Source organism: Theobroma cacao, chromosome 10 (assembly GCF_053813885.1).
Source record: "Theobroma cacao isolate CCN51 chromosome 10, ASM5381388v1, whole genome shotgun sequence".
NCBI lineage: Eukaryota > Viridiplantae > Streptophyta > Magnoliopsida > Malvales > Malvaceae > Theobroma > Theobroma cacao.
Window position 1 is genome coordinate 26,144,621 of NC_142648.1, and position 72,089 is coordinate 26,216,709.

The 72,089-nt window shown below is 32.1% G+C and overlaps 1 protein-coding gene and 3 long non-coding RNA genes across 4 annotated transcripts in view; 2 read left to right on the forward strand and 2 right to left on the reverse strand.

The window, feature by feature from the left end:
* Window positions 1-16,550: 16,550 nt before the first annotated feature.
* Window positions 16,551-18,475, reverse strand: LOC148760518 (uncharacterized). The gene is made up of 3 exons (XR_016023246.1): window positions 18,378-18,475; window positions 17,647-17,726; window positions 16,551-16,780 (listed from the first exon to the last, which is right to left on the reverse strand). It is a non-coding gene; the product is annotated as an uncharacterized LOC148760518 (long non-coding RNA).
* Window positions 18,476-28,960: 10,485 nt separating this feature from the next.
* Window positions 28,961-29,884, forward strand: LOC148760519 (uncharacterized). Its single transcript, XR_016023190.1, has 2 exons — window positions 28,961-29,488; window positions 29,593-29,884. It is a non-coding gene; the product is annotated as an uncharacterized LOC148760519 (long non-coding RNA).
* A 7-nt stretch (window positions 29,885-29,891) lies between these two features.
* LOC18587244 (uncharacterized) lies at window positions 29,892-33,318 on the forward strand. The gene is made up of 4 exons (XM_088810516.1): window positions 29,892-30,081; window positions 30,536-30,700; window positions 32,037-32,533; window positions 32,692-33,318. Exons 1-4 carry the CDS (start codon window positions 29,892-29,894, stop codon window positions 33,316-33,318), a joined length of 1,479 nt encoding a protein of 492 aa, XP_088666642.1.
* Window positions 33,319-70,221: 36,903 nt separating this feature from the next.
* The window catches only part of LOC148760520 (uncharacterized), a 3,365-nt gene continuing 1,497 nt past the window's right edge, over window positions 70,222-72,089 (reverse strand). Inside the window, exon 2 of the long non-coding RNA XR_016023213.1 lies at window positions 70,222-70,766. This is a non-coding gene — a long non-coding RNA (uncharacterized LOC148760520). The remainder of the gene's footprint in view (window positions 70,767-72,089) is intronic.

A 72,089-nucleotide genomic window follows, 5' to 3' on the forward strand; every position in this document is an offset into this window, starting at 1 on the left:
AATAATATTTCTAATCATAATTCATATAATTCACTAATAATGAAATTTATAAAAGCACACGAATAATAAAATTTAAATTTAAATAATCAAAAAAAAATCTCAAATATCAACTTAAATAACTAAAAACAAATATTCAAACAACAACTTAAATATTACAAGTTTAATTAACTATATTAGTTTGTTCATGAAATTAAAAAAAATAATTAGATTCCAAAATTATTCGAATCTCACAATTTTTTTTAGGTATATATTTTATAAGTTTATATGCACAAAGTTATATATTATAATTAATAATTTTATAAGTTCTAATTTTTGTAACATTAACACAAAATAGAAAGTAAATATATTTATATTTAAAGTATGTGTACTAAAAGTTATATATAATAATAATAATTATATGCTTTATAAATTAACACAATATATAAAGTATATATAATAAAAAATATTACAAGTTAATTATAATTACAGTTTCATGAATTATAATTCCCACACTCAACTAATAGCTGGACGAAATCTTATAATTCTCACATTTTCATCCGGACAGCTCTTGGAATACTTGTTGGGACAGTTTCGAAGGGGGAAGGTCAAACGTTGCTTATCCCTTCTAAAGCATAAACGGATCTCATTCATGAATTGGACTGTGTTACTGTTCTTAACTTTGGCACATGAGATTTCAGGATATTTTCCCAGCTTTGCCTTGATAGCTTTGCTTGTATCTTTTGCTTTATAAGGATGTTGTCGATCCTTAAATCCTTTAACTGTTTAGAAGACGAAACCAAACATATATATATTATTGAATAGCTTGCAAATTAACTTCAAGAGAGTTTGGCATATGATGAGCTTAAATACATTTGTACAATATAATATTATTGAAGTTGTAGTATTTTGTATTAAATTTGTGTATATGATTTATCTTTAAGTGCATTGTATTTAGTAGTAAGATTTAAAGTTGCAGTGAAATAATCACGAAGTTTATTAGGATAATCGGAACACATTTTGTGTTCTTTCCAGTCATAGTATCAAAATTCCTCATTCTTACATAAACAAATCAATAAACAATAAAAGTTGAAGTAATTTAGTTAAGAAAGTAGATACTATTAATTTAACTGACATATCAAATATATCAATAGTAGGCAGATGCCTGACATATTAATAACGAAGTCAGAATTTCACGCGTTAATTTAACTGACATATCAAATATATCAATAGTAGGCAGATGCTTGACATATTAATAACGAAGTCAGAATTTCACGTGTTAATTTAACTGACATATTAAATATATCAATAGTAGGCAGATGCCTGACATATTAATAACGAAGTCAGAATTTCACGCGTCAATTTAACCAATCAATAAACAATAAAAGTTGAAGTAATTTAGTTAAGAAAGTAGATACTATTAATTTAACTGACATATCAATAGTGACATATTTTCTTGGTGGTTGGCGTGGTGGTACATTTTTTCTGTTTTTTGTTTTTAATGTTTCAACCACCGAGAATAGGGAAATTGGAATACTGTTTCGTTGCCTTGTTCCACGCAAATTCAGATTCAGAAGATATCACAACTCTTAAGTCTCTGTGTTATAAAAAACAAGAGAAATATTTCAATTCAAAATCTTATTATACTCTCGCTTTCTTCCAAAAACAAAAACATATATTTTTATTTTTTTATTATATTTAATCAATTTTTTATATTTTAATTTTAAATCAAATAAATTTTTGTAACTAATTATTGATTAATTATCATTAATCTTAAAATGATGTTACATAAAGAGTAAAAATATCATGCGGTAATATTTTTATGTTATGCTATTATTCATTATAATATGTTAATATTATGTAATATAAAATGAAAATAACATTTAATTAAAAAATTTTGATTAAATTTATAATTAAAAAATAAGAATTTATTCTAATTTATTTTACATGTTATACCTAAAAAAATAAAATAAAATACCTTCACTCTTAAGCTTTAATTAAAATTTCAAATAGATTTATTAGTTTTTGAAATAAACATTCTGTTTCAAAAAAATATCTTGCGTTGACTACATAGGTTTAACCATTAATATTTTTATTAGTTTGATGATGCGATAATATTGACAAGATAATGTTATCTTTTATTAATTTTAAAAATTATTATTATATTATTTTTACATAAAAAAGCAAGCAAGCATGATTGGCTTTCTTTGCATTTTTTAAAAAAAATTATATAATAATAATTTTTAAAATTTATAAAAAAATAATTTAATTTTTTTATATTTTTTATTTACACTTTTAAGACAAATTATTCATTTTTAATATCAACAGAATGCGTGAAATTATATTTAAGTTGATATGTCAGTTAAATTATTATTATATTTTAGTTAAGAAGCATAGAGAAGGCAGATGCCTGCAATATTAATAAGGAAGTCAGAATTTTAGCGTTTGAAGGGCAAAAAATTAAAAATAATATTTATAAATTAAATAGTTATATTAAAATTTTAATATTTAATAATAATATAAAAAAATTTATATAAAAATTATACAAATAAATCTTGAAAATTATTCAAAGAAATCAATTTTAATAATTTACATAAAAGAATTAATTAGTATAATTATAAATAGTTTAATAATGACAATAATTTCAATTTCTTGATAAACTTAATAACAAATAAAAATTAACAAATATAATAACAAAAATCTCAATAAGAAACACTCCCTTAAAAAATATTAAAGACAATCAATAAACAATTTAATGGAGAAGCAATTCTCTAAAATTATTTTCAAAAATTAAAAACAATAGTAATAAACAATTCGACGAGGAAGCAATCTCCGAATAAAAAATTTAATTGTTCACAAGAATCTAAGCAAAGAAAAAAGCACAATTAATTTATAGAAACACAATGAAACAATCCCTAAATAAATAAGTAATAACTAACTTTAAGTGCTTAATCAAATTGATTAATTGTTTTTTTTTGCTCAATTGGAGAAGCAATACATTAAAATAATTCTATTGTAACTAGTTTTTGTTCAATGTAATTGGTTTTGTTTTAGTCCTATTAAAATTAATTATTGATTAATTGTTGTGGGATATTTCACTAAACAAAATATTATTGTAAGCGTAAAATTATAAAATTTTTAAAAAAAGAAAAATATGTTACAAAAATTTTAAAATTTTTAAAAAATAAAAATAACTTATAAAAATTTAAAAATTATTGAAAAGACGAAGTTATAAAATTTTTTAAAATATAAATAAATTATAAAAATTAAAAATTCTTTGAAGGACATGGTCCCTCTAACCCCCCTCCTATTTGCTAGACTTGATAATTTTAGACACAACACATTAACATGACACGAGAAGACACAAGATTAAATAGATTTGGATTTAATCTTAATGTATTTTGTGTCTAATCATGTCTGACACGTTTAAGACATGAAAATTTTAGTGTCTTAACATGTCAGATACGAGTAACACGTTTAAAATACGTTTAAATACGTTTAATTAATCGTGTTAATCATGTTATCATATTTAAACATATAAACGTGTTTAAACGTGTATACAAGACACATTATGAATTTCAAGTCTGGCTCTACAATATGTTTATTATGCCATTCTTACATAATAATGCATGTTTGCTTACTTGGATACCTCGAAAATCGTTAAAGGACGGCAATGTACCAAATTGTACAATTAAGTTGAATTAAGCCTCGAACTAGTCCAAATAGAGATTTTGTCACGACCCAAAACTCTCATCGAGCCAGTGACAACCATCGCGAAGTCTCGTCAGACATTCTTTATCCCGAATGCTGACCGAAACCTCGCAAGGCTTTCGTATCAATTTTTTTACCTCCCCTGTGATCGACAGTAACTAAAATCGTGTTTTGAAACAATATGGACCTTTTTTCCATTCAAAAATAATGAAAATTTATTTCTGCCTCACAGGGGTATTTTAGTCATTTTTTTTCTTTTTTGAAAATTTTGAAATCTGTTAAAATGTAATATGTAAGTGAAAACACATATTTCATGATTTAAATTAAATTTTGAAGTCTAAAATATTCGTTTAAAGTAAAATTATAGCTATTTGAATATAATAAAAACATTAATTAAAATATTCTATTTTCTTAAAACACAATATTTTCAAAGTCTTCCTAAAATAACTTTTGTAGCGTAAGAGTAAAATAAATTTATTCATATAGTAATAAAGATAATTAAAGTATGAAATTTCGTTTACAGTGATACATGGGCCCCCAACTGACCAAGAAGGTGTAGGGCTACGAACCCTTACTTTCTAAGATGTAACTCCAAGATTAATTCTCGTCTTAATCAACTATCAACAAACTGTCCTGAGCCTGAAAAATGGATAGGAAGAGGGGTGAGATTACATAATCCCAGTGAGTAAACAATTACCATCAAAAGCATCTAAAGCCGAGTAGATGGAGACAATATAAAAACGTTATATCTCAATAATGTTCATAACGCAAAATTCGTTTCAATCTATACCAAACAATTTTTTTTCATCAAAATTTCTCAACTTATGAATTTCTTAAACTTGGCCTCTGCCAGAATCATTCTCTCAGGTACTTTCATCAAGGTATCCCACTAAGACCGCCAAGGCTGTAAAATGTCCCATATCCATAAACATGTTTTTGCATCTGACACACAGCCGTTCCTTGGCGTTGGCTGAGTCTCACTCTCATGTGGTGGTCCGAACGTGAGCTGTACTCAAATCTTACCTCAGGAGATACTTTATCCAATATCTCCGCCCGGAGGTATGTATATAATTGGGTTATTGTGCCCTTCTCATAGGCAGTCAACGGAAACCCCCACCACTGCAGTGACCGTTTAATATACCACCAGACCCATAAATTTTTCAGTAGTATAATATGGCGAATAAAATTTAATCCAATCTACCGAGACCAATCCAAAATTGTTCATATATTTCATGCTAACCCCAAAAATTTAGCCATCATGCTACCATAGTGTCATAAGCCACAATTTCAATAACATATAAAATCATAAATTCAACACAGTCTCCATATACTCAATTTTCTCAAAACAATATTTAATTTCAAAATCAGTATAAATCTCATTTTTATTAAAAAATATTTTAATTGGAAAACATAATATTTTATAATTTAAACTCACCATTCAATAAAAGCATCAAACAAGTATAATTACTTTAGATATTTAAGACGATAAATTGTCCACTCACAGTATTAAGAGTAGAAATACTCCTATTTTCAGTCCGCGGGGACAGTCCTTTACTCATATCCAATGGCTCACCACCTAGCCATAATTCATGACACATATTCCAATTAAATTGTGTCTAACAGTTATAAGCTATTTCAGGCTCGATATATATGCATGATGTGAAATGAAAAATGCACAGGTAGCCATCTAGACCCGGTATTGGCCTAAGTCGATTTTTCATCCGATAAATTGGCCAATGCGTCCAATTTCACTCAAACTTGCTCCATTTCTTTTCCAATCCCTCAATTCACCAAACACAAACTAATTAACATACAATTAGGCAAAATTTATCTTCGCTTTTCTTCTTGAAACTTTCGGCCAACAATGGTACACTAACTCCATGATTTTTCCTACTTAATTTTCTCACCATTATTCATCATTTTCTAAGCCATTTCTCTTGAAATAACAACAATCCATCACCCACACACATCAAGGAAGATTCATGGGGAAAATGGATTCTTTTCTTGTTGTTTTGCTTCTAAATATGCTAAACTAACCTTAATCACTAACATAACTTAAAATCAAACAATTCCAACATCATTTCTCTCACCATACCCATTTGGCCTACCACTTATTCACTATAAAATCATGCTTCTCAACCATAGAAATAAGAAAATAAAGCATGGGTATTGTAATCTCAAGTAAAAATAAAGAATTTTCACTTTACCTTGCTTAATTCCTTGGAATCCCACACTTTTCTTCAATTTTTCCACCTAGGTTTGTGTTCTTTCCTTTCCTCTTCACTTCATACTTTGGCCAGCTATATGGGTGAGACTAAGAGAGTTTTAAATAGATTTTACAAGGAAATTCTAGAATAATCCAAGCTTGACACATGACATGTTTCCATTGGTCCATGTGTAATACTTATCCATTAAGCAATCTCTCTCCACCACATAAAATGTTTCAATTATCCACAATGTAAAATGTTAACGGCTTAAATCCATGGGCATGACAAGTGTTAGGTGGTGTAAAATTCCAAAATTTCAACTTTGCCCCCGTAAACTGGTAAAATTACTGTTTTGCCCCAAGGACTCCAAAAAAAAGTTAGAATTTAAATTTTTCACCTCCCAAACTCAAATCATACTCCAATGAGTCAAATGTGATCAAAATCTTTTCTAAAAATTCCCATTTGGTCCTCGGATGACAAAATTTCCATTTTGTCCCTATAACATGAAAATTCCAAATTGACTCCAATTCAGCCATCGAACTCCAAATCACCATTTTAAGTTATTCTTGAACTGTAAAATTTTGAATTTCACCTTAAAATCCCTATTTGACCTAGTTCGAGGCTTAGATCAACTTTATTGTACCTCCAGGTACAGTACCGACTTTTGTCGATTTTTCGAGGCTCTTCTAGTATGTAAACATACTATCCATCACATGTATGTCATGACAAGTATTTTATAAGGTTAGGCTTTACAGATTTTAAGATGAAATTGAGAATTTTAAAACCCCAGAATGACTTAAAATGGTGATTCGGAGTTCGAGGACCGATTTGGAGTCAAATTAGAATTTTTCTGATTTAGGGGCAAAATGGTCATTTTACCATCCAAGGTTAAAATTGGAATGTTGGAAGAAGTTTTTGATCAAGATTGACTATTTAGAACATAATTTGAGTTTAAGAAGTGAAAAATTTTAATTTCGACATTTTTTAGAGCATAAGGATAAAATAGTCATTTTGCCACCCTAGGGGCAAAATTGTAATTTTGCACCACCCAACACTTGTCCAGCACATGGATTTTACCCAATATTATCATGGATAATTGAAGGATTTTATGTGGTGGAGAAAGAAAGCTTAATAGTTAAGAATTTAAAAATGAACCAATGATAAGCTGACAAGTGTCAAGCTTTTATTTCTTTATTATTTTCTTTATAAATTAGCACAAAATCAGCCCATTTCTCATTCATATGGCCGGTCAAAGAAGAACAAAGGAAGAAAAGAAAAAACAAGAACCCTAGAGTGAAAATTCAAGAGAAATTTGGTGGATTTCAAGTAATCAAACAATCAAAGGTAAAATTTCTTGATTTTGACTTGTGATCTACCTTTCCCATACATTCTTTTGCATTTTTCATGGTTGAATCACATGATTTCATGATGGGTATCTTGCTGGCCGAACACCTAGGAGAGAGAATTTGATGATGATTTAGATAGATTTTTAAGATATATGGATGTTTTTAGTTGTTAATGGTGTTAAGTGTAACAATTAAGCTTGAAATTCACATATTCCTCATGAGTTCATCATTGGCCGAATCTTCCTTGTACAGTGTTGATGGTGAATTTGATTTTATTTCAAGTGAATTGGTTAGGAAATGATGAATTATGGTGAGAAAATCAAGTAGGAAAAATCATAGTGTTGATGCACTCACCATGGCCGAAATTCTCAAGAAGAAATGTGAGAATGGTTTTGCTAAATTTTATGTTATTTTACTTGTGTTTGCTGATTTGAAGAATTGGGAGAAAATGGAGTTAATTGGAGTTGAATTGGACATATTGGCCAATTAATCAGGTGATAGATTGAATTAGGCCAATACCGATTTATTTTGGTACACAATTAAATTTGTGTAGAACACCGTGTTTAGACGATAATCCGAACAATTCGCATTCCATTTCATGCATTAGTAAAGAGTCTGAAATAGAGTTATAATGGTATGACACAGTATATTGAATTGTGTGTCGTGTATTGTATATAGGTGGTGAGCTCTCTAACAAGAGTAAAGACGTTATGTCAAAGGATTGAGAATAGGAGTATTTCAAATTCTTGATACAGTGAGTAGCCTTATCATTATCTTGATTATCTGAAGTGAATTTTAATTCGTTTTTGTGATTTTATGGAAAATGAGTTTAAATGATAAATTTTAGGTTTTATAAACAAAATGTGATTAAATAAAATGATTTTATAAATTGTCTTGAAATTGAATGATCGCTTTGAAAATAGAGTAATTGAAGACCACTTGATGTGTTGTAAATTTATGGTTCTAATTGATTGGCTTATGGCAAAATTGGCATGAATGGTTAAATTGGTAAATGTGCTAAAAATGTATGAACTGTTGATTTGCCTTGAGAGGCTATAAAATAAAATAATTGTCATGTCATGCTATTGCAAATTTTATTGAATTGGTGGATTATTGATTGGTCACTGCAGTGGCGGGTTCTGTGGACCAACCTATTAGAGGGGCACAAAATCCCGTTATATTCATACCTAGATTGAGGAGGCGCGTAGGGTAACTGCCGAGGTACAATTTTTAGAGCTCACCTCACGTCAAACCACCACGTAAGGGTAAACTCAGCCAACGCTAAGGAACGACTATGTTTTCAAAATAAAAACATGATTTATGCGTACATGACTTTTTAACAGCCTTGGCGGACTCGGTTGGGATAGCCCTAGACCAAGGTATCCCTGACAACTGAGTATGAGAATAATTTTGGCACGAGCCAAGTTTTAAGAAATTCATAAGCCATGTTGATTATTCAATTTAAATGAATTGATTTTATTTGGTTGAAATGAGTTGAAATGTGATAAATTATAGTACGATGATTTATTTTAATCATTTCCATTTACTCGACTTTAGATATTTTGGATAATGTTTATTTACTCATTGGGATTATATAATCTTACCACCCTTATTTCCACCTATTTCAAGCTCAAAATAGGTTGTAGATAGCTGATTTTATCGAGGGCTACCATTGGATTTGCATCCTCCAAACTGTAGGTTCACAGTCTTCCTTACTTTTGGTTATCAGGGGCCCACTTGTTATTGTAAATTAAATTGAATACTCTGGCTTACTGTATTACAGTATGTATGAATTTATTTAGATTTTACGCTACAAAAATTACTTACCAGTAACTCTATAAATATTGTTTTATAAGAAAATAGAATATTTTATTGAATATTTTTATTATATTGAAATATGTATAGTTTCACTTTAAATGAATGTTTTAAACATCTAAACTTATTTTTGATTATGAATTATATGTTTTGTACGCACATACTACATTTTTAGGTGATTTTGAGATTTTTAAGGAAAAATGACCAAAATGCCCCTTTGAGAAAAAAATTATTTTTCTATTGTTTTGATTTGGAAATAGTTTATAATCTCTCAAAACATGATACTTAACAACTGTTGCTCACAGAGGAGGTGCGAAAACTGATATTAAAGCCTTGCGAGGTTCCGATTGGCATTCCGGGCAATGAATGTCCATCGGGACGTCGCAGCGGCTGTCACAGGCTTGAGGGCGGTACCGGGTCATGACAATTCGATTGGTATCAGAGCTTTTGGTTTTAAAGATCAGAGCTTTTGGTTTTAAAGATCAGGGTACAAAGCTTTTGGTTTTAAAGCTGTTTTAAAATTTACAGTGTCAGTGTAGCACTAAGTTAAGTTAAGTTAAGTCAGGTTAGGTTGAATAGAATGCATGCACCTACATATAGAAACCTACCCATTCTTGTGATGCGTAAATAATTAAGAAATTACTACTTGATTGCGTATAAGTTTTGAGGTGCGCTGGTTGCACACACCATGTCTAGGAGAGACGGTAGTGCTAATGCCTCTCATAGTATTAGCGAGGGATCGCTAGATTCTACTGCTAGGAGCCGATGGCAACCCAAACCAAGTAGTCTAAGAAGTGCCTTGCCTAGGATTTCACTAGATTTGGGAATCTTTTGGTAGGATGGAAGTGGATTAGTATTATGGCTATTAAAGAAAGATATTTATCTTAGTGGCAAGGTTGATCATCTTAAATAATTACTAAAGACTGATGTAGAAAGTCATTAATGATTCAAGCAATTACCCTAATTAACAATGAATGTATTTTACAGTACTAAGAAATGGATATCGATTAATATGATGAACTTTTGGAGTGATAACCCTAGATTTTGATGAGGTATAAAACATTATTTGAATTGATGATGTTTGTTGGAGATCATTACTTATCGTAGTATGTGAGTTTTTTATATGATTCCGAATGCAAGGCTAAATAAATAAATTCTGGTTCATGGGATAAATTGTATCAGAGAAAATGATTCCCGAGCAAACACATTGAACTAGGGGACTATGTTATAATAAGCGAGTTCAATGTGTTGTAATTGCACAGGATATTGGGAGACAGTGTGGTAAGACTAACAATTGATCATGGAGATGTGAAATTGGGAATCTTAACTGTGGTTATAATTCGAAAGGATATGGAAGAAATCAATGAGGCTCTAGATGATATTTTGAGTGATTAATGTGATAAAGTCAAAGATTGTAAGCTTGAGGGTGGAGGAAGTATGAAATGATGCCATAACATTATAGGAAGATAATCTAATACAAATATGGTCCATTAGAGATAAATGAAGAAACTTGAAAAAGATAAATTTTTTATTAATAAGGATTGTGTGTATAAGTGTAGTAAAAGATGAACTATTTTCATGGTCTTTGTATTGGAAGTTAATAAACCATTGGAGTTATAAGACAAGGAAGATGATCAGAAATGGATAATGAAAATAGTGGGATACCATAAATAATAAGTAATTATGTGTATGATGATGTATATATTGTGAATTCATTACACCATATGGGAAAGATGTCCTAAGGCAGGACTTGAAATATGTGGATTTTTGGATATGCTCTAGGAGGGAACTTCTGCATCCTAAATTTGAGGTATCTTGATCTTATAACTGTAAGGACGAGAGGTAATAATTAAGTGAATTATCTACTTTATAAATGTAATTGGTTAAGAATCCTTTATGGCTAGAAAGCACGAGCAAATTGGGAGTGGCATGAAGATGAAACTCACGAGTTGAAGAATGGTCATTAGTTTTGATACTAAGCTTTTTGGTTTGGAGTCTTAAGTGCATTGGGGAGGTATTAAGATAAAGATGTTAAGTGAAATTGCAAAGTTTCTTTATTGCCTTATATATTGGCATGTAAGAGAAAGAAAAGTTAGAGATTTTTGAGATGGCTACATAAAAATAAATTAACATGTGGAGTGTTAAGATGAATAATATGTTGTCACAACCTAGTACTCCCCTCGAGCCCGTGACAACCGCCGCGACGTCTCGGTAGACATTCGTTACCCGGAGTGCCAACTGGAACCCCGCAAGGCTTTAGTACCATTTTTCTCATCTCCCTTGTGAGTAATCATCGCCAAACCTCGTTTTTAAAGAATTTTAAGCTTTTTTCCCTTCAAAACCGTGGAAAAATAATTTTCGCCTCATAAGGGCGTTTTCGTCATTTTTTCTTAAAATTTTTCGAACCCAACTAAAATATAGTAGATAAGTGGAAAACACATATTTCATGATTTAAAATAAATTTGGGTATCTAAAACATTTATTAAAAAAGATATTGCAACTATTTGAATAAAATAAAAGTATTCAATAAAATATCCTAATTTCTTGTAAAATAATATTTATAGAGTCATCAGTAAATAATTTTTGTAATGTAAAAGCTAAATAAATTCATACGTACTATAATACAGATAACCGAGATGTGAAATTTACTTTATAGTGACTTGTGGGCCTAGAAGGAAGAAAAGTGCACAAAAGCAGTAAACCTACAGTTTTTAGAGTAGTAAAGCCGACTATAGCCTTCCACGATATGAGCTATCTACCGACTATCCTGAGCCTGAAAGGAGTGGAAAGGAGAGTGGTGAGATTATAAAATCCTAGTGAGTAAACAAATACCATCTAAAATATCTAAAGTCGAGTAAATGGATATAGATAAAATAAATCATCAAATTGTAATTTATCACCTTTCAACTTGTTTCAACCAAATAAAATCAATTCATATAAATCGAGTAATCAACATGGCTTATGAATTTATCAAAACTTTGGCTCATGCCAAAAATCATTATCATACTCAATTATCAGGGATACCTTGGCCGAGGGCTATCCCAAATCGAGTCCGCCAAGGCTAATAAAATGTTATGTACGCATAAATCATATTTTTATTTTGAAAACATAGCCGTTCCTTGGCGTTGGCCGAGTTCCCCCTCATGTGGTGGGTTAGCGTGAAGTGAACTCTAAAAGTGATAGCCTCAAGAGTTATCCATCCGCGCCTCTCACTGAGGTAAGAATATATCGAGAATTCCATGCCCCTCTAATAGGTTGGTTCACAAAAAACCCGCCCCCTACAGTAGGATAAACCCACTATATAATAAAATTTTGACAGCATAACAGGGTTAATTTAATACTACCTAGCCTGCAAATGTAAAATAGAACAATTCATACAGTTCATAAAAATCACAACTCAGCCAGTCATGCCAACACATTAACATAAGCCATCAATTCAAATCATAAATTTACAACACATCAGGGGTCTCCAATTACTTTATTTTCAAAATCATCATTCAATTTCAAGACAATTTATAAGATTTTTTCATTTAAACACATTTTGTTTATAAACATAAAGGTTTGCCATTTAAACTCATTTTCCATAAAATCACAAAATCAGATAAAAACTACTTTAGATAATTAAGACGATAGTAAGGTTACTCACAGTACTAGGAGTTCGATATACTCTTATTCCCGGTCTTTGGGCACAATCTCTTTACCCTTGTTAGAGGGTTCACCACCTATACATCATACGTGACACGAATTTCAATAAATTGTGTCAATTTATCATAAACTATTTCAGGCTCTATAAATCTATATGAATGCACGAAATGTGATGCAAAATGTTCGAATAGCCGTTTAAATACAGTATTCGACCTAATTCATACTATTCTCAGTGTAATTTGGCTAAAACCTCCAATTTAACTCCAAATCGATTTCTTTCACTTTCTACACTCCAATTATACTTAAAATACCTCAATGACTGTGAATATGATTCAATTTATCTGTCCGAACCATAAATTGCACATGTCTATACATTAGGTAAAAATTCAGATTTTCATGCCAAAATTTCTCATTAAATTTCTAGCCTCACCAATCATTAAATACCACCAAAATATTATGAAATATCATCAATTTCAGCCTCAATATCCTCCCTAGAAAATTCGGCCAATGATGGATAATCGGAGAAAATGAATTTTTCTTGTTGGCTTTTCATGCTACACATCACTAACTAACTAAAAACACTAGAATATCTTAAAATCTAACCAAAAAATCATCAAATTCTCTCTCCTAGGTGTTCGGCCAGCAAGGGTTCATCATGCAAACTTGAGTTCTAAGCATGGAAAGTGAAAAAGAAAGCATGGGTAGTGTAAATCACAAGTCAAAATCAAGAAATTTTACCTTATTAGCTTAATACCTTGAAATCCCACACTTTTTCTTCAATTTTCCCACCTAGGGTTTGTGTTCTTTCCTTTCTCCCTTTGTTCTTGCTATGGCCGGCCATAATGAAGAGAAAATGGGCTGATTTTGTTTTAATTTTTAAGCTAAATAATTAATGGACAAAATTTTACCATATGTCACCTTACCATTGGTCCATTTTTAATTTCTTAACTATTAAGCTTTCTCTCTCCACCATATAAATTCCTTCAATTATCCATGATAATTTTGAGTAAATTCCATATGCTGGACAAGTGTTGGGTGTGTAAAATTACAATTTTGCCCTTGGGGAGGCAAAATGACTATTTTGCCTTTATGCTAAAAAAAATGTCGGAATTAAAATTTTTCACTTCTCAAACTCAAATTATACTCCAAATGATCAATCTTAGTCAAAAATTTTATCCAACACTCATGTCTTAACCTCGGGTTGCAAAATAACCATTTTACCCCCAAATCATGAAAATTCTAATTTGATTCCAAATCGGTCATCGAACTCCAAATCACCATTTTAAGTCATTCTGAGAATTTAAAATTCTCAATTTCATCTTAAAATCTCTATTTGGACTAGTTTGAGGCTTAATTCAACTTAATTGTACCATTTGGTACATTGTCGTCTTTTAACGATTTTTCGAGGCTTTCCAAGTGTGCAAGCATATTGTCAATCACATGAATGATATGGCAAGTATTTTATAAGGTCGGGCTTGACATATGTTGACTAAAGTCAAATCTTAAGAAATAAAGTAAACCTTGTAAAAGGTTAAAGAGGAAGTGAGGGAAAGGTTAGATGAATGTATGAGATATTGATAAGAGATGTCAATACCAAGTGATAAGAGTGTGGATAAAGATTTCAATAACGATATAGCAAATGAGTTTATATAGAATATTGTTACGAGAATTTACAAATCTTGTCTTGACTTTGTTGAAAGGAAAGGATTAGTGACAACACAAGTAAACTACGTGATATGCTAGAAACCCTTGGAGATAAGTTGAAGCATGGGTAGTTAAGCCTGCATTTAAATATTTTGGTGAGCAAGGGCATGCCTTTATGGAAATGATATACTTGGAGTATGAAAGAGCACATAAGTGATTAAGTGTTTCAAGAATGTGTAAACACCTTTGAGAAAGAATTATAAATTATACGAGATAAGTATAAGATGTGTGATTTTGAAACTTGCTAAGGAGCCAAACGGCTAAGTCACGAGTTAAGTGATCACCTGCTGTGAAACATAAGTTTAAGATAGATATCCCCAAGGAAATACTCAAGAGAAGTTTGCCATAGATCTCGTGAAAGCAAGTACTAAGTTATGTGGTTATAAAAAAAGGAAGCTGTAAGCTGAGAGTGATATTAGTATTAATATTGAAAAGTATTTTAGGAGAATCTAGTTTCAAGTCTTGTAATTTCAAGTACAATTTGTAAATTGGTTAAAGGAGAATGATGTTATATTCGTATGAAAGAGTGGAACAAAGGATGATAGAAGTTGACCTTGATAATGAAGTCGGATAATGAAACTTTCCTAATATATTATGGAAATTGGAATTCGAAATGCTTGAGGCATACATGATTCAAATGAGTCTGAGTTTTAAGTGACAAATCAATATCGGAATGCAAGAGGGATACAAGGTAATGTAGGGGCATGAAGGATAATCGTGGAAAAAAGATGACTCTTAGGAATTGTGGTATTGCATAAGATGCAATGATCAAGTTAAGATAAATCTTTGAGGCATCAATGGGATTATAAAGCATACACGCATAATAGATTATAATTCAATGGAGATGACATTATGATGCAATGATATATAGTACAAGGAAACTTAAGCATATAATTGGAAATGATAAGAAGAGAGTATAAGTATGTAAATGATGTGGAACTATGCACAGGCATGATGAGAATTTGTATGAATTATGAAGATTATTCTATTGAATCTTGGTTATGGATGGGAATGAACAAAGAGAAATTAGTTTTGAAGGCATTTGAAAAAAGAAACCCGTATACATAATAAGGAATATGGACATTTAAATGTGCGTGTATACGTATGTGTGGAGTTAGTGATGTACCCAACTAAAATGAAGAATGGTTTTAGTGGTTCGGGATTTGAACTCAATATATTTGATGAGTTGTATAGATAATGTAATGATCAAGAATCTTATTAGAAGTCGATTTATGGTGACCTAAGGAATTTTAGGGAAATAGTTAAGGGAATGTAATTTATAGTGCGATTAAGCCATATGAGATGGATTAATAGGATTAAGAAGATTGAAATTTCCTAAATGCAAGGTAAACATGAAGTATGTGAAAATAATTGAAGCCATTAATCTTCCCTAACGCTGAGGATATGTACAGGAATGAGTATGGCGTGTTAATGATGCCGTAAACTGCACAATAGTGTATGAGGATAGGATGAATGAATGAAAGTCGAGAAGTTTGATATGGAATGAAGTAATAAGATAGTGATTGGTATACCTAAATAAGTATAAAATGCGATCAAAATTGGTATGATTGAAAGGGAGTTATGGTTCAAGTTTAATGATAGTAATAAAAACATGTTTGGTGTTTGAATATAAGATATCATAATTGTGAAGGTTACTGTTGATATGATTTTAAAGGATAATAATAGACATAAGTGAAGTACTCAAGTTGAATTGGAGGTAAATGAGGTGAACAAATCGAAATTTTTCTTATAAAGGGGAGGACTGTCACGACCCGGAACTCCCATCAGGCCCGTGACAACCGCCGCGACGTCCCGATAAGCACTCATTACCCCAAATGCCGATCGAAACCCCGCAAGGCTTAGCATCACTTTCCGCATCTCCCCGGTGAGCGACAGTTATTAAATCTCACATTTCAAGAAATCATAAGTTGTTTCCAACTCAAAACAATAAAAATATTATTTTCTAGCTCACTGGGGCATTTTCGTCATTTTTTTTTTTGAAATTTCGAAATCCGAAAAAATGTAATATGTAAGTGGAAACACATATTTCATGATTTAAATTAAATTTTGAAGTCTAAAACATTCATTTAAAGTAAAATTATAGCTATTTGAATATAATAAAAACATTAAATAAAATATTCTATTTTCTTAAAACACAATATTTTCAAAGTCTTCCTAAAATAACTTTTGTAGCGTAAGAGTAAAATAAATTTATTCATATAGTAATAAAGATAATTAAAGTATGAAATTTCGTTTACAGTGACACGTGGGCCCCCAACTAACCAAGAAGGTGTAGAGCTACGAACCCTTACTTCCTATGATGCAACTCCGAGATTAATTCTCGTCTTAATCAACTATCAACAAACTGTCCTGAGCCTGAAAAATGGATAAGAAGAGGGGTGAGATTAAATAATCCCAGTGAGTAAACAATTACCATCAAAAGCATCTAAAACCGAGTAGATGGAGACAATATAAAAACGTTATATCTCAATAATGTTCATAACACAAAATTCGTTTCAATCTATACCAAATAATTTCTTTTCATCAAAATTTCCCCGACTTATGAATTTTTTTAAACTTGGCCCCTGCCAATATCATTCTCGCAGGTACCTTCGTCAAGGTATGCCACTGAGACCGCCAAGGCTGTTCAATGACCCATACCCATAAACATGTTTTCACATCTGACACACAGCCGTTCCTTGGCGTTGGCTGAGTCTCACTCTCACGTGGTGGCCCGAACGTGAGGTGCACTCAAATCATACCTCAGGAGATACTTCACCCAACATCTCCCCCCGGAGGTAAGTATATAATTGAGTTACCGTGCCCCTCTCATAGGCAGTCCACGGAAACCCCCACCACTGCAGTGACCGTTTAATATACCACCAGACCCATAAAAATTCCAGTAGCATAATATGGCGAATAAAATGTAATCCAGTCTACCGAGACCAATCCAAAATTGTTCATATATTTCATGCCAACCCCACAAATTTAGCCATCATGCTACCATAATGTCATAAGCCCCAATTTCAATAACATATAAAATCATAAATTTCAACACAGTCTCCATATACTCAATTTTCTCAAAACAATATTTGATTTCAAAACCAGTATAAATCTCATTTTTATTAAAAAATATTTTAATTGGAAAACATAATATTTTATAATTTAAATTCACCATTCAATAAAAGCATCAAACAAGTATAATTACTCTAGATATTTAAGACGATAAATTGTCCACTCACAGTTCTAGGAGTCGATGTACTCCTAATCCCAGTCTTCAAGCACAATTTTGGTACTTTTACCAGTGTAATTTGCTCACCACCTATCCACAATGTACAATACATAATTCACCACATCAATGCTTGACCATTATAAAATCAATTCAGGCTCGGTATATATGCATGATATGACATGCAACTTATCCGACTACCGCTTAAATGCGGTGCTGACCTAATTCGGCCTATTACCCGATTAAATTACTAACGCGTCCAATTTAATCTCAAATTAATTTTTTTCAGTTTCTATACCTCAATTGCACCAAAATTGACTTAATGTCCCTCGGTGTGGTGCAAATTATCAGTCCTGATAGCAAACTACGAAAATACCCCTAATGGGTAAAAATTCATATTTTTGCTCCAAAAATTTTCATTATTTTTCTAGACTCATAATTCATCATTATTCATCATAATTCCTCAAATAAACATCAAGATCATCAGCCAATATTCCCCTAGAAAATTCAGCCAATAATGGTAATGGAGGAAAATAAATTCTTTTCTTGTTGTTTTGTTCCTAAATATGCTAAACTAACTTAAAACACTAACATAACTTAAAATCAAATTAATCTAACAAGTTTCTCTCTCCTAACCCATTTTTCCAGAATTGAATTCATCCTCAAATCCCATGATTCAACCATGGAAAATGATGGAAAATGCATGGGAAATGTAAAGCACAAGTCAAAATCAAGAAATTTTACCTTTGGTCACTTGTTTCCTTGAATTTTCACCAATTTTTCCTTGAATTTCTCCCCCTAGGTTTTTGTTTTTCTTTTCCCCTTTGTTTTCTTGCTATGGCCGGCCATAATGAAGAGAAAATGGTGGTGTGGGCTGATTTTTATAGTTAAATAATATAATAATCTAAACTTGCCACATGTCACTACATTATTGGTCTATTTTTTAAATTCTTATCTTTCAAGCTTTAAATCTCCACCACACATTATTCCTTAAAATATCCATAACTTAGATAAAATTCTCAAACTTATCCAAAGTCTTGGTGAAGTAATTTTTGATATTTACACTTTTGCCCCCTTAAAATTAAAAATTACATTTTTGCCCCAAAAACTGAAAAATTGCCCATAGACATATTTTTTATCCCTTATACTCATATCATTCCCCAATTTGTCAAATGTGATCTAAATTCTCTCAAAATCTCAAATTTTGTCCGCAGATGGAAAAATTACAATTTTACCCCTATATAGTGAAAATTTCAATTTGACTCTGAATTGATCCTCGAACTCCTAATTACCATTTTGAGTCATCCCTGAACTGTGAAACTCTTAATTTCACCTTAAAATTCCTATTTGAACTAGTTCAAGGCTTAATCGACTTAATGATACCATTAGGGGCAATATCGTCTTTTAACGATTTCTCGAACTTCCTAAATATACAAACATTCTATCGAGCATATGAATGATATTATAATTATTTTACAAAGCAGGGTTTGACAAGGACATAAGAAGTCGAGCATTAGATGAGAAAACAATACCCCCATCTTTTCTTTGAGTTTAGTAAATAAAATTTTGAGGTCAAAATTTTATTTTAAAGGGGGTAGTGCTGTCAAGCCCGGCTCTACAATATGTTTATTATGCCATTCTTACATAAGAATGCATGTTTGCTTACTTGGGTACCTAAGAAATCATTAAAGGATGGCAATGTACCAAATGGTACAATTAAGTTGAATTAAGACTTGAACTAGTCCAAATAGAAATTTTAAGATGAAATTGAGAATTTTAAAACCCTAGAATGACTTAAAATGGTGATTCGGAGTTCGAGGACCGATTTAGAGTCAAATTGGAATTTTCATGATTTAGGCGTAAAATGGTCATTTTACCACTCGAGGTTAAAATTGGAATGTTGGAAGAAGTTTTTGATCAAAATTGACTATTTAGAACATAATTTGAGTTTGAGAAGTGAAAAATTTTAATTCTAACATTTTTTCGAGCATAGCGGTAAAATAGTCATTTTGCCACCCCAGGTGCAAAATTGTAATTTTGCACCACCCAACACTTGTCCAGCATATGGATTTTACCCAATATTATCATGGATAATTGAAGGATTTTATATGGTGGAGAAAAGAAAGCTTAATAGTTAAGAATTTAAAAATGGACCAATGATAAGGTGACAAGTGTCAAACTTTTATTTCTTTATTATTTTCCTTATAAATTAGCACAAAATCAGCCCATTTCTCATTCATATGGCCGGCCAAAGAAGAACAAAGGAAGAAAAGAAAGAACAAGAACCCTAGAGTGAAAATTCAAGAGAAAGTTGGTGGATTTCAAGTAATCAAGCAATCAAAGGAAAAATTTCTTGATTTTGACTTGTGATCTACCTTTCCCATACATTCTTTTGCATTTTCCATGGTTGAATCACATGATTTCATGATGGGTATCTTGCTAACCAAACACCTAGGAGAGAGAATTTGATGATGATTTAGATAGATTTTTAAGATATATGGATGTTTTTAATTGTTAATGGTATTAAGTGTAAGAATTAAGCTTGAAATTCACATATTCCTCATGAGTTTATCATTGGCCGAATCTTCCTTGTAGAGTGTTGATGGTGAATTTGATTTTATTTCAAGTGAATTGGTTAGGAAATGATGAATTATGGTGAGAAAATCAAGTAGGAAAAATCATAATGTTGATACACTCACCATGGCCGAAATTCTCATGAAGAAATGTGAGAATGGTTTTGCTAAATTTTGTGGTATTTGACTTGTGTTTGGTGATTTGAAGAATTGAGAGAAAAATGGAGTTAATTGGAGTTGAATTGGACATATTGGCCAATTAATTGGGTGATAGATCGAATTAGGCCAATACCAATTTATTTTGGTATACAATTGAATTTGTGTAGAACACCGTGTTTAGACGATAATCCGAACAATTCGCTTTCCATTTCATGCATTCGTAAATAGCCTAAAATAGATTTCTAATGGTATGACACAGTATATTGAATTGTGTGTTGTGTATTGTATATAGGTGGTGAGCCCTCTAACAAGGGTAAAGACGTTGTGTCAAAGGACTGAAAATAGGAGTATTTCAAACTCCTGATACAGTGAGTAACCTTATCATCATCTTGATTATCTGAAGTGAATTTTAATTCGTTTTTGTGATTTTATGAAAAATGAGTTTAAATGATAAATTTTTGGTTTTATAAACAAAATGTGATTAAATGAAATGATTTTATAAATTGTCTTGAAATTGAATGATGGCTTTGAAAATAGAGTAATTGGAGACCACTTGATGTGTTGTAAATTTATGTCTCTAATTGATTGGCTTATGGCAAAATTGGCATGAATGGTTGAATTGGTAAATGTGCTGAAAATGTATGAATTGTTGATTTGCCTTGAGAGGCTGTAAAATAAAATAATTGTCATGTCATGCTATTGCAAATTTTACTGAATTGGTGGATTATTGATTGGTCACTGCAGTGGCGGGTTCTGTGGACCAGCCTATTATAGGGGCACGAAATCCCGTTATATTCATACCTCGATTAGGGAGGCGCGTAGGGTAACTTTCGAGGTACAATTTTTAGAGTTCACTTCACGTCAAACCACCACGTGAGGGTGAACTCAACCAACGCCAATGAATGGCTATGTTTTCAAAATAAAAACATGATTTATGCTTACATGACTTTTTAACAGCATTGGCAAACTCGGTTGAGATAGCCCTAGGTCAAGGTATCCCTGACAACTGAGTATGAGAATAATTTTGGCACAAGCCAAGTTTTAAGAAATTCATAAGCCATGTTGATTATTCGATTTAAATGAATTGATTTTATTTGGTTGAAATGAGTTGAAAGGTGATAAATTACAATATGATGATTTATTTCAATCGTCTCCATTTACTCGACTTTAAATATTTTGGATGATGTTTGTTTACTCACTGGGATTATATAATCTCACCACCCTCCTTTCCACCTATTTCAGGCTCAGAATAGGTTGCAGATAGTTGATTTTATCGAAGGCTACCATTGGATTTGCATCCTCCAAACTGTAGGTTCACAGTCTTCCTTACTTTTGGTTATTCAGGGAGCCACTTGTTATTGTAAATTAAATTAAATACTCTGACTTACTGTATTGCAGTATGTATGAATTTATTTAGCTTTTATGCTACAAAAATTACTTACCGGTAAATCTATAAATATTGTTTTAAAGGAGAATAGAATATTTTATTGAATATTTTTATTATATTCAAATAGGTATAGTTTCACTTTAAATGAATGTTTTAAACATCTAAACTTATTTTTGATTATGAATTATGTGTTCTGTACTCGCATGCTACATTTTTAGCTAGTTTTGAGATTAAAAGAAAATGACCAAAATGCCCCTGTGAGAAAAAAATTATTTTTCTATTGTTTTGATTTAGAAATAGTTTATAATCTCTCAAAACATGATACTTAACAACTGTTGCTCACAAGGGAGGTGCGAAAAGTGATATTAATGTCTTGCGAGGTTCCGGTTGGCATTCCGGGCAATGAATGTCCATCGGGACGTCACGGCGATTATCACGGGTTCGAGGGGAGTATCGGGTCGTGACAATGAACTTGTTAAAAATTAATGGTCAAAGATTGTTTTAATTTTACTTAAACAATTTTAAATAATTATTTTAATAAGATTTTTAAATCTTATAAAGATAATAATGTAATTATGTTATGTCCAAACTCTAATTTTAAATTTTGTTTTGTTATATTTGATGCTATTGTTATTTTGTTTTGTTGTAATAGTTTTTGTAATTATTGATTTTAAATTTAAATAATAAAATTATATTTAATTATAAATATTTTTATTTAATCGTGTTATTAATTGTGTTGTGTCATATATTAACATGTTTAGCAAACGTGTTAAATATGTCGTATCATGTTACATGATTATTAAATATATACGTGTACGTGTTTTATATTTAAAATATAAATAATATTCGTGTCGTGTTTGTATTTAATCATATTTCATATTTAATCATATCTGACACATTTAAAATAAAAATATAAATTACTAGATCTACCCTCGACCTCCATGCAACGCAAGAAGCTAACAAGCCAAGTTGACAAGACATGCCATGAATGGCGGGAAGGCAATTGCGGTGAACTGGAAAGCACAGGGGAGGTGTTTGCAGTGTTGGCACTAGTAGAGTCAAGATTTTAGATTGAAGAAATGAGAGAAAAAATTTAATATTTAAAAAAAATAGAATTATTAAATTTTTAAAAAATAAAAATAAAATTTTAAAATAATATAAAATTTTTTGTAATTTTGGACAGCGAGGGCCCCTACTAGGCCCCTCCCTTCGCCTTTAAGTGCTGAGACAGTTCAATCAGTCGTACCGAAATTCCACTACTCTGATGGAACGCCCATCGTCCACACATTTGCTCTGTCGCACGTCTCCCAACTACAATAAATTTTATATGTGCTTTTTTCTTTTGTAGTATAAAAGCAGATCTTATATATTAATTTGCTCTGATAAAGTGTGTGAAAATTTGTGTCACATGAATATTTTGTGGATTTCAATTTCACGTGTAATCAAAAGTTATTGCACACTTGCAACATGTTTGGTAAAAAAATAGCTAAATTATTTTCTGTTTATTTTCATATTTTCTCTTGAAGAAATTGTGAGAAATGATTTCCATAGAAGATAACTTAAAAAATGATCGTCTTTATAATTTTAACTGTTTTTAGCTAGTTTTTTATATGACTTGACAATAATACCCTTTAAACAATTTTAGACAAATTAAAATGGTTTCAGTTTTCTCTTTCCCGCCATCCATATAAAAATTTCAAAATTAAATCTTAATTTCTCTCTCTGCTCAAATATGTCTATTTCGCCATCCAATTCGCAGATATGACATCAAGCTCTTTCTTATTTTATTTTATTTTTTTAGATGGTGGATCTTGGAGTTTTTAAGGGTGATGAACAGCGATTTTGCTCTTTGCAGGCAGCGATTTTGCTCAGAGAGAAAGAACAGCTAAAGCATGTTTGATGGGTTTTATGGTGTTTCACGGTTTTATTGTGTCTGGGATTGGGATGATTGTTAAGAATGGTTTCTAGGGATTTTGATTTTTTTTATGAGATTTTGAGTTGAAATTGTTCAAGGAATATTTTGTAAAGAGGGTATATTTTGTTTTTGTATAAGGAGAGTGAGTAAGACCTCTTGATAAAGATATATTTTCTCTTGCTTTGGAGGGTTATGGAGTTTTGTAACCTATCTTTTATGAAATGCACAATTTCATGACTTAGCAAAAAAAAAAATATTTGTTTTAGGTTCTTGAGTTTGTTGGTTTATTCATAGAACTCTAAAATTGAGTTTACTGGTTTTTAGGGTATTGTGTGACTTAATCACCGTGTGACTAGTTTTTAGTCATTACGTGATTGGTTTTAGGTATTACGTGACTAGTTTTTATACATTACATGACTGATTTTTAAGCAATGCCTAAGTTACACAATACCTTACGAACTAGTCACGTAATGTCTTACTAACAAGTCACACAATGCCTTACTAACAAGTCACGCAATACCTATCAACTAGTCATGCAATACCTTATCAAAAACTAGTTACTCAATGCCTTATCAAAAACTAGTCACACAATGCCTAAAGTTAGTCACGCAATGCGTTATCAGAAACTAGTCACGCAATGCCTTATAAAAAACTAGTCACGCAATACCTTATAAAAAACTAGTCACGCAATGCCCAAAGTCAGTCACGCAATGCCTATTAACTAATCACGCAATGCCTTATTAGAAACTAGTCACGCAATGCCTTATCAAAAATCAGTCATGTAATGCTCAAAGTCAGTCACGTAATACTTAAAAATTAGACACATAATTCCCAAAAATCACCAAAACTACTGAATTTCATTTAACAAGATCAACAACTTCAAGCGATACACCATATTCCATTTAACAACATAATTAACAAATATGAATGCTCAAAATGTTCGAAAGTTTTTCTTCATATATCAAAAATCACTCCAAAATGTTTAAAAATGCTCAAAACCCTCACAGGTTTTCTTCGTGTATAAAAAACTACTCCAAAATGCTCAAAATGCTTAAATATTTTTCTTTCTGGTAAGGAATACTCCAGAGATGAATAGTCTGGTAAGGAAAGCTAAAAAACTATGAGTCAGTTTGAGGCGCAAACCTAAACATACTTGACCCGTTAATAGGTTTTGAGTTGAGGCGCTAGGCCTAGCGAATGAGTCGGTTTCATTAAGGATAATTTTGTCCAATTTTTTTTTCTCTTGGCTAAAAACAGATAAAATTATAGGGAGCACTATTCTTAAAAACATCTTATGCCTCAAGCCCATTTATGAAAAGCACTCTTTTCTCTTTATCCCATTTGGTAAACAATGTCATAAAAAATAACTATTATTTAGTATTAGTTTTTTTTTAAAATAAGGTAAAACTCAAGTTTAACTAAACCCAAGCTCTCTTATGATATTTGCTATTTCATAACTAGAGGAATAACAATCAAATCTGATAAGATTAAAATATCTTTTATAATTTAAAAATATTACAATCTTAGACCTATAATATTTTTTTCTCATTTTCCCTTCTTCTTTCTCTCTCTTCTCACATTTTAACCTCTTTCATTCTTTTTCTAACTGGCACTCATTACTAGAGATGACGATGGCGGTAGTAGCGTTGACGGCGACGGCGGTTTCACGATCAAATATGGTCGGAAAGAATCGATCTAGTACTTTTTGACAAGATTCAATCGAAGAGTCGTTGGATCTGGTATCCACGACCTGATCTGGCCACAGGAAGCATCAGATCTGGTGCTTCTTTGACTTAATCCCAATAGTCGGATCTAGCACTCCATGGTCAAATCTAGCCGTGGGAAATGCCGATCTGACCACTTAGTGGCCAGATCCGCCCACATGATGTGCCAGATCGGAGTTTCATTACACTGGTCATATCTTCGGTGTTCGGCCCATGGAAAAGAAGAAAGGAAAAAGGAAAAAAATAGAATAAAAAAAATTATTTATAAATTAATATTTTAAAATATTAATATTTTATATATAATTTAAACATTATTAATATTAATATGATTAAAATATTAAAAAATAATATTTTAAAATATTAACGTTTTATTTATTAAATTATTAATATATTAAATTTTTAATGAGTATAAATAAAAATAAAAAATGCAAATAAAGAAAAAATAAAAAAATTACACTAATATTTTAATAATAAAATTATTAAATTTTAAATTTTTAAAATTTTAATGAAAATAAAAATTAAATAATTAAAAAAATTTACTTATATTTGTCTTTCGGTATAAATTTTACTAAATTATGTAAAGAGTATTTTGTTGTTTCAAAAAATAATATTATTATAATAAAAAGTTTTAATTTTTAATTATTTATTATAAAAATTAATATTTTAAATTTAGAAATTAATTAAAATTATTAATATTTTAATTATAAAAATATTAAATTATAAATAAAATATTAATAATTAAATTATACTAAAATATTAATATTTAAAATATTAATTATTAATATTTTAATAAAATTATAAATAATTAATATTTAAAAAATAAAAATAAATAATCATATATATAATAAAAATTATTTTTATCTTTTTACTTTTTATTTTTTTTATTTTAAAATTATTATTATCAATCAAATACTGTTATAAGTCTTAATAATTATTTTTATTTTATTTTATTTATTATATTAAATAATATAATAATTATTTTATTTTATTTTTATATAATAATTATTTTATTTTATTTTTATTTATTTCGTGAATCAAATGTATTTTAAAAGTAAAAGACTGCATGTCGCTTAGAAACTAGCTTAATGAGCCTGAACAGAATAAAAGCTGGAAAACTTGGCAGCTTTCGTTGCTTTTATTAATTTATTTAATTTTATAATTAATAACAATAAAAAAAGTGCCATCTTCGTTACTTTATGCAATCTTTGTATATCGTAGCTGAATCTATGAAAATTGGGTTAACACTTAAAAAGTGTTGAGCAAGTGCTACCAAAATGATTACTGATAGCACACGCCAATAAAGATGCTGCCCAAAGACCAAATTACTGTGGTAAGGATTTCATTTATTTTTAGATCAAGATGGCTCCAGTCCACGGTCGTTTCTTGCAGTCACTGTGGAGGAGCTGGATCCCTGTTCTCTTTGCAGCAAGCAGCATCGCTACTTGATTATTGAGAATTTTAATTGTTCCCTTAAAATATCTTATTGCAGCTTAAGTTCTGATATCGAGAGATCAATGGGTTTTTGGGCATGGTTAAGACAAGTGACGAGGATGATACAAGGTTTAAACCTTTTACTTTTCATTTTTGCTTGAATTTTTTCAGAAATTAAAAGCATTTTTATACTAACCCAAGGTCCCAGCGAATATTTTGATGAACTTAATTGGGTTCTTGGTGCTCTCAGAGAAAGTAGATCATTTGCTGGGTCGGGGTGTGAGACCAGAAGATGAACCCAGCATATCAGAAGAGAGTGGAACTGGAGCTGGGAAATAAAGTAGATCATTTGATTTCCAACTACATGCTTGAAATCTAATAAAATTACGAACCTTATTATTGGATGGGAGTTGAGAAATACATTTTATCTGTCCGAGATGTATTCGAAATCCATTGAGCTTTATCAGCTCCATATTTTTCAAGAATTAAGTGACACCACAGAGCCTTCTCTTCAGTACCATAACGCCGCCACCACTTGGCTAAAAGAGCCAAAGTTTTATGATAGAGGCTTGAAATACCTAAACCCCCAAATATCTTGGGCTTACATACAATATTCCAATTAACCTTATGCAATTTGCGAGAATTATCACCGCCGCCCCACAAGAATGCTCTCCGTAGTTTCTCAAGCTTATGAATAACTCCCTTGGGTGCTTGAAAAATAGAGAGATAGTATAAAGGCAAAGAGTTAAGAACAAAGTTAATGAGAGCAAGACGACTACCAAAAGATAGGTACTTACGTTGCCATAAAGCAACTCATAATTTACAACTATCTTGGCCTTCCCTTTCTCTTGTGCTTCCTTTGGAGCATTCGGTGTTTTTATTTATTTATTTATTTTTATAATTAATAACAATTATAAAGAGAAAATTATGAAAAATAGTCTTTCTTGATAAGGACATTTTAAAAATAACTATTAAAATAAATTTAATTGTTTTTAACCATATTTTGTCATAACTTGACAAAAATGCCCTTGAAACTATTTTAAATAAATTAAACCATTTATCACAATTTCTCTCCATTTTTGTTTCTGATTTATCTCTCTCGCCATCTTAGTCTCTCAAATTTTATCGATTTTTCTCTTCAGCATTCGTCTGCTATGCTTCTGATTTCTCTTTCTTGCACTTTCAAGACACTTAGCAATAGTTTTGATGTGCTTGGGTGGGTGGCTATTTAGAAAATTTGATTTTTAGATATTTTGGGTAAAACTAAAATGGTACAAATGATCATAGATATTTGAAATAGCTTTTAATTAAATCAATTCGAGACGTAGACACCAATAAACTCAAAAAATTGAAATTTATAAACTTAGGTTTTCAATGAATTTTTTTTTATTTTTAGTTGAAATAGGTGTTTTAGATAAGAAAATTTATGTTTTGATTTATGAAAATATGTTAGAAACACTTTAATCGGTGCCAAATTATAAAAAAACAAAAAACAAAAAGAAATGAAGAGAGTTGAGAGGATTTGAAATTTTGGTTCGTAAGTAACAACAACATTTTATACATTAAAGTGTAACAAAATATTTTTGAATATGACATGTAATAATAATATTTTTTCAACATGGCGTGTAACAACAATATTTTTTTTTCCAATATGACGTGTAACATGTTTTTGTACATAGTGTGTAACAATAGTATTTTTTTCAATATGACGTGTAACAACCTAACCATGGCATGTCACATATTTTTGTACATGGCGTGTCACATGTTTCTATACATGGTGTGTAACATCCTAACCATGGTGTGTCACATGTTTTTGCACATGGCGTATAACAACCTAATCATGACATGTAACATATTTTTATACATAGCGTATAACATTATATCCTGTAATTTCGTTAAGGGTAATTTTATCCAACTTGATTAAAAATAGTTAAAATTATAAAAAGAACTATTTTTGAAAACATCTTATCTTTAAAAGTTATTTTTAAAAATGCCCCCAATCATAAAAGTGTCATCTTAGCTACTTTATGCAATCTTTGTATATTGCAGCTGAATCTATGAAAGTGAGGTTAACACTTAAAAGTGTTGAGCAAGTGCTACCAAAATTATTTTAATAGCACATGCCATTAAAGATGATACCTAATGACCCACTCATTGTGTTGAATGTTACATTTATATTCAGATCAAGATGGCTCCAGTCCATGGTCATTTTTCACAGTCATTGTGGAGGAGGGAGATCCCTGTTCTCCCTGCAGCAAGTAGCATCGGTACTTGATTATTGAGAATTTTAATTGTTCCCTTACAATATCTTATTGCAGCTTAATTTCTGCTATCGAGAAATCAATGGGGTTTCGGGCATGGTTAAGACAAGTGCTGCGGACGATGCAAGGTTTAAACCTTTTACTTTTTGTTTTTTCCTGAAATTTTTCAGAAATTAAAAGCATTTTTGTACTAACCCAAGGTCCTACTGAATATTTTGGTGAACTTAATTGGATTCTTGGTGCTCTTAGAGAAAGTAGATCATTTTCTGGGTCTGGGTGTGAGACCAGAAAATGAAACTGAAACTGAAACAGTAGATCAAGAAAGTCCCTTGTCCCCGGAACTGTGCATTTGTCAAAGACGATGGGATTCCAATAATTATAGGCAGCCTTCTCCTCATCTGCCTGGTACTTTAGCTCTATATCTCACATAGTTATGTACATGGATTTCTCTTATAAATTTTATATTAAATTAAGTAATTTTATATTCTTCTTTGCTTGCTTCATTTCAGAGGGAGAGAAAGGATTTTACGTAGGACAAGGCGTGCCGCTGTATAAGGCGACACTAAATGGTGACAGGGAAAAGATGCAACAAATTCTAAACCGAAATGACAGAACACTTTTATGTTCCAGCCTCACGGAGGGACATGAAACAGCTCTTCACGTTGCGGTAGGAGCAAGACAGGCTGCCGTCGTAAAGGAATTGGTGGGAAGAATGGAATCGGAAAACTTGGAACTGCGAGATGGCATAGGGAACACTGCCTTGTGCGTCGCGGTCGCGACCGGTAGTGTTAAAATTGCAAAGATTTTGATGGAAAGGAATGCAGAACTTGCATTCATCCGAGGTGCCCATAACAAGACACCACTCTACATTGCTGCGGTGAGTGGATGTCCTGAAATGGTTCGGTTTCTATACGAAATTTTTAAACAACACATACCTCATCTAAACGACGAGGACCGACGAGACATATTTTTGGCTTGTATTCATGCTGGTTTGTTTGGTAAGCATAATTCTTTTCTATATGTGTGTATGGTATATACTTGACTATATATACTTGACTTGGGTATGACAATATAAAATTGAACTAACCCCAACACATTAATAGACTTGGATATGGTAACTGTATATACTTCATTTGTGACTTCAAAATATGTATGTGTATATATGCGTGGATGTGTATATTATTTGCAAGAAGGGAGATTTTAATCGAATTCATTGCATAAAGAATAATTTTAATGTTTATTCAATTTTTGAAAACTTGTTAAAGTAATTTGAGTTTTTCTATACATGATTTATGCTATGAAAAATAACAATTTTCAAAATTTAGTTTTAATCGCATAATTTGAAGGAGATTTGGGAAAGACGCAATCATTGCCAACAGAACTTTTGCAATAGTCCATAGCAGCTAAAGTCATCAAAAGATCTTTACTGGAACTTGGGATTAAATTTTGCAGATTTAGCCATCAAAATCTTGAATGTCCTTGGAGACCAAAAACAGCTAAAGTCCATAGCGTGGCCACGTGATTCTGATGATGAAACAGCGTTGGGAATACTGGCTCGAAAGCCTTCAGCATTTGCTGGCGAGAGTTCAACAACACCAAAAACACTCATAGCCAAGTGTTAGTTTCCTCTATACTCACTTCCTATAGTCTCACAACATAGAGATCGGTTCCTTTATTTTAATAATTTCATTATAATTCCTTTTGTTACTTATACTAGGGTGATAAAATTTCTCACATTGATTTAGTGTTGAGTAACTAGAAATGTTACATTCAATTAGTTTTGGATCATATGCTTATCTTAAAGTTAGATATGTTGTGGGAGTTAACCTCGGTTGTTGCCTCCCTTGCACGATTGGCTTGTAAAGTAAGTTTCAAGACATTCATACAATGAACTCATTATTTTTATATGTAAAGTACATAAATTATGCTATAAATTCTATAGTTTTTAATAATGAAATTGTTATTTTAAAAGGGATAAGGAGTAAAGGTGTTCATGGATCAAGTTGGACCTAATTAAGATCTTAAAAACTTAGGTCCAAGCTCAGTTTGGATCACTCATTAAGATAATTATAGTACCAAAATATTAAAAAATATTTTTATATTAATATTAAAGTTAAATTTTAATTAATTATCATTTTTATGAATATAAGACGTTCACAAGCCAATTAAACTGCAAAAATTTTATCCAAAACTTCACAAGAGTCAGGCAGGCTTGCGGGCCTGACATGTGACCCAAGGAGAGTTCCAACATCTAACAATGATAAGATACCCCTGTTTAGTTAATTAAATTTGGATCAATATTTGATGCACTGCCAATGTATAGTCCGGCCACCAAATACTCACACCTCATTAATGAAGTAAAAAGAATACTCACTTTTTATTTCTTTCAAAATAATAAGGTTCTAAATGATATCAGCTTTTAATATCAACCATTTATTTCTTTCAAAATAATAACGCACTGTTATCTTTTAATATCCACCTTTTACCTCATTAAGACATATATCTTTCCACCGTTATCAATTAGATATAGATAAATATTATTATTTTATCTTTTTTTTTGTCCTTTTTATTGAATGTTTCAAAATTATGTCATCTTTTAAATACTTAATTTTCTCACTTTCATAACATTTAAAAATTATTTTTCATGATTTTTTGTTTTCCTTTCTTACCTTGAAATCTATGAGACATTAATTTTATATGAATTTTTCTTTTTTACTTTTTGCCTAGTAATCTTATGCAACTATTTTTTGTTGGAAGCGTAATCTTATGCAACTATTAGTTTGACTTTATTATTATAATTATTTTGAGGAAAAAAGATTCAAATCCAATTCTTTGATTAAGAGATACATATACTTGTCATTAGTTTAAAGTTTTGAATGTATCTATTAGTATATTAATGCTGTTTCCAGTTGTCCTTCCAAAGAATTTTATGTTTTCTTTTCTCTAATCCCAGGTTTTGGGACCAATACAATCTCTATGCAAAACACAGCCATCGAGCTAACGAAACTCCTTTGCGAGACAATGTCATCAGACGAAGGCAAATCCTTTAGAGAAACAATTGATCACGCTTCTGAATTATTGTTTGAGGCAGCAAGATTGGGGAATTATAAATTCTTGGCTGTGCTTATCGGCTCTTTTCCTGATTTAATCTTCAGAAAGGATGAAACGAACAAAAGCATATTCCACATTGCTGTTTTGCACCGCCATGCCAGTATCTTCAATCACATTCATAATTTGGGCTTACAAAAGGACCTGATAATGCTGCACCGGGTTCGTTACCCAGACCAAGAGAATCCTAGTAATAACCAAGAGAATCCTAGTAGTAACCAAGAGAATACTAGTATTACCTATATAATGCTACATTTAGCAGCAAAACTACCATCCTTGGATCGGCTCACTATTGTATCAGGTGCAGCTCTTCAAATGCAACGGGAGCTGTTATGGTTTAAGGTGAGCATTTCCAATTTCTCTAAATATTTACAATCTCAAATAACCTCGTTTTTTCATATATCTTGAAAGCTTTCAGTGTGAAAGGATTGCCAATCCTGATTTTGTATAGTTATAAACTCGAAAGTGCTTTCACTGTTTCAAATTGAATGGTCTTATAGGAAGTGGAAAATTTGACACAGCCATCCGAAAGAGAAAAGAGAGATTCAAAATATGACTTAACACCTCGAGAGCTATTCACCAAGGAGCATGAACAATTGCGGAAAGCCGGAGAAGAATGGATGAAGAGCACTGCTCAATCAGGCATGATTGTGGCAACACTTATTACCGGAGTTGCATTCACGACAGCCTCCAGTGTACCAGGCGGTACTAATGGGGAGAATGGAACTCCTGGTAACATAACCAAAACCATGTTTCACGTGTTTGCTGTGTCAGATAGCGTTGCAATGTGCTCTTCCATTATCTCGACGCTGATGTTCTTGTCCGTCATCATTTCACGTTACGCCGAGGAGGATTTTCTGGTTCAATTACCCATGAAATTAGCAGCTGGATTCGCAGCACTCGTAGCCTCCATGATTGCCTTGATGGTATCTTTTAGCGCAATCTACTTTCTAAATTATTCGCAGTTAAGTAAATTGAAGTGGGTTCCTGTTTTGACTTCTGCATTGTCATTCCTACCGGCTGTTTTACTTTTTTCGCTTCAGTGCCGTCTTCTTCGTGACGTATTCCGATCAACTTTTGGTTCAAAACACATATTTCGGCCGGATAAATCCACATTTAAGACTTGAATGATTAGAACGTCAGAGAGATCTTGGGAAAAGTTTATATTTTTCAATGGAAATGTGTCAAATGAATAAGGGTTCCAGCTTTTCTATTGTTTGCAGTTTCCTGTATTTTAGTTGTGATGGGTTTATCGCAAGTAGTTGAGCTTGCAACTGTATTACTATCTAGCTTTCCTGGAAAATCTTGAGGGTGACTTGTTAATAATTTCCTATCATATTCATTGCACGTGAATGATTTAATTTCTATTAAAAAAATTGTAATTACTTGCAATTTAGTCTTACAGTTATTTTTTTTGACATTTTGGATTTAGTTTTATATAATAAAAAAATGTATGTTGACACTAATTATTCACCATTTTTATATAGGGTGCCAAGTTTAATTGCTTTTATGTTAATGAAAAAATAAAATTAAAGAAATTTAGTTCTTTATGCACAAAAATATTATACTAATTCTATTGTACATATAAATGAAATAACTTAACTAACTATAAAAGTTACACAACTTTTAAAAGATTAGAAGTTTATTTTTTTTTAAATAGCAAAGAATTATATTGTTAACTTTAAGAACAATAAATCTTAAAAACAACAATTGTGAATAAAGCCAAAGAGATGAAGAAGAAGACCACAGAGTAAAACTAGAAATGTCTCATTCATAACCCACGATACAATAAAACTGCCAATATGATTTGTCATATTGGCATGGTATTTAACCCTTATATGATTTGTTCTTCCATGGTTTATAGGATTTGAAGCAATGATTGTAGTAGACTTGTTATCCATCCAAAGGACAGTTGGTTGTTCTTGAATCACCTTCAAGTCCAGTAAGATCTTTTTGAGCTAGATTGCTTGATTTGTTGCAGTCGAGGCAGCCACATATTCTACCTCTACTGAAGATTGTGCCACAATTTCTTGCTTTTTAGAGTTCCTGGCAAAGACAGCAGTTCCAAAAGAGAAGCAATAGCCATTTGTACTTTTAGATACTTCCCAACTCTTTGCCTAGTCACTGTCTGAGTAGCCCTACAGTTCCAACTTGACATTCTTACTGAACTTAAGGCCATAGCTTAAGGTTCCTTTAACATATCTGAGGATCCTTTTAGCTGCCACAAGATGAACTTCAAGAGGTTTTTGCTTAAATCTAGACAACAGACTAGTAGCATGCATAATGTTTGGTCTAGATGTAGAAAGATAAAGTAAACTTCTAATAAGTTTTCTGTAATAAGTCTCATTAGCTTCTGCACTTTCATCCTTCAAACTAAATCTGTTCTTAATGACTAATGGTGTTGCCACTACCTTACAGTTTTCCATCCTAAATTTCTTCCATAATTTTGAAGCATATTTTTTTTTGGTGCAACAGTATACAATCAGACCTCTGTTCAATCTGTAAACCCAGAAAATATGACATTTTCCCTAAGTCATATCAAACTCATTTTGCATCTTTGCTTTGAAGTTATTCAAAAATTCACCACTTGGTCCTATGATGAGTAAATCATCAACATATAGAGAAACTATCAAATAGATCAGGTTACCTGAGGCTTTGACATACAAAGTATGTTCATTCTCACCTCTCACAAAACCTTGACTAAACAGATAGCTATCCATCCTTTCATACTAGGCTCGTGGTGCTTGCTTAAGGCCATATAGTGTTTTTAGCAACTTGCATACTTTATCTTCTCTCTTAGGTTGAACAAAACCCTCAAGCTGCTCCACATAAATATTTTCTTTGATAGTCCCATTAAAGAAAGCTGATTTGATATCTAAATGCCATATCTCCCATCCTTCACAAGTAGCAAAAGCCATCAGTAGCCTGATTGCATCATGTCTTGCTACTGGTGCAAAAGTTTCAAAGAAATCCACTCCATACACTTAAGAAAACCCCCTCACAACAAGTCTGGCCTTGTATTTGTTGATGGTTCCATCTGAGTTAGGTTTTGTTCTGTAAACCCATTTAATTCCTATTACCTTCTGCTTCTTAAGTCTGTCAACCAAACACCAAGTATTATTCTTTTCAATCATTAGCATTTTAGTCTCTATAGCTTGTCTACAATGCTCATCTGCAGCAACTTCTACATATGAGCTTGGTTTTAAGATAGCAACATAACACCTTGAATAAATATCTTCCTGAGGTCTAGTTCCTCTCAAAGGAGGTTTATCAACATTTTCATCTGACTCTGGTTCATCTTCATTTTTTGATATATAATCTATTAGAATATGTTGACTGTATGAACTTTCCATAGCTTTAGTGTTCCAATTCCACTTCATGCTTTCATCAAAAACAATATCTCTACTAAAAAAGAACTTCATAGTCATGACATTCAATAGTCTATATCCTTTAGAAACTTCATTATATCCAAGGTGAATTGCAATAACAGACTTTTCATCTAGTTTTGTTCTCTTAGCATCTGGTATTTTATCATAACATATGCAACCAAAAATTTTTAGGTGATCAACAAAAGGTTTTAAACCATACCATGCTTCATAAGGAGTTTTACTCACCAAGGCTTTTGTTGAACATAAATTAAGCAAATAGTTGGCTGTGTTCATAGCTTCAGCCCACGGTGTCTTTGGCAAATTCTTTTCAAAGAGTAAACACCTTGCCATCTCCATCAATGTCCTGTTTTTTCTCACGAAAACACCATTCTATTGAGAGCTGTAAGACACTGTTAATTGATGCATAATACCAAACTTACTCAGGTGACCTTCAAATTCTTTAGTTGTGTACTCAATCCTATTGTCACTCCTCAACATTTTAATGGTCAAATTTGTTTGATTTTCTACTAGTGCTTTATACTTTATAAAAGCATTCAAAGCATTAGATTTCACTTTGAGAAAATATACCCAGCTGAATCTAGTATAGTCATCAATAAAAAGCAAATAATACTTGCTTCCATTCAGTGATGAAGTCTTCATATGACCTCCTAGATCAGTATGCAATAGCTATAATTTTTTAGTAGCATTCCATCTTCTGACTTTGGGAAATGGTTCTTGTTTTTGCTTACCAAATTGACAAATATCACAAACCCTATCAGATTTAGAAATATTAGGCAAACCAACCACCATCTTATCTGTGCTCATCAGTTTCAATGAACCATAGTTCACATGACCAAACCTTTTATGCCAAAGGTCATTTTCAGTCATAGTATAATTGTCAGCAAAATGATTAACTTTCATCCAATCCAGAGGAAAACATTGGTTCTTCATTCCCACAGTCAATAACTCAACTCCAGTAGCATCTTTAACTGTACATGCCTTGTCCTTGAACACCAATTCATAATTATCATACAACAGTTGCCTTACACTCAGTAGATTTTGACTAACATCTGGTTCATAAAAAACATTTGATATTGATTGCAAACCATCAAGTGTTTGTACGCTTACTGTACCAACTCCAAAGATCAAAAGAAAATCTCCATTACCAATTTCCATCTCTGTCTTAAAGTTGTCATCAAGAGTCTGAAAAATTTGCTTGCAACCTGTTAAATGGTTTGAGCAACCACCTGATCTTTTTACTTGGCAACTACAGCTTTCTCATCAGCCTTAGTTCCTCTATTTTTACAAACTTTTTCCACATGACCTTACTGGTTACAAGGTCTACATTTGACATTAGGCCTATACTAGCAAAACTTCTCAATATGGTTGGTCTTCTTGTAGTATGAGCAAGGTGGAAAAGTTCCTTTTAGATTTCCTTTCTTCTTCTCATAAATTTTCTTTCTTTTGTTTTTTCTTTCATTCCCAAACTTTTTGTTATACCCACTATTGTGTCGTTTATCTGCATTTCTAGCCATCAAAACACCTTCAACAACCTTATCTTGCCTCAATGCCCTTCTCTGTTCTTGAGCCTGTAAAGCATTCAGAAGCTCATTTACAGAAATTGAGCTCAAATCCTTAAAATCTTCCAAAGAAGAAATTTTTGACTCATACTTTTCTGGAACACTTACTAAAAATTTATTTATTATTCTTTTCTCAGATAATTCTTCACCAAGCAGCCTCAAATGATTCACAATCTTGTGAACCTTCTCTGAAAAATCTTGAACAGTTTCCTCATCATCCATTCTCAGAGTTTCAAACTCTCTCCAAAGATTCAAAGCCTGAATTTGTCTAGTCCTATCATTCCCAAAAAACTCCTCCTTTATCTTATCCTAAACTTCTTTTGGGGACTTGCAATTCATAATCCTCGTAAATATAAAATCATAAATTGTAGAATGTAGAACAAAAAGGGCTTTGTACATTTTTGCTACCTCTTCGTTGTGCTGTTTCAACTGAGCAATCGTTGGGTTGGTGACACTCAAAACAAGGGGATCTCCTCTAGCAGCAATGATCCCCCACAGGTCATAAGCTCTCAAATAAGCCTCCATCTTAATCGCCCATATCTGATAATTTTGACTAGAAAAAATCAAAAGAGTAGTAACGGTTATATTCAAAACAGAGAGTTTAAAAGCTTAGTAGACAGGAAATCAATACTGAAGAAAAAACTTTCTCATAGTCCCACAAGATCAAGAAAACGCTCTGATACCATGTTAACTTTAAGAAAAAATAAATCTTAAAAACAACAATGGTGAGTAAAGCCAAAGAGATGAAGAAGAAAACCACAGAGTAAAATTGGAAATGTCTCATTCATAACCCACAATACAATTAAATTGCCAATATTTAAACAAGGCACAACAAAATGGTTTTTAAGTGGATCCCATGCAACCAATCTGTTGCATTACCTAAAAACAAGGAAATAGGCTGCGTGGCCATTGCATCTACCGAGGCTAACAGCCAAAGGATAATAACAAGCAACAAGAAAATAAAATGAAATAAGAACACATGCATAGCATGTTGGATCAGATAAGTAAAGAGAGCATGTGACAATCACATGATTGTCACTTTACTAATCTGTTTAAGAAAGCTCTGCACCATACTGCAAATCAAGCTTCCACCTCTAACACATATTAATAAGTAAAGTCACACAAAAGATGGTGTGAACTCCACAGAGAAGCATCAAAATGCTACAAAGAATATGGCTCCTAGACAACAACCACAAACAACAAACAACACATGAACAACTGTAGCACACAGACATAGCGAAGCCAAACAGAATAGTAGCGTCACAAAAAACAACAAGCAGAAAAGAAAAACAATGAGAAAACCAACCACAACCAGACCCAGGGGCATCAAAACAGAAGAACAGAAATAACAAGGTGAACAGCAAACCGATCAGCTGAAGAACCAAGTCAGCCGAACATTTGAAGAAGATATATAGACCGACCAATCACATCCCCAGCTAATCGATCAACAAGTTGGATTAATTTGTTGTTTCGAAACATGTTTGGATTAATGTTTTTTGATGACCTGTATGTGGTGTTTCACAATTCTTCAGATTCAGGCCAATAAATTTTAGTTGCCTTGAGAATAAAAGATCGCATGTTAGTTGCTTCTCTCTGCCTTGGTGCTACTAGGCTTTGTTGGACCTTGTGTTGATTCTTACAGATTATTATGTGGTGGTGAAGTAGGAATGAATTGATAGGTACGAATTGCATGACTTGAACATGGTTTTTCTTAGTTTTCCTTTCTCGAAACCCAACTTAATTTGGACTTATGTTCACTTTGTTTTATGCAAGCTTCATTTTTCGGGCCATGTGTATGGCGTTTTTAATGGGTTGCTTGTTACCAGTTACTTGTTTGGGCATAAGTAGACATGTTTCAATATCATTTGGAGTTTGCCTTCCCCTGTTAGTTTTATGATTCCAAGTGGGGATTTTGTTTGCATGTTATCTTCATATTTTCTGTAGGAAGTGGATACATCAAATTATCAAGAACCTGAAACAGGAGACAATCAATACAGTGCTGCAGGAGAATTTCAGAAGGTGTTTTACGTTACCTGTAACACTATATTTATTCCTTTGGGATTTTGTTTATCTGATTTAATCAGTAGGATTAAAAGAAGTTCGTCTTGATTGCTTTTGCTACGTTGATAAATGGTATATTGGTTGCTGCCAACTACTACTAATGGTGCTGCTTAACAGGTTTTGAGTTCAATTGAAAGCCTATACTTGCATTGATGTTAGTGGAAAATTAAAACATCGTAATAAACATTGATTCAACCATTGTGGTACTTCTATCATAAACATTACATATATGTCTTTACAATTGCCCTATAAATAGCTATATAAAGAAACGTTTTAACAAATTATATCTTTTCTTTTCATTTCTCACTTTTTAAATCTCAAATTTTCGAAAGAAACACTAGTAGTAGTTGATTCTGAAGAGAAGAGTAAGTAGCAATCAACTTATCAATAAGAAAAGAAGAAAGTGAGAAGGTAAAAGAGACAAAAAAGAAACTACTTTGGTAATTTAATTTATTTTTAGCTTCTACATAGCCATTTGCTGCTCCATCAACGTTGAACATTAATTCCCCTTCAGTAGGACATATCCATCCCAAACCCAGTCTATTCTTCTTCCTACTTTTAATTATTGTCCCAGCACTTGGTGCCTCATAGGTGTTCAAGATCCTGCAATACTCCAAAAGCCATTTAGCATTGGCCCAGGTGGCCATTCGCAGCTTACTTACAGTATAAATTTGCTTCAGGCCTCATATTTTGCTTTGAAACACAATCTCATTCCTAGACATCCGAATAGACCAAACAAAGCATAATAAAACATTTTCCAAATTCTAATTTCACCATAATTATTGATGACATTATTTCATGACAAGAAGAAAGCAACCATATTATTTGGGAAGACCCACACTATATTCCATTCTCTACACCACCTAACCCATAATCTCCAAGAAGAAAGCAACCACGTACCTTGTTGCATAGGGGACACATGGCAGCACTGCTATTGATCATGGCTATTCTACCTAGCTCATCTTTTATCGCCACTATCCCGTGGATAAGCTGCTATGTAAAAACTTCAATCTTGAAAGGTGCAAGGTTAGTCCAAATATATTTCCATGGGCTCTCTTTGCTATTGTAGCTATTTAAGGTCTGCTTCCGGAAGCTTTTAACAGAAAATTCTCCCCCTGGAGTCCCTTTCCACACTAGATAATCATCAATTTCAGCACACAAATGATACCCCTTCAGAAATGAAATAAATTCATGCCATTGCTCTTCCCATCTAAAAAGCCTCCTTCTAAGTTGAATCTCGCATGTCCATTCGTTGTCCAACTAGCTACCAAATTCAATGACTTCCCCTTTTTCGTTAGCGGTCAACATGTAGATTCTAGGGAACATATTTTTAAGGGTAACTCCGTCCACCCACTCCTTGGACCAAAAATTGATGTTGTTTCCATTGCCTACAAATCAACCTAAATTTCTTGTTACCTGTAAAAAAATACTGGTTAGTAGGGGATAAAGGTGTTGTCATATCTTTCCATGTCTTAGAAATATTTCTATTTTCTCTCACACACAGCACAAGGCTATTTGGGTAATCTCCTCCCTTTTCAATGATAATATCTCTCCAAATCTCCACTTTGCTAGCATTGCTCTATTCCTTAACCCAAGGTCAATAATACCCAAACCTCCGTTTTCCTTGTAATTGTTGGCTTTCCCCTAATCCACAAGGAGCATTTTTCTTTGGATACTGGAAGGCTTGTCATTGTCGATTCGAGGATTGTAACTCTCTTTCCCATTGATAGCATTTTTTATTTCCACCCAGCTAATCTATCCTCAAATTTTTTTATGATTGGTCTCCAATTTTGAAGTGATCTATTGTGTGCCTCTAAAGGGAGCCCCAAATACATATAGGGTAAATAACTCACTTTGCAATCAATACCTTTAGCCCATCTACTAACCACATAATCGTTCAGCCTTATCTCGATTAAGCTATTCTTTATGAAATTAATCTTAAGGCCCGAGGACAGCTGAAAACATTTAAAAAGTCTCTTAATGTTTGCCAAATCACAATACCTTGGCTGACAAAAGACCATAGTATTATCGGCGAATTGAATATGCGAAATACTCATCCCATTATCACCAATTCTAATCCCCTCAAAGAGTTGTTCTTCCTCTACTTTGTGCGCCAGTTTGCTGAGAGCTTCAACCATCATGTTGAACGAAAAAAGGGGTAACAGACCGCCTTGGCGAAGACCTCTACCCATAAACAAAGGCTCAATAGGAGCTTTGTTAACAAGGACAAAGACTCTCATCGAAGAAATGCTTATGGTCATCCAGTCTCTCCATTTCTTGCCAAAACCCATCTTCTTCATTACCAAGTTCGAGAAACTCCAATCCAAGTTGTCGTAAGCTTTCTCAAAATCTATTTTGAACAAAATTTCATCGTAATTCTCCTTTTTTAGCATATCCATAATTTCATTAGTGATAACAACACAATTAAAAATTTGCCTCCTTTTTGTACCCTATGACTTCCCCAATGACCATCCGAACTTAGTTGGCTAGGAGCTTAGCACTATTTTATATAAACTTCCAACAAGGCTTTTTTTTTTTTTAGGCTAAATTCACTTATTGAGATGGGGTTCGCTGTCTTTGGGATGAGGTAGATGACGGAATTATTAATTCCTTATCCAAATTTTCCACTATGATAAAAACTCCTCAAAACAGTCATCACTTCCTCTTTTATAATTGTCCATCGAGTCTTAAAAAAAAATTAAATTAAAGCCATCGGGTCTCAGTGTTTTGTTACCGTCACAATTTTGGATAGTTTCCCGCACTTCCTCCCCTATAAAGCCCTTTTTCAACTTTTGCATCGACTCCTCAGATATCCTTAGTAAATTATAGTGCAAATCTTTAAGGCGTAGGACCACTTTCTGCTCATGGAAATTCCTATAGTGCCCTGCAACTGCTTTTTTGACCTCATCTGGCTTATCAAAAGCTCTGTTCTTCACGTAGATTTTTTCCATAAAATTACATCTTCTTACTGATGTCATAGAATGGAAAAATCACATATTTTTGTCGCCTTCCATGATCCATTTAACCCTCGATTTTTGCTGCCACTCTCTCTCCTACACCTTGTACATTTTTCACAGTTCAGCTCTGCTCCCACAAGCTACTTTTTTTAATTTTCCTTTATCCTTGGTTGTTTTCCATTCTATGTGAAGTTTCAAATTTTGGCATCCAATTTATCAATCTGTTGCTGGGTATTGGCCCAAACCTCCTCCTGCCAGCTTTTGAAAACTGGTTTCAATCCCTTCAATCTTTGCCACACTCCAACCCTCCTCAAACTCCAACCCTCTTGAGATTTCCAGTAGTTTTTAACTGTTTGTTGAAAGCTCTTCTCACTAATCCAATGATTAAGAAATTTAAAACGCCTTGGCCCTCACTCTTCCTTTTTGGCCCAAGCATTATAAGCATATGATCAGACAAAAACATAGGTAAACCCTTCTGAATTAGACCAGGATTATACATCAACTAGCTTGCATCAATCATAAATCTATCCAAATGACTAAAAGCTATATCATCTCTATAACTACACCATGTGTATTTTGTACTGCTAAAGGAAGATCCAAAAGTCCAATCTTATTGATGAAATTATCAAAAGCTGCCACAGATCTCCCTGTGTCCCCTTTCTGGATTCTTTCATCAGCATTCCTTTTCGTGTTAAAGTCACCCCCCAAGCACCATGGTCCTTCAAAATTCAGTATCTTTTCCTTAAATTTTCCCATACCAATATTCTCTCCCCTTTGTTATTGGGAGCATAGACGTTCCCAATGCAGCACCTCTTTCCTGTTTTCAACACAACCCCTCTTAATTAATTTAATTTTATTTTTACACCATACTATCCACTACCAAAAAAATTTTCCTACCATATGCACATTAGGCCTCCAGCCGATCCCTCTGCTGATACTACTTGTCCGTGTACTCTTTCCCTATCCCATATTTTGTCAAAAATATTCCTATTGACCTTTGATAATTAGTCTCCTGTAAAAAGATGATGTTTGGTTTGAAATTTATAATACCCTTCTGATTGCTCATTTATTCTCTCCCCTCCCCATCCTTCTAACATTTCAGGAAATAACAATCATATCAATAGATAAGCACTACTCAGAAAAGTACTAACCTAGTCACAAACTTACCTCTATACGCGTCTCCCTTCACTCTCAATACTAGCTAGTGCCTTGATGACTACATCATCTTCATCTTGAAATTTGAAGCCAACCCTGTTGCCAACCTCCCAAGAATCAATGGCTTCCTTCCAATTGATGCTGTTTCAACGAGCAATGTTTGAGTCGGATATAGATTCATGGTCCATCTCATCAGTGCTCAGACCATCGCTTAAGACCTCCCTCATATTTCGTCTTGCTGACTTTCTACCCTTCTTATCTACACAAATTTTCCACAAACCATCGACATCTTGCTCATTAATAATCCACAGCCTAATCCTTCCTTCCACCATTGATGACCCTCTAGCTCTCTTTGAGTCTATATCCCCTTTCTTCTTTACCTAACTTCTGTCTTCTTTCATTTCCATCTCTTTATTCACCGATGCTTCACCCACTCATGCTCTCAATTTGAGTTGCAGCCTACATGATTTTCTGTACTCCCCTTCCCTTTTGTTATTTAAGATATTAGTATTTATTTCGGTTTCAAGTTAAATAAGATACTTTAGATTTTAACATTTGAAATTAAAAACAAAACACTTGAAAATTAAAAAAAAAAAACACTGGAAAGTTAAGAGCACAACACTTGAAAATTAAAAACATAACACTTGAAATTCAAAAGCATAACACTTGAAAGTTAAGAGCACAACACTTGAAACTCAAAAGCATAACACTTGAAAGTTAAGAGCACAACATTTGACACTTGAAATTCAAAAGCATAACACTTGAAAATTAAAAAAACAACACTTGAAATTCAAAAGCATAACACTCGAAAGTTAAGAGCACAACACTTGAAAATTAATTCAGCCAGCTGGAGACACAGTGCTTCCAGATCGACGAGGTACCAGTCTTGATCCCTAGGATCATTTCTTGAATTTTTTGCTAACTTCCTCGCCCTCCCAAGTCTTAACATTCTCTGCCTTGATCCTCCTCAACTCTTCTCGCGCTTCGGCTAGGGTTAACATCATTTTAGCGTGAATCACAGATTCCAGCGCATCAGCAAAAGAGTTGGGAAGTGATGCAAGGAACATCAGTGTTATTTGTTCTTCCCCCATCTTGACACCCAACTTCGTCAACTTTTCTATCATCTGGTCGAAGTCTTTCTCATGCTTGGTAAGGTGTTCACCCTCCTTCATCTTCAAACGGTATAACTTCAGTATGAGCTGCCTTATCTCCAAATAATTCTTTTCCCACTATACCACAATTTTGAAGCAGATATTTCATCAATAATGTGATGGAAAATAATTTGAAAGACAATAAAAAATTAGAAAACAAAAATAAGAAACAAACAGAAAATTGAAGTAGTTCGTCTATTTGTCATTGTACATGAAATGAAACAAGTTTACTAATAAAAAATTAAAGTAAATAAAATCTATTTTTGATTTTCCATTCTTTCTCAATATCCTCCAATTAATACTTACAAACACACCCACACACTTCAGCAAACCTAGAGTAAAATATAGAGTTGAGAGGTGTTTAACTCCATAGAGATTCCAAAAGTACAATAGTCTTCCAAAACTTTAAATCACTTTTGTAACGAGAAGCCTAAGTTGAATAGGAATCCGTAAGTGACAAAAGTTCTACATAACTAAAATTGATGAAAAAAAATTTGAAGCAACCAAACATGTAAATCTTTTAATTAATTGGCCTTAAAATCATACCAAGTGATTTAAAATTTGAATCTAAGTAAAATATTTTCTAGAAAATGTTTTCAGGAGTTATGCTTGTTTAGAAAGCGGAAACTTTTTTTTAGATGTAAATCATTTTAGCTGTTACGACCCGGAACTCTCATCGAACTCGTGACAACCGCCGCGATGCCCCGATTGACACTCATTACTTGAAATGTCAACCGAAACCCCGTAAGGCTTTAATATCAGCTTATCATTTCTCCTATGAGTAACCGTTGCCGAATATCGTGTTTTAAAAGATTTTAAGCAATTTTCAACTTAAAACAAATAAAATAATAATTTTCGTATCACAGGGGTATTTTGGTCATTTTTCTCAAAAATCTCAAAATCAGTTAAAAATTTAGTATGCAATTGGAAAACACATATTTCATAATCAAAAATAAGTTTGGATGTCTAAAACATTCGTTTAAAATGAAATTCTGACTATTAGTATAAAATAAAAATATTAAATAAAATATTCAATTTTCTCATAAAACAATATTTTAAGAACACTGCATAAATAATTTTTACAGCGTAAAAGCAAAATAAATTCATACATACTGTAATATAGATAACCAAAGTATAAAATTTAAATTACAGTGACACGTGGGCCCACGAATGACTAAAAGTATCAAAAGAAATGAACCTACAGTTTTTTGATGTGGCAAGTCCAACTGTAGTCCTCGTCGATATCAGTTATCTACAATCTATTCCGACCTGAAATGGGTGGAAATGAGGGTGGTGAGATTATATAATCCCAGTGAGTAAACAAATATTATTTAAAATATCTAAAGGCGAGTAAAAGGAGATTATTAAAACATTTCATCAAACTGTAATTTATCATCTTTCGACTTATTTCAACCAAATGAAATCAATTTATTTAAATCAAGTAATCAGTATGGCTTATGAACTTCTTAAAACTTTGGCTCGTGCCAAAATCATTATCATACTCAGTTATCAAGGATACCTTGATCGAGGGCTATCCCAATCGAGTCCGCCAAGGCTGTTAAAAAGTTATGAACACATAAATCATGTTTTTATTTTGAAAATATAGCCGTTCCTTGGCGTTGGCCGAGTTCCCCCTCACGTGGTGGTTTGGTGTGAAGTGAACTCTAAAAGTTATACCTCGGGAGTTATCCTACTCGCCTCTCCAACTGAGGTAAAATATAACGGGGTTTACCGTTGTCACGACCCGGAACTCCCCATCGAGCCCGTGACAACCGCCGCGAAGCCTCGACAAACATTTTTCACCCTGAATGTCGATCGAAACCTCGCAAGGCTCTCGTATCAGCTTTCGCACTTCCCCGGTGAGCAATAGTTATCAAATAATCAAAATACGAAGGATTACAAATCATTTCCAAATCATAACATAACATATTGTTTTTTTTTTTTGCTCACAAGGGCATTTTCGTTATTTTTATCGAAAACCTCGAAACTTGCTAAAAATGTAGTAGGTAAGCCGAAAATATATATTTAATGATTAAAAAAAATTAAGTATCTAAAACGTTCATTGGAAGTGAAAATTTGACCATTTTAATATGATAAAAATATTCAATAAAATAAACTATTTTCTTGTAAAATAATTTTCATAAAACTATCGGTACATAATTCTTATAGCGTAAAAGATAATTATATTCATATATACTATAAAGCAAATAACCAAAGCATAAAATTTCTTTTACAGTGACACGTGGGCCCATATCTATCCAAAATGCATCGGAAGCTGGAAACCTACAGCTTTTACCGATTCGAGTTCAAATGAAGGTCCTTGTTCAAGTCAGCTAACTACGAAATTCCCTGAGCCTGAAATGTGAGGAAATGAGGGTGGTGAGATTATAAAATCTCAGTGAGTAAACAGATACCATCTAAACTATCTAAAGTCGAGTAAATGGAGACAATTAAAATAAATCATCATACTGTAATTTCATTACCATTCAACTCATTTCAACCAAATAAAATCAATCCATAAAAATCGAGTAATCAACTTGGCTTATGAATTTCTTAAAACTTTGGCTCGTGCCAAAACTCATACTCGGTGATACCTTGCGCAGGGCATCTAACTGAGTCCGCCAAGGCTGTTAAAATTTTGTGTACACTTAAAATATATTTTTGTTTGAAAAAAATCAGCCGTTCCTTGGCGTTGGCTAAGTTCCCCTTCACGTGGTGGTTTAGCGTGAAGTGAACCCTAAGCTATACCCCAGGAGATACCTTATGCGCCTCTCCGTTCGAGGTAATAATATAATGGAGTTTACTGTGCCCCTCTAATAGGCTGGTCCACGGAACCCCCTCTGTAGTAAATAATTAATATATAATCCACCGATCAATAAAATTCATTCTAGCATGTCATGGCAATTTATCACAACCTAGCCTCTCAAGGCTGAATACACAGTATAAATAATTATAACACCAAAATCAGTTTAGCCATTCATGCTCATTTATTGTCATAAGCCATTCAATTCAGAACCATAAATTTGTGACACAAACTAGCAGTCTCCAATTACTCTATTTTCAAAACCAATATTCGATTTTTCAGAAAAATTATAAAATCATTTTATAAAATCACAATTTCCCTTAAAACATAACAATTTACCATTTAAACCCATTTTTCATAAAATCACATAGTTGTATAAAATTACTCTAGATAATTAAGACGATAATAAGTTTACTCACAATGTCTAGAATGCAGACTTTCGAAGCACTCTGTCTACTGGTCCTCGGATGCAATTTCCTTGCCTTTATTGGAGGACTCACCACCTTGACACAGTACAAAATCGAGAATTTTACTAAGTTGGTACTAAATCAAAATTAAACTAATTTGGACTACCAATGCATGATATGGAATGCAAAAATGCACTGGTAACTATCTAAATCCGGTATTAGCCTAATTCGTCTTATCACCCGATTAAATTCCTAACGGGTTCGTTTAAACTCCAATTTAATTCTTTTCAGTTTCTATACCTCAATTGCACCCAAATTAACTTAATGTCCCTCAGTGTGATGCAAATTATCAGTCCCAACAGCAAATTACGAAAATACCCCTAGTGGGTAAAAATTCGTATTTTTGCTCCGAAAATTCCCATTATTTTTCTAGGCTCATAATTCATTATTCCTTAACCAATTCTCCTAGAATAAAATCAAACTCATCCTCACTCACTACATGGTAAATTCAGCCATTAATGGTTGGGGGAGAAAATAAATTCTTTTCTTGTTGTTTTGTTTCTAAATATGCTAAACTAACTAAAAACACTAACATAAATTAAAATCAAATAAATCCAACAACTTTCTCTCTCCTAACCCATTTTTTCAGAATTGAATTCATCATGAAAACATGTAATTTAATCATGGAAAATAAAGAGAAAGGCTTGGGAATAAGAAAACTCAAGCTTAATAGAAAAAATCTCACCTTTTTCACTTAATTTCCTTGAAAATTCACACTTTTTCTTTGATTTTCTCTCTCTAGGGTTTTGTTTTTGTTTTCTCTCTCTTCTTGCTGGTTTGGCCGGCCATGGGGTGGAAGATGGGCTGATTTTATGCCTTTTAAAAAGAAAAATAATAAATTAATAAAGGTATGACACATGGCATCATGTCATTGGCCCGTTTTTAAAATTTTAAAATTTTAATCCTTTTTATCTCCACCACACAATTAGTCAATGGTCAAAATGAGGATAAATGAAGACCATGTGCTGAAAAATGTCCTGGTGGTGGAAAATTACAATTTTGCCCCTGGGGTGGTAAAATTATCATTTTACCCTTTTACTCCAAATTATACCGTAATTAAAATTTTTCACTTTTAAACCTCAAATCTTACTCCAATGAGTCAAATTATACTCCAATAAGTCAAATGGGGCCAAAAAAATCTTTTCTAAAATTCCCATTTTGTCCCCAAGTGGCAAATGACCATTTTGCCCCTAGATAGCGAAAATTCTGATTTGACTCCAAATTGATCCTCGAACTCCGAATCACCATATTAAACCATTCTGAGACTTTAAAATTCTTAATTTCATCGTAAATTCTCTATTTGATCTAGTCGAGGCTTAAATCAACTTTATTGTACCTCTAGGTACAATACCGACTTTTGTAAATTTTTCGGAACACTCCTAGCATGCAAACATACTATCCATCACATGTATGTCATGATAAATATTTTTATAGAGTCGAGCTTGTCATCTTCTCCCCCACTTGGATCAACCATATGATCTTTCTTTTTGATTGACTTCGACATCCGGTTAAATATTAATATTTTAATAATATTTTATTAATAAAATATTATTTTATTCTAAAAATTTTATCTTGTCTCCTTGGTACCCAAAATACCTTATTATGCCTCACTTGACTTCCAAATCGCCTTTTATCTCACAAATTCTCCTTTGATAAAATTATTATTATTTTATTATTATTTTCTCACTTGCGAAACATTTTATCCTAAACTACTCCTTTCGTCTTTTATCACTTCTAAACATTTTAATTGACCTCAATATGCATTCGATCAATTTTATTTATCACGATATCAAAGTATGGGGTATTTCAACCATGCCCCTCTATTAGGCTAGTCCATAGAAACCCGCTTACTGTAGTAAGCTAAACCCACCATACAATAAAATTTTGACAGCATGACAGGGCTAATATATTACTACTCAGCCTGCAAGGGTAAAATAAAACAATTCATACAATTCATAAAAACACAGCCCAGCCAGTCATGCCAACACATTAACATAAGCCATCAATTCCAATCATAAATCTACAACATACCAATGGTTTTCAATTACTCTACATTTCAAAATCGTTATTTCGTTTCAAGACAATTTATAAAATCATTTTATTTAAACATATTTTATTTGTAAAACCAAAAATTAACCATTTAAACTCATTTTCATAAAATTCCATCAAAACCGATTAAAATCATACTTTAGATAGTTAAAATGATGATAAGGTTACTCATAGTATTAGGAGTTCGATATACTCCTATTCCAGGTCTTGGGGTACAATCTCTTTACTCTTGTTAGAGGGCTCACCAACTATACATCATACGTGACACAAATTTCAATAAATTGTGTCAATTTATCATAAACTATTTCAGGCTCTATAAATCTATATGAATGCACGAAATGTGATGCAAAATATCCGAATAGCCGTTTAAATACGGTATTAGACCTAATTCGCACTATTCTCGATGTAATTGGCTAAAATCTCCAATTTAACTCCAAATCAATTCTTCTCACTTTCTACACTCCAATTGTACCTAAATTACCCCAGTGACTATGAATGAGATTCAATTTATCAGTCCCGGGTCAATAATCACACATGTCTATACGTTGAGCAAACATTCAAATTTTCACACCAAAATTTCTCATTTAATTTCTAGCCTCACCAAACATCAATTATCACCCAAATATCATGAAATATCATCAATTCTAGCCACAATATCCTCCCTAGAAAATTCGGCCAATGATGGTGATGGAGAAAAATGAATTATTTTCTTATTGTTTTGTTTCTAAATATGCTAAACTAACTAAAAACACTAACATAACTTAAAATCAAATCAATCCAACATCTTTCTCTCTCCATACCCATTTTGACCAGCCATGAATTCATCATGAAAACATGTAATTTAACCATGAACAATAAGGAGAAATGCATGGGAAAGGTAGATCACAAGTCAAAATCAAGAAATTTTACCTTTGATTGCTTGATTCCTTGAAATCTTATACTTTTTCTTCAATTTTCTTACCTAGGTTTTGTGTTCTTCCTTTCCTCTCTTTGTTCTTGGTTTGGCCGGCATATGAAGGAAATAAGCTGATTTGATGCTTATTTTAAAGCTAAATAAATAATGGTTATAAACTTGACACATGTCACCACATTATTAGTCCATGTGTCATTTCTTAACTATTAAACTTTCTCTCTCCACCACTTAAATTTTCTCAATTATCCATGATAATATTGGGTAAAATTCATATGCTTGACAAGTGTTCTAGTGGTGAAAAATTACTGTTTTGCCCATGGAGTGGCAAAATTATCATTTTACCCATATGCTCCGAAAAATATCGAGGTTACAAATTTTCACTTCTCAACCTCAAATCATACTCCAATAAGTTATATATGATCAAAATCTTTCAAAAAATTTCTCATTTTGTCATCGAGTGGTAAAATTACAATTTTACCCCTAGATAGTTAAATTTTCGGTTTGACTCCAAATTAATCCTCGAACTCTGAATCACCATTTTAAGTCATTCTAGAAATTTAAAATTTTCAATTTCACCCTAAAATCTCTATTTAATCTAGTTCGAGGCTTAAATCAACTTTATTATACCTCTAGGTACAATACCGCCTTTTGTAAATTCTTCGGGACTCTCCTAGCATGCAAACATACTATCCATCACATGTATATCATGACAAGTATTTTATAAGGTCGGGCTTTACACAGCGGTCAACAAAAACAACATCCATTGACCACATAAATTGTCTTACGCCTTTGAGAAGCATAAGATATTTTTCGAAGAACAGAAATGTCTTATATTAAACCTAGTAGTATAAGTTCGATGAATATTTTTTTTTTTGAAAATTAATGAATATTAATATTTAACTTATAATATTTAAAAATTAAAAAATATTAATATTTAAATTTAAAATTTTTTTAACTTAAAATATTAATATTTAAATTATTCAATATTATTAAAATTAAAATATATTGTTTAATAAAATCATTCAATGCAATTTAATATTTTTTATTCATTAATTAAATAAATCTTAATAATAATTATAACAAAAATATTTCAATTATCATCATTTGATGAATACACACTTACAACTATAGATTTTGGATGTTTTACTAAAATTGATTAATATTGATAATTTTATAGTGTTATGGCAAAAAAATGATGAGATGGAAATCTTCTTGAAAATTAGAGATTGCTTTCATTACAATATGTGGTTAAATGTTTCGAAAATATCATTATTGACTTTCCCCATTTTCATTTCCATTCTTAATTTTAATGTGAAAATCAAATGGCACCATTGTTCTGTAGCAAACTCCTATTTATCATTTTAATATCCAAATAACTCCACCATTGATGGTGGAAAATATATTTTCATGGGATGATTCAAATAATAAAAAATATTTTCAACAGTTTATCCAAACAATAGAAAATATTAAATTTTCCTGTAAAATATTTCGCATAGAAAATATTTTCCTTCAACAACTTATTTTCTGGTTACCAAACAAACCCTAGTAAAATATTTTCTGAAAAATGTTTTTAGGTGTTACGCTTGTTTGGAAGACAAAAAGTTTTTTTTAGATGTAAAACATTTTACGAATCAAAAAGAAAAACACCTAATAACCGTTTTGAGATACATAAGACATTTTCCAGATAATAGAAAATGGCTATTATATTAAACCTAGCAGGATAGATTTGATGAATATTAATAACTTTCTTTTCAAAAATTGATGAATATTAATTTTTAATTTAAAATATAAAAAATTAAAAAATTAGTATTTAAGTTTTTCAATACTATTAAAATTAAAACAATATTTTTTAATAAAATCATCCAATGAAATTTAATATTTTTATTTATAAATTGAATAAATCTTATTAATAATTATAACAAAAAATATTTCAATGATCGTCATTTGATGAATGCACATTTACAAATATAGATTTTGGATGTTTTACTCAAATTGATGAATGTTGATATTTTTATAGTATTATGGTAACAATATGATGTGATGGAAATCTTTTTCAAAATTAGAGTTTACTTTCATTACAATATGTGGTTAAATGTTTGGAAGATATTATAATTGATTTTTCCCATTTTCATTTCCATTCTTAATTTTAAAGTGCAAACCAAATGAAACCATTGTTTTGTGATAAACTCGTATTTATCATTTTAATATCCAAATAACTCCAGCACTGATGGTGAAAAATATTTTTTACGGGATGATTCACATGATAGAAAATGTTTTTGATAATTTATCCAAACGTAGAAAATATTAAATTTTCCTATAAAATAGTTTACACATAAAAATTTTTTCACTAGCAAGTTATTTTTTAGTTACCAAATGATGCCAAGTAAAATATTTTCTGAAAAACGTTTTCAGGAGTTATGCTTGTTTAAAAGACAGAAATTTTTTTCAAATGTAAAACATTTTATGGGTCAATAAGAAAAGCACCTATTGACCACATTAAATGTCTTACGCCTTTGAGAGGAGTAAGACATTTTCCGGGGAACAGAAGAATGCTCTTATATTGAACCCAGCAGTATAAGTTCGATGAATATTAATATTTTTTTAAAAATTGATGAATATTAATATTTAATTTAAAAAATTAAAAAATATAAATATTAACCTCTAAAAATTTTATAACTTAAAATATTAATATCTGAAATTTTCAATAGTATTAAAATTAAAAAATATTTTTTATAAAATCACCCAATGCAAATATTTATATTTATAAATTGAATAAATTTTATTAATAATTATAAAAAAAAATATTTCAATGATCGTCATTTGATGAATACACATTTACAAATATAGGTTTTGAATGCTTTACTCAAATTGATGAATATTGATATTTTTATAGTGATATGTTAAGAAAAATGACGAGATGGAAATTTATTTTAAATTTAAAACCTACTTTTATTGCAATATGTGGTTAAATGTTTGGAAAATATCACTATTGGTTTTTCCCATTTTCATTTCCTTTCTTAATTTTAATGTGAAATTACAAGTCTTTTATCTTTAAGGTTCATGACTTGATATGGCATCAAGCTATGTGAAGATAATAAATTCATTTAAAAAAAACAAATGGCACCATTGTTTTGTAATAAAATCATATTTATCATCTTAACATCGAAATAACTCTGATGGACGAAAATATTTTCCACAGGATGATTTAAATAATAAAAAATGTTTTCAACAGTTTATCTAAACAAAAGAAAAAATATTTTACATAGAAAAATTTTTTCTCTAGCAAGTTATTTTCTGATTACCAAACAGACCTTAAGCAAAGCCAAAATAAGTTTACCAACATCCCAAAAACAAACTGTTTGAACACCTTACAAAACAAACAAAGCAAAAAAAAAAAAAAAAAAAAACATTTAGCATCAGAATCAAACTTAAGCTACACCTACCAGCACCAAAATCAGATTAAGAGCCTGTTTAGCTTAGTTTTTTTTTTTTAGCTTAAAAGCTATTAAAAAGCTCTAATAAAAAATAATAACTTTTAAAATTAAACTAAAACTGTTTGATAAATTATTTGTAAAAATAAATTATATAAGCTCTATTTTTTATTAAAACTATGACACCCAAAATAGAGCATAAAGATTCATCAGCATCAACCACCACTCCAAATAAATACCAACAGCATCAACAGGATATCCAAGAGCAGCAAAAACAACTGAAAATGAACAGCGATTTCCAATATTTAAACAAGTTCAAAGGCAATAAGAAGAATTTGAAATGTTGGGATTGAAGTTTTATGCAAGGGAAAGAATAGTTCTGACTTATGGTACGATGAGTTACACCATCGGAATTGTAATACTTGCATAATTATCATGTTATATATCAACAACAATGTGAAGGTTGTCAATTAATTTAATGTTATATAATGTAAAGAATATCCAACAAGTGAAATATCAAACTCAAATTAGTGCCTCATATCTAGAGCCAACCTTTTTATTTGTGAAAAATAAAATACAAAATCAAACAAACCAAACTATCTCTGCTTGACATATTTTCAAAATTTTCTCTTTCATATAGATTTTGAGCTACTATTTAAATCTTCAAAACATAACTTTGACGTTTCTTTGTTGTTGGTTTTTACGTTAAAGCATTGCAAAAATTATACGTATGAGCCAAAGGAGAAAGTGATACATGTACAGAAACAATAGAATAGAGATGGATACCTCTTTGGCTGTTAAAGAGTGCCCTTTCGTGTCCATAAGTCTTACTAACTCTGGATCGATTTTGCCGAGCACCTCATTCCTTCCCATTGTCTCACACAGTAGTTAGACCCTCGTCTCTCTCGCTAGCAAGTGGCAATACCCTAATTTTAACTTAACAACTTGAAATTTATAGAGGTAGAAGTTCAAAGTTCTCTTCACTTAATGTGTGTGAATAATTGTAATCTATAGATATTTTGACCTCGAATATCTCATTTATTTTCAAAAACTAATCAAATATAGTAGAGTAAAGCAGGAGATATACGTAGCACTTAACAAATAAATTAAAATCATTTTCTTCTCTTCCACAAATCTTGTTGTTATGATTTTCGTTCTAATGTTTTGGTTTTCTATACATGAGAAGGTTTATCACACAGATTGTAAAATTTGAAAATAAAAATTTCTAGACAGTATGTTTTATGATATCTATGTCATTTGTGGTAAAATAAACTCTAAATTAATGGCCTATCTATATACACACAGATCGTAAAATTTGAAAATGATAAATTTTAGGGCTTCAACTTATCATTTTATTACTGGAACAAAACCTTATTGGCTGAAAATTATTGACAAAACTCGACAGTTTTGCAGCTAATATATCTACTTTTCTTAATTTTGTCTTCTTTATAAACCATTTAATTACAAAATTCTTTCCATGTTCTCTCTCAAATTTCGCCATACTATGCACGGTATTAATTTGAGTGAGGAGCTACGAACATAGTAGTTACCAACAATGAATTTTGTTGAAATAATTCAAATAAGTTTACAAAGAAACAACTCAATCATTTGAATCTTAAAACTTTTAACTTTAAAAGCCTCAAACTGTTAAAGAATTGAGATTAATTGAAAGGGGAGTTAGCTACCCTTTATTGATTAGTTAATAAAGTTTATATAAAGATCTCTCAAAGAAACCTCTTTTGTTAATAAAAAGAAAGGATCCCAACAATGGAAAGGAAGCAAACCAAACACTAACACTTATAATAATTTAGTCTGCATTTAATTGTCACCTTTATTACTTTAAAAAACAAAATAGTAAGAAAGGTACGTAATTACAACAAAAGCAAACAATTTATTCGTAGTATCGGAAACATAAATAATTTTTTGAGATAACAAAATACATAATTCTACTTATAGATAGACTAAGCATGTCATAATTGATAATATACTTCAATTATTTTTTTTCATTTCTAATCAATATAATTTTTCATTTTAGCTTTGCTTCAGAAGTACTTCAAAATATGATTTCTCCAAACGAGGAGAAGTCTTTCCAAACATATAAAAGAATTGATTGTCACGAAGAAGACACCTTAATGAAATTGGATGTAAGAGTTTGACGCATTTGTTGTAAGTATGAAGCTATCCCTTCAACCAAGAAATTTTCAACAAGTTGATTTCATAAATCTTTTGTTTCAATGCATTAAGTCATGACTTTCAACATATTCAACTTGTCCTATTCGAAAATGATGAATTGCAATAGAGAAGAAATTGAATAAATAGATTTATCATGTTACTTCTTCGAATAGAAATTTTAAGCCCTCATGACAATTTGGTTAAAGCCAATGTTTATAATGATTTAATTATTGATGAGATTTGAGGGCACTTCTTGTTTTATTTTTGAGCAAGTCGAAGGATGTTAATGATCTTGTAGACAAGAGCTCCGAAGTGATTGCAAACAAATTGTTGTCTTTAATTATAACCATTGGCGGTTACCACAAGATGAAATCTAGGATAATCTATTCTAATGTGGAAATAAATATAAAAATAATAAACAGAAGCACATGAAGGTAATGCCAAAACTCTCTATCAACGTAAAAATTGTTATATTGGTTCTAATTACCATATGTATGAAACCACATTTTATCACATTATATTTATTTGTATATTAAATTGTCAACTCATAATATCACGAAACAATTTCCAATTACATTTTCTATTTTAATTTGTTAAATTTGTGTATCTACATAAGATAGTGTTGAATAACTTGATTGTTATTTTTAATGAGATATCTTACATCAACTTGTAACTACTTTTGTATTTGCATAATACGGGTATCCTATCCTACGTATATTTTGTTATAAGAGGAAATTAGAGAATTTATTCAAGATCACCAAAGTAAAAAGTAATCCTCTATTATGCATTTTTCACCAAAAAACTTTGATATATGTAAAATTATTTAAAATTAATCCAAATGTTGATAAGTGTTTGATATATGTTTTCAATTAAGGAAACATTTGGACATTTAGAATTTTAGATTCTAGTCTAAAAATCCTACTTTCTAACCTTTAGATAGGCCAGCAAATACTATATAAAAAATTATTATTTTGAGAGTTAGCTCTACTTTGATTTTGGAATTTTATTGAGTAACTACCTAACCCATGAGTAGGATGCTAATAAAATGTTGCAAGATTCTTGATTCTTATCTTGAGCCAATTGTTGCTAAATCTTGATTCCTTTGGTATTTATATTAAATCGTACGTAATTGTACATAGGACAATTTTTGTCCCAACTTCCGGAATGAAGGCTACAAGAATTTGTTTTTTCGAGGATGAAAGTTTCAACTCTACATATAGAAGTTTCTCCCGAAGAAAACATAACCATTTTTTAAACATCAATGTTCGAGAATTCTCAAAATTCCCCTCCCTTCTGCGGGGAGAGAAATAAACTAAAATGAGGATTAAAAAATAAAATGAGGATTTCCTATAGAATGCTACAAGCTGTCAAAATTTTATAATTCTTACACGCCTAAAACATGGTGATAATACGCCTCGACTCTTGTTTTATTTATTTATTTTTATGAACAAACCAAATGAATGTGTTTGATGATTATATTTATCATAGTATAGTACTTTTTTTTAGGAAGCAAAGTAACGGTTGTATTACTATATCAAAAGAAGAGAGAATTAAATCCCTGTACAGAATCAGACTCACTACCTTACAAAAATTAGCAGGGAATAAACAAAAGAAGGATATCACAAAAGACAGAAATCACAAAAATCATAAGACATAGAGATTACAAAAACAAAGCCCTGTTCAAGTGAAGCCTATAGGCGAAAACAGTCGATGGGAGAAATAGAAGAAGCAGGCAATTGAAAAATCAGTCAGCTGCATGACAGAGCCAAAGAAAATCATTAGTTCTGAGTACACTATGCTTGGCCAGTAAATCAGCCTCTCCATTTGCGGAACGGGGAATATGAGTAGTTTCCTATCTATTGATTTTGCCTAGTACCATGCAAATTTGGATGATTAATTTCCTCAATCTCCAAGGAACCTGACGCAGGAGTGTTTGGGAGTCTATTTTATTTAATTTAGTTTTTTCTAATTTTAGTTGATTTAGGAGTTGATTTTCTTTTCTTCTATTTAGATTAGAATTCTTTTGTTATTTTTATTAGGATTTTTAATGCTTTTAAGAATTATTATTTGATTAGGCTAATCATGTTGTATTTGATTTAAATCTCTTATTAATTATTCTAATTCTATTAGACAACTAGAAATAGAGTTTTATTAGGACATGGGCCTATAATATGATAAATAGGACCCTTAGGCTTAGCTATGACACATTGATGTTGAGAGTTAATAAAGAATATTTTTTTAAGCAAGAGTGCTTATTTCCATATGCTCTTTTTACAAGAGTAAGAGGTTTTTAGTATCTTTGGCCTAACCAACCAAAGTGGGATTTCAACTAGTTTTTCACCTTAGTGGGGTTTTCAACCTTGCCAAGATTGGTGATTCACCATAGAGTTTTATTAGGACATGGGCCTATAATACTATAAATAGGACCATTAGGCTTAGTTATGACACATTGAAGTTGAGAGTTAATAAAGAATATTTTCTTAAGCAGGAGTACTTATTTTCTCTAGGCTCTTTTCAAAAGAGTAAAAAGTTTTCAATATTTTTGGCCTGACCAACCAAAGTGAGATTTTGGCTATTTTTCACCTTAGTGGGGTTTTCTAACCTCGCCAAGTTTAGTGTTCACCTTAATATGGTTTCTAACCTTGCCACGATTGGTGTTTTCACAACACCCCAGTGTCTTCACAATGCCCCAACATTAGAACCTCTTGTGGATTAGATAGTCATTTAACAACATTATAATTATCACATTCTAAGAGGAGAGAATAGGAAGAACACCACCTAGATGTAGCATAGATGGTCACAGCTTCCTTGATCGCAAGTAAGTCAGCCATGTTGGAGTATGTCAATCCAATTGCTTTAGAGAAAAGGCAGAAGGTGTCACCACACTGATTTCTTAGGATCCTTCTAATTCCCGAGTCTCTTGGATAGCCTCAGGAGGCTCCACTGGTATTAAATTTAAGCTGCCCTTGCAAAGGCATAGCCCACATAACATTTTGTTTCAATGTCTGAATTTTTTGAGGGACGACAACTTCATTAGGTTATCTAGCGAGGTTACAAACTGGGATATTAATCTCCGGTCACTTAGCCTTTGACCACTAGGGAACTCTGATTTTAGAAAGCTTAAGAATTTTCTCATCATTCCGTAATTTCCCTTTAAAAACGACCTCATTTCTACTATTCCATATGGACCATATGATAGCATACCAAGCCATTTTCCAAATCTATCCATTTTTAAAAGAGCCAGCCATTTCCAGTCGAGACCAGAAGTAGACAATAGCCTTATCATTCATTACCCAACAAATATTCCACAAAGCACTCCAATGCTGCCACATAGCCCATGTTTTAACACAACTAAAAAATAAATGACTTACCATTTCCACTTGTTGTCTACAGAGAAGACGTGTGTTCACACCAACGCTAAGAATCGCTTTGCTCACCAATGTACTGTTGATTGCCAGTCTACCATGGTGAAGCTACCAGTTCAAAATCTCAATCGTTAGCGACGCAAGACCACTCTAAATGAATTTCTCGTGGCTATTGTTTCGAGAGTTTGAAGGAAGCACTTGTCAACAAAAAGATTTAACCATATAGTCACCACTAGTACTCCCTTTTTAGATGAGTTTGTTGCTAAAATCCTTGAGGAGGTACTAATCACTAAGCAAATTTCTAAAGCTTTCCCGTTGTTCAAGTTCCCAGTCGAAGATACTCCTCTTAAGATCAATCCTCTAAATCCAGTCATTACCCCCCCATTTTACAAATTTAGCAAAACAACCCACCTTTTTAGTAGCCAAAGCAAAAATTCTTAGGAAGGAAACTTTGAGAACAACACCCTCGACCCATTCATCCTTCTAGAAATTAATACAGAAGCCATTACCTAAGGAACAACCATGCCTTCAGTCACATAAGAGCTATAGGTACAAGCACCAAGGAGTGGTTTAGTGATATTTCTCCATATGTCGAAGGACTTGTTAAGGTTGCCATACCTAGGGGTGAGGCAGTTTTGATCATATTCGGATTTAGCATCCACTATATGCCACCAAAGGCTACCTAGTTCATTTCCATAATGCCATAACCATTTGTTTAAAAGGCCTTATTTTTCAAACCCATATCAACAATTCCTAGTCCACCAAGATCACAAGGATTACAAATAGTAGACAAATTAATGTGATGCAGTCTATGAACAAGGTTGGGGTCGTCCCATATGAATCTTCGATGAATATTTTCAATTGACTATTTAACATTGGCAGGCATTTAGAATAGGGACATGAAAAACAATGACATGTTTTTTAAAACTAATTTCAAAAGTGTGACCCGACCCCTCATGGATCATGTTTTTGCTTTCCAAAAAGAGAGTCTACTATTTAGTTTCTTGATGATTGGTTGCCAAATATTGATTGAACCAGAGACAACACCTAAGTGGAATCCTCAGTAAGTGGCAGGGAATGAGCCTACCTTGCAGTGAATCAAATCAGCTCAAGAATTCACCAAGCTTTGCTCAACCCTTACACCAAAGAGTGTGTATTTTTGAAAATTGATTTTCAGGCCAAAGACCACCTGAAAGCAATGAAGCAAACATTTAGTGTTTATGAGAAATTGAGGATCGGGTTCTTATAGAATTACCGTGTTGTAGGCATATTGCAGATAAGAAACAAAAATGCCAAAAGAGCCAACAATAATCCCCTTCACAAATTATTTATCCACTACCTTGATTGGCACCTACTACCTCATCAATGACTGATCGAAGCCACATGGAAAGAGTTTTGTAACAATCTTATAAAGGCACCCAACCAAGCTAATGGGTTGAAAATCATTAAGGGAAATCGAGGACTCGTATTTAGGTACTAAGGTGATAAAGGAAGCATTCAACTCTTTCTTTAAAGATCTAGAATTTTGGAATTCTTGCATGTACTTCATAACCTCTTCTTTGATGACACTCCACTACTTTTTGAGAAAGCAAAAATTAAAGCCATCAAGTCTTGGGCCTTGTTCCCATCGTAGCTATTAACCACATCCCAAATCTCTTGTTCAGTGAAGGGAAGTTCTAAGGTAGCAACCGATTGATTTGATAAATTTTTGAGCCCACAGTCTAATTCTTTAAGGGCATAACTTGGTTTATTCCCATAGACATCCTTAAAATAATTGACAACTATTTCCTTAATATCATTAGGGTTCAAATTCTCCACCAAGGTAGGAAAGCTTACCAATATAGTTAACTCGTTATCTCGTTGAAGTAGAATTATGAAAAAACTGAATGTTGCAATCACCTTCGAGAAACCATTTGATGCGCAATTGTTTATACCAAGCGTGTTCCTCAACTTTGAGCAATTTCCATAATTATACTTAAAGGCGTCTCAAATCGCTCCTTTTGCTATCATTCAATCCACTGACTTGTCCTTCTTCTAGAAAAGCTTGGATATCCTGTTCAAGTTTCTTGATTTTACAGTTAATGTTTCCAAACACAGCTTACCGTGACATCTTAATACAAAGTTTAATGCCTCTAAGTCGATGCCATATTTCATCCTTCCTACTATTGAGTGCTTCAGTGTCTTTCCCTGCATCCTCAAACATAGTGGCGAAATTGTTCTCATCAGTCCAATAGTTATAAACCAAAAAAGGTTTTGGCCTTTAGTTGTAATTATCCACGCTGATTATAACAGGGTTGTTATATAAAAAATCGAAAGAGGGAGGCATTTTTGGATAAATTTTGATAAGAGTTCCAAAATCTTAGCCTCCATTAAGAAACCATCCAACTTGCTAAATATAGCATTTTGTCGATTACTACTCTAGGAGAATTGCCCCTCTGTCAAAAGAATATCGACCAAACCACCATCTTCAATAAAGCCATAAAAATGAATCATTGAATTGTCTATACTAATACATCTTGTTCTTTCATTAGTGTTTCAAAGGGCATTAAAATCTCCACTAAGCCACTAGGTAACTTCCTAGGCTTGCAGTTGAGTAAGGAGTTTTACCCAAAAGATAGTCGTTTCACCTTCAACCTTTTGTGCGTAGATATTCTCAAAACCAAATGTACCACTGAGGCTTTGTATCTTTCCCACCACAAGGATAAAATGCTTTTTGACAATTGAATGTTCAGCCATGAAGTAGTTCTGACACAAGATCGTAATCAGTCCCCTTAAAAAACCAACAGAATCAACCACAAGCCATTTGCTGTTATCTTTACCCTATAAACGTCTAATTATATTATCATTGATGTTACTCATTTTAGTTTCTTGCAAGAAGAAGATTTTTGGCTTAAGACAGACTAACAAGCATTTGACAGCCCTCTTCTTTTCAAGTCTCCCCAGTCCGTGTATATTCCATGACATAGCAATCATATTTAAAAATGAAAGACATAGCAAAGGAATAGAGTAGAGACCACCATACTTGTTATGGGTTTCTTAGATTGGGCTCGTTCTGAGCCTCCTTGTCTAGAGCCATAAAGACACTAATCAAGTCACTATCACATTTAGTAAACACCAACCTATATTTTTTCCCAATTTCAAGAGTATCGACAACTTTTTTAATGATAGCCGAATTTCACCATGCAATATCACTTTCAATAACAGGTTCAGTTCCACCTCCAAAGAGTTGGATTCATTTGCTGCCTTCCTAGTCACTATTTTGATAGCACCACTACATGGGTTTCTTCTTCTAACTTGTCTAACTTAAGCACATTCACCTTTTGAGCATACTACTGCTCTATTGGAGTTTGACACAATGGCACTTAAAACTTGCTCTGTCTCAATCTCATTAGCTTCACGACCCATATCATTCCTTTTTTCATTAATAGTAGCCTTTCTATGCTCAGGACTTTCATGGATTGTAACAAAATCAGTGGAACAATAGGTGGACGACTAACCTTTGTCATCCGTACAAGTCATGCTTTCAAATAATTCATTCCCAAACTCAGTATCGTCCTTGCCATATCCCCTACACTCCACAGATTCAATCCCTTTGCCTTTGGTTTGTTCGAATAAGAAAAGCCTTAAGCCCATACTACACTTATTACGAGCTTCTAGCGGTTTTGTTTCACTCAAGCAGCTCAAGCTTTGTTGGATAACATGCGCCAACTTATCCACAACACCTTGTGGCCTATCATCAATGATTGGCCCTAAAGTTGTCTAATTATAAGTCTTAGGCCTAAGTAATGGTTTAGCCAGCCCTTGAAGACCAGTGGAGTGTTGATTGAAAAGGGTCAAACTCTTTATAGCTTGACTGCTTAGTTGTTGGTTAAGGGCCTGTGGGGCATTATGGGCTTTCCAAACACAACCCACAACGTAAAATTGGAATTTAAAATTGCATTCACCCGCTCCATCGATTCCACCCCTACCAGCTCCAGGGAATCCATGCCAACGTTTTCAAGTAAAAGAGGTGTCAGCAAAGGTGCATATGAAGTAGCTGAGAACGGATCAACTAAGGGATCAGAAACTTAGTCATCAATGATGAATCTTAGCACCATCTGACATCTATTAATAGAGAATTTTCTCCATTCCAAGGATACATCTCTTATCATCGATCAAGATTAAAACTTTTGCACTGTCGAACCTCTACCAAATAGTGCTTCTAACTTTAATGACATGACCCCAAATTCTCCCGATTTGTAAAAATGTTGCTTCACACCAGAGATGAAGGGGAAGATTTTCGATGATTTAACCAAATAGGTTTGTTACCTTTCTCCTCCACAAGGTGATAAAGAGTAATGGACTCAAACTAATGAGTGAACAAAGCATGGAAATCACTTAAAATGATTTTCATTTCCTCAGCTTCCCCAAATGTGATCAAGGCTTTGAGAAAATCCAAATGACGGATTGTAATAAGAATCCCTTCTTGGCAAAGCTTAGATTGTATACTCTGAAGAGGGGCATCATTATTTAGTTTAGTGATGGTGGTCCTCCTTAACCATTTTTGTGTCATCAATTAAAATTTCATGATTAATATCCATAGCCTCAATTGAAGGGTTAAAGCTTTCAAGGGGTGATTTGCCTTTAAGAGGAGGTAGGGGAGGTTGACCTTGGGGAAGGTTTTTCCCATTTTTCCCATATCATTAAAGGTCATCTTACTAATGAACTGAGCATCAGGTTTGGAACTTTTAGATCACTCTTCTAGTTTTAGTGAAATAGCCTTATTAACCACAAGCTTACATTTATCAAGAGTTTTCCCAACACCCATAAAGATAGCTTTTTTTATTTCAACAATCGAACGACATCTAACAAACCTAAAAACTGGCATATTATTATGACCAGTTGAGTCTGGTTTCAAAATGAAGGAATCAACCACCACCCCTATATTCTTGAAAAGCTTCGGCTAGTTGTTTCCAGGTGACTCGAGAACTAAGGTTGCCGATGTACACAGAGCAAAGTTTATTTTTTCACTACTTGTCTAAATCTTGAACACTTTGCTTACCCTTCCACCAACTATTGCTTTGATTTCTCATAGCGATGATTTTCCACCCTAAACCCTTTCAGTTGCTTTCGATTACCCATGTCAGGTTGAGAATTTGATCAAAAGCTAGCTCTAACACTATTGTTGGCTTCAAGAACTCTTCATTTATAATCTTCTAAGCATTCTTGATTTGCTTGTCGAACTCATTGTATGCCCCTTGCTCTGGTACCTCGTATTGTTTCATGTAGCACTCCATAGCTGAGGCAACTTAAAAGGAATATTTATGACTCATATGACCATCTCGTAATGTATCATAAGGTAAAATACACTTACTCCCTTCAAGTTTGATTGTAATTCACCTTGGATCTATTAATATTAAGATTAGACATTCCATCTTAAAACCTTTTCTGGGTAAAGTTTTCTTCTATTTGGTTTCCGTTGTCACTTAAATAGAACTAACTTTTTTTTTCCATTTTTCAAAATTTGAACAAAAACTCAAATGATGAAAAGAGGTAACCTCTTCTGGGTATTTGTTATTTAAGTCTCTATCAATTCGTATATGATATGGGTATTTTGATTGTTTCTTTGGATATTTTTCTATTTTGTTTTTCTTGATGTTGGAAGCACCAACATTGATTGGTTGTGATGATAAGTTTTGTTCCTTTGAATGCTTCTGTTTGCCCAGTTGCATTTTTGTTTTTATTGGGTTGGGAGGTTGAGCTTTTGTTGCTACAAGTACAACAAATAAGACTAATGTAGTGCATTTTTCTCCAATGAAATTAAGCCTTTGCTTTTCAAAAACTAAAAAAAAAATGAAGAAGAAGGCCCTTAAAGCCAAAGTTGCTTAGATTTATTGAAGAAGTAGATGCTGAAGATTGGAAAATTCTTCAAGTCTTGATTATTTGCTATGCAGCACGATATAATATTTTGCAAATTTACCAAATATTAATTGTTTCTCAATTTTAGGAGTTGTTAAGTTTCTATTAGTTCTTTTCACTACAAAAAAACATCATACTACCAACAGAAATTTCCGTCGATAAAAGATAAGATTCGTCGGTATGTATAGAAGGAGAAAAATTAAGATTCAATTACGTGCTGCCACGTGGATTTGATGACATCATAAGCATGTAATTAATTATAAAATAATTAATTTATTGGTTGGATTATTTCAAAGACACATAGTTGAACCACTTCACTTATATGTCATATATTTATCCCGTGAAATAATTTGAAAATAATATTTAAATTTGACCAATCAAAATTTAATTATTGGTCATCCAATTTATTTCTAAGTAAATCAAGGTAATTTAAAGATAATATTCATATTTTTGACCAATCAAAATTTAATTATTGATCATCCAATTTATCTCTAAATAAATCAAGGTAATTTAGAGATAATATTCACATTTTTTGACCAATCGAAATTTAGTTATTGATCATTTAATTTTTCTCTAACAATTATGATAATTTAGAGAAATAAATCAAATTTGATTATTTAATTTATCTCTAAATAAATTTAGAGATAAAACTTAATTTCGACCAATCAAAATTCAAGGAGTCAAAGTCCGATCAATTGAAAGACTTTCAATGAGCCATCATGATTTATCTCAAATTAAATTAAGATAATTTAGAGAGAATTCAAAGAGACCATCTAGCACTATAAATAAGGGGCTCCTCCAAGCCATTTTGAATCATTTGGAGGCATTTTAAGATTTAGAGCATTTTGGAGATTGATAAGAGTAGACGATTTTTTATGTGAAGATATCAAGTGAAGTTCATTATAAAGATATCAAGCGGCAAGAAAGTTCATGATCAAGATATCAAGCGGCCGTGAAGTTCGTGATCAAGTCCTCAAGTGAAGCTCGTGAACAAGTCATCAAGACCTTTAAAGCGAAGATATCAAGTCTAGTTCGTGATCAAGATCAAATCGTTCAGACCCTTGAAGCGAAGATCAAGCGAAGTTTTTGATCAAGACTAAGTCCAAGTTTGTGACTCTTGAAGACAAAGTGAAGGAATTAATCAGAGGAATTCCAAAGATTATAGCTTGCATCAAATATTGATAATTGTCTCATAATTTTCAAGTCAACAAATTTTGATGAGAAATTTGTGTGTACAGTATGTTACACTACCAACAAAATTAACAACGAAAAATTTCATTGATAGTCAGTCGAAAATGCTATCGTCAGTGACGGATTATTCCATTAGTAACTTATCGATCAAATTTTTCATCTATAATTTCATCGGCACAAACTCGGATTTGTCAACAGGATAGTCATCAGTATTGATTAAAAATTCGTCGATAAATTTTGTCAATAAAATTCCCGACGAACTAAGTTCAGTCGGTGATTTTTGTCAAAATTAGTTCATTTGTAATTCTGTCAGTTGTTATCAATGGATTTGCCAACGGATAACTGACAGAGCCAGCTTTGAAGGTTACAAGCAATTTCCATCGATAATGGCAATAATTCCATCGGTATGAACTCTGTCGACTATTTTGTCAGTAATTGATGATTTTCTTCATTAATGGATGAAATCTGTCGGCAATTTCGTCGATAATACCTACAAAGTATTTTATTTTTGTTTGGAGATTAGATTTTGTCCTATTCATAATAAAATTATAATATGATGTTGTTATTGTTAAAGTAATGTAGCAAACATATATATATATATATATGCATATAGAAAATATGAAAACCTAATACAAATCATTATTAATAAAAAAAATTCCAACGTAAACACATCTGATAATAATCCAAGTGTAAACATATAATATAAATACAAATCTAACTGAGGGGATGGGGGTGGTTGCTGCTATTGCTGTGGTGGAGGCTTCGAATTCAACTGCTGTGATGAGGAAGCCCTAGTAGCATCTAGCGATCTCCTCGATACAATTACCTCCAACAATAAGTAATTACGTCTGTCGAAAGACGTTTTCAAGGACTTGATGTCAGTAACCAATTGTTGATATCCCTTAAGCTTAGGTACAGGATTAGTTAGAGAGAGTGGTATATCATTAGGACCATAAGTAGACTCAGATGTCATGGTTAAAGCTAGAAATGTCGAAGTAGAGACTTTGGTGCCAAATCCATAAATGTGGGTCCAAGTAGTATTGGACCCTCCAATGGCATTGGTCCATGCCTTTAGAATAAACTCTGGGTCGACAGCTCATGACCATACTTCTACGATATAAGCAAAGTGTATGATTCCTCCAAATAGAAAAACAATTAAAATGATTAAGTTATTTAATTGGCAAGCAACATAAATATCAAATATATATAAACACACGTATTACTTATCTTGACAATTTCAGACTTGTTGTCTACAAATTCCAGTACCCTTTTGTCGCTTGTGAGTGCATTTGATGAGTTTTGAGAACATTAGTTGGTGTTGCTTTTCGTCTTCCTATAATCATAAAAAGAGAATAAAAATAAAAAATACATCATTAAACAAATCACAATCATGAACAACGTTAAGAATTGTATTATTAAATTGAATGATTTATGTAGTATATATTAAAATAAAGGCACGCACCATTCTTTTCTAGTGTAAGGCAAAACGCAAGGAATCACCTGTATGTTTTGCAACACTGCCGTTTATTTCTGTTAGGCGGTTCTGCTTCTCCTTGCATGAGTGTGACTGCCACTCCGGCTTGGACCATATGTTATTAATAAGTTGGTCCCATATCTCAGCAGTGATCTAGGGTCACGCCTTACCATTAACACAGCGAATGAGCAACTGTACTGGTGCCAAATTAACATATCAGAATCGATCAAATAGGGCAGTATTTACCATTCCTATCTGTACCAGTGCTACAAACAGTTCAGGCATTTTGTTCAGAAGCGATTAACAAATCAGGCGTACAAAATAGCAATGTGGGCTAGCAAAGAAACGGCTAGAAATTAAATTGGCATCACAAGTAGTACTCATCAAACAAATCACGCATCCCAAATATCAATGTCAGCTACCAAAGAAATGGCTGGAAAATAGGCATCACAAGCACTCAAACATAGCAAACAAAGCTTAGCGTTTGGGGAGAGGATTGTGGACCACTGACTGGAGCTTCAGTGAGGGAGGACGTTGGTTGCAAAAAAATGTTGTTTATATAATATTTTGTTTATTACTTATTAGTAGTAAATATACTATTTTGTAAAATATAACTTATTTATAGTTAATATAATTGATCTAATTACATATATAAGACCAATATATTAATATTATTATATATTTCATAAATACATACATATATAGTCTTTTTTTATGAAATATATATATAAGAATTTCAATATTGTTCTTATATATAAACTATTAATTTGATCTTTTATAATCAACAGGAATCCCTTTATTTTTGCGTCTTGCATAAAAGAATCCAATTATTGGGGTGGGGAGGGAGAAAAAGCTAACATGGGTTTGGGTCAGATTGGGAGGCAAAGAAAGCTATAAGGCCAGAATGAGAGGACCATTGTAATTAAATAAAAACTGGAAAGCAAAAAGGAAAGCAAGATGTGAAACATATGATTTATAATAAATAAAGTGAAAAGCAAAGGTGCTGAAGTACGAAGACAAATTATATAGAGGAAGAAGGTAATGCCTTCCCTTAGTATTGGTCTTCTTGGCCCATCCGTCAAGATCAAATAAATAATTAATTAAGAAAATTATGTCATATGTTTGGGAAGTGGTGGTTGATGAAGCGGTGGGAAGTCAGGGACCAATCGGTATAGAAGGCGGCAGAGAGATGCTCCATATGGAGAGTTGAGTGGTGGGTGCATAATATGTTTAATGGTACTGGGCTGTGGGAATTAAGGGGAACTGTCATTTTGCTTGTTAAGTTGTTTTTGTTACCTGTGTTTCTGGGAACTGTGTGTAATTAAATGTACTGGAACACAGGTATGGTTGAGACCAGTCCGGTGGCTTCTGCTGCTAGCCACAGGATGGGTGTTGGCTGTGTATAGCGTTTTTGTGTTTGTTGGACAAGGGAGGTATGCATGACTCAGTCTTCTGCCTGTTCCTTTAGGCTATAGACTTGATCAGGCATCTGGTATCCTTGCTTTTCATCAATGAAATATTCTATTTTCCTGCAACTATACATACAGCTCAATAATCTTAATACCTCTTTTATAAAGAAAAACATTCCAAACTTTAGTTCAGGTTTAGGAATCTGAATTTTGGGATCAGACAAAGTAAAAGATAGAAATTAATTGCTAATAGAAACTAATGAAATCATTAGTACGAGAACATAAGAAGAAGAAAAGAATAATAAAAAACAAAAACTACTAAAAAGGATTGGGAGGTGGAAAGTAGGTCCAAACTCTTAGTTGCACAGTGACTGTAGTCTGCCCATCCACAATAACTGAATTTAAGATAAAGACCCTAATTTAGAGATTAGCAATGGCACTGACCTTTGGATTTTATATGTAAAATTTATATTATTTACACACTATCATCCTTTATGTCTCTTCTTTATAATTTTCAAACTATTATAATACTACCCTAGCACTTGAAATATAAAAACATAACATTTGAGAATTAAAAGCATAACACTTGGAAATAAAAACATAACACTTGAAAATTAAAACAAAGCACTTGAAAGTGAAGAGCACAACACTTGGAAATAAAAACATAACACTTGAAAATTAAAACAAATCACTTGAAAGTTAAGAGCACAACACTTGACAATTAAAAACATAACACTTGAAATTCAAAAGCATAACACTTGAAAGTTAAGAGCACAACACTAGAAAATTATTTCAGCCAGCTGGAGACACAATGCTTCCAGATGGTTTCAACAATTTGTTGCTGACTTGCTTGCTCTTCCTCGTTAGTCGTGCTGCCTCTTGTGCGTTGGCTAGGGTTAACTTCTTTTGAGCGCAAATCACAGATTTCTCCGCATCAGCATAAGAGTCGTGAAGTGATGCAAGGAACATCAGTGTTATTTGTTCTTCCCCTATCTCGACACCCAACTTCCTCAACATTTTTATGATCTCGTTGAAATTATTCGTGTGCTCGGTAAGGCCTTTTCTCTCCTTCATCTTCAAACGGTATAATTTCAGTATGAGGTTCCTTATCTTCAAATAATTCTTTTCCCACTATACCGCAATTTTGAAGCAGATAGTTCATCAATAATGTTATGGAAAATCATTTGAAAAACAAGAAAAATTAGAACATAAAAATAAGAAACAAACAGAAAATTGAAGTAGTTCGGTTATTTGTCACTGTACATGAAATGAAACAAGTTTGCTATTGAAAAAATAAAGTAAGATCAAATCTATTTTTGATTTTCCATTCTTTCTCAATATCCTCCAAGTAATACTTACTCACACACCCACACACTTCAGCGAACCTAGAGTAAAATACAGAGTTGAGAGGTGTTTAACTCAATAGAGATTCCAAAACTACCAACAAAAAAAAATACTATTATATTAAACCTAGCAGTATAGGTTTCATAAATATTAATATTTAACTTAAAATATTAAAAAATTAAAAAAATATATTTAACTTTAAATATTAATATTTAAATTATTCAATACTATTAAAATAAAAAAATCATTTTGAATAAAATCCTCCAATGAATTTAATATTTTTATTTATAAATTGAATAAATCTTACTAATAATTATAACAAAAAATATTTCAATGATTGTTATTTGATGAATACGCATTTACAAATATAGGTTTTGGACGTTTTACCCAAATTGATGGATATTGATATTTTTATAGTGTTATGATAAAAAAATAATAAAATGAAAATCATTTTGAAAATTAGAGTTTACTTTTGTTATAATATGTGGTTAAATATTTGGAAAAGATCATTATAGATATTTTCCATTTTCATTTTCATTCTTAATTTTAAAGCGAAAGCTAAATGACACTGTTATTTTGTAATAAACTCCTATTTATCATTTTAATACCTAAATAACTCCACCATTGATAGTGGAAAATATTTTCCACTAGATGATCCAAATAATAGAAAATATTTTTGACAGTTTATCAAAACAATAGAAAATATTAAAATTTCTTGTTAAATATTTTACATAGAAAAAAATTTTGCACAGTAAGTTAGTTTTCGGTTACCAAACGACGCATAGTAAAATATTTTTTGAAAAATATTTTCAGGAGTTATGGTTTTTCATATGTAAAATATTTTACAGATCAACAAGAAAAACACCTATTGATCATGTAAAATGTCTTACGACTTTGAGAGGTGTAAGACATTTTCCAGAGAATAGAAAAATGTTCTTATATTAAACCTAGTAGGATAGGTATGATGAATATTAATATTTTTTTGAAAATTGATGAATAATAATATTTAACTTCAAAAAATTTTTAACTTAAAATATTAATATTTAAATTATTCAATACTATTAAAATTAAAAAATATTTTTTAATAAAATCATCCAATGCAATTTAATA

Coding starts and splice junctions, on each gene's coding strand:
- LOC18587244 (XM_088810516.1), top strand. CDS start 29,892: ATGGAAAGGAATGCAGAACTTGCATTCATCCGAGGTGCCCATAACAAG. Junction 30,701..32,036: donor AAAAACACTCATAGCCAAGT/GTTAGTTTCCTC, acceptor CTCTAATCCCAG/GTTTTGGGACCAATACAATC. Junction 32,534..32,691: donor GGGAGCTGTTATGGTTTAAG/GTGAGCATTTCC, acceptor ATGGTCTTATAG/GAAGTGGAAAATTTGACACA.